Source organism: Vigna angularis, chromosome 1, assembly GCF_016808095.1.
Source record: "Vigna angularis cultivar LongXiaoDou No.4 chromosome 1, ASM1680809v1, whole genome shotgun sequence".
Classification (NCBI taxonomy): Eukaryota; Viridiplantae; Streptophyta; class Magnoliopsida; order Fabales; family Fabaceae; genus Vigna; species Vigna angularis.
In genome coordinates this window covers 29209000-29281088 of record NC_068970.1, presented here as the reverse complement: position 1 = coordinate 29281088, position 72089 = coordinate 29209000, and the positions used below count along the sequence as shown (strand labels likewise).

At 32.9% G+C, this 72089-nt stretch overlaps 2 protein-coding genes and 1 long non-coding RNA gene across 10 annotated transcripts; 2 read left to right on the top strand and 1 right to left on the bottom strand.

The window, feature by feature from the left end:
• Window positions 1–31922: 31922 nt before the first annotated feature.
• LOC128194718 (uncharacterized) lies at window positions 31923–34244 on the bottom strand. The gene is made up of 3 exons (XR_008246055.1): window positions 34072–34244; window positions 33864–33947; window positions 31923–32239 (listed from the first exon to the last, which is right to left on the bottom strand). It is a non-coding gene; the product is annotated as an uncharacterized LOC128194718 (long non-coding RNA).
• Window positions 34245–42843: 8599 nt separating this feature from the next.
• LOC108320758 (protein C2-DOMAIN ABA-RELATED 3) lies at window positions 42844–51198 on the top strand. 8 transcript variants are annotated; one of them, XM_017552309.2, is made up of 6 exons: window positions 42844–43176; window positions 48359–48421; window positions 49539–49585; window positions 49665–49867; window positions 50579–50674; window positions 50758–51198. In XM_017552309.2, the coding sequence occupies exons 4-6, from the start codon at window positions 49757–49759 to the stop codon at window positions 51061–51063; spliced, it is 513 nt and encodes a 170-aa protein (XP_017407798.1). In that variant the 5' UTR covers window positions 42844–43176; window positions 48359–48421; window positions 49539–49585; window positions 49665–49756; the 3' UTR covers window positions 51064–51198. The 8 variants fall into 8 exon arrangements, with proteins under 8 accessions (XP_017407798.1, XP_017407807.1, XP_017407816.1 ...); XM_017552318.2 differs by having other exon boundaries at window positions 49528–49585; XM_017552327.2 differs by lacking the exon at window positions 48359–48421.
• A 12388-nt stretch (window positions 51199–63586) lies between these two features.
• Window positions 63587–66774, top strand: LOC108339116 (uncharacterized). Its single transcript, XM_017576265.2, has 7 exons — window positions 63587–64218; window positions 64444–64707; window positions 64982–65498; window positions 65585–65784; window positions 65911–66023; window positions 66121–66261; window positions 66342–66774. The coding sequence occupies exons 1-7, from the start codon at window positions 63601–63603 to the stop codon at window positions 66421–66423; spliced, it is 1935 nt and encodes a 644-aa protein (XP_017431754.2). The 5' UTR covers window positions 63587–63600; the 3' UTR covers window positions 66424–66774.
• Window positions 66775–72089: the final 5315 nt, after the last annotated feature.

Below are 72089 nucleotides of genomic sequence, written 5' to 3'. Positions count from 1 at the left end.
GAATGGAACCAAGTTAAGGCTTCTCCCCTCAATGACAAAGAGAACACCCTACACCACACTAGATTATCATTGGAGTAAATAGTCATCGCATCGACGAAGGATCAAAGATGCTCACTTGGGTCGGTCGACCCATCATACTTTTCCATTGCAGGAAGCGTTTTATTCTCAGGCATAAGCGCCTCCATCACAACCGCTGTAAACGGGTGCAACCCCTCAGCTTCATCCAACCGTCCTCCCTGACCGGCGTCAACTACTGGGTTACGTCGGCCTCCCTGGTTTCCTGTAGCACTGTTCGCTTCATGGTTTCCACCTCCCCCCTGCGTGTTTCCTCCGTCTCCTACTGGTGTTGGAATCACTGACTGTTGGACCGATTGATCCCTATATCCGTCCCGTTCTGCTCTTAACGCCTCAATCTCCGCCTGCATTGCCTCTATCCTCCTTTGCATTTCTTGCATCAACCCCCCTGGATTCGCTTGTCCCGTCATCCCTGTGATCTTAACTGGGTATTTGTCCTCGGTCCTAGGGTGGGCGCCAATTGTTTCGATAGTGGACCGAGAGCACTCTTCTGTTCCTCCTCTCCTTACTTCGGACTTGCTATTCCTTTTCTAGTACCGATCGGGGTTGGACCTGCACAAAACACTCCGACGCTCAAGTTAGAATTACGTTGTGACAGGCTAACTTAACTATTTATTCAGTCCTCTAACCTGGTCATTGATCTTGTATTTATAGGCTTCGTAAAATGGCCAGCCCATTAATCATCCATTAATGATGTATATTATTGTGCCCTGAAATCTGTTAATTATCCCTAAGTGTCGCATTCTTGCTGCTATCGTGATTATTAACCGCATTGATTGACCATTAATAACATTTATCTCACCTGGACCCACTACCGATCGACTCAATCAGCCCGACTCTCCTTCTTCATGACTGATCAGTTACAATCAGTTTCAAACGCATTTTTCAGTTAACATTGAAGCAAAAATGTGTCAAATGGTATAAACAACTCAAATGCTATCATGAAACACACTTGAAACATCAAATAAACCTAACAAAATTTAGTTAAAAGGACTAGATTCACACATTTTTAAAGTTTGGAGACTAAATTAGGCCAAAGTTTTAAAGAGGGACTAATTCCAAATTTCACTAAAAGTTAAGGGATAAAAACATATTTAATCCAATAATTAAATATGTGATGAAATAGAAAATATTTTGAATAAATAATATTGAGTCGAATATGAAAATATGAACGACATACATATCCACTTCCGTTTTTATACCTAACTAAAAATTAAGTATTATTAATATTTATATCTTGTCAATGTAAATATGTACTGTATTTATTTTCCATTTTATGTAAAATAAATAATAAAATAGTTTTTACAAAATAAACAAGTAAAAGTTGTGTTTGAATATCAATTATTAATGTTTTCTTTTGGACAATTGACATACATTATATTTTGAGGGTCAAATGTTGATTAATGCGCGTATTATTTTATATAACCATAGTGCTTTTGTGGAGTAGACTGGTACGGCAGTCGGAACTGACCCTTTATGACTTCGCTACCTTTTCTAATGAAAAATTTCAGCGGGTGATGTGTAATTGGCACTTTTCGTCGTAGCACTAACTCACAAATACGTGTAAAATATATATGCTACATTGTTTTTCACAAAACTCTTTAATTATTTTTCCTTAAACCTATTATATTCTACAAAAATAGCATCTATGTAAATTAAGGTCATATTATTATTTAAATGTTATACACATATTCTTACCAAAGATTAAAACTATAGCTTATTTTTTCAAGATTTTGAATATATATATATATATATATATATATATATATATATATATATATATATATATATATATATATATATATATATATATATATATATATATATAAACTTATGTATCATTGGAATTATTTTAGACATCTTTTAGAATGCCTTTTATTTTTAGGCAAAGCTAGCGTCATGGATCATGTGCCTGAATTCAGAAATTCATTTAATCTTTTTTCCTTTGATAAAATAAGTCTTACTTCTTTATAAACAATTGACTTGGTTGATTTTTTCTCTCTTACTAGAAGTTTAAAAATGTTTGTTAAACGTGGGGGAAATGGTTTTCAGGATCGATGTGGATGCTGGTGATGTTGCTATTTTGAACCTTAGTAAGTAAATACTTATGTATTTCCTTATTCACAAATCTTAATTGCGTTTGATTAAACTTAAACAAATTATTTATAAAGATTTTATGAAAGCATTTTAAAATTAACGTGCGGTTATTGTTATAAAAGAAAGTTTCTAACTAAAATTAGTTATTAACTTTTTTATCTTTAAGACAAAATCGTCAAAAAGTTGTGTTAAAAGAAGATTATCTAAAAATTACATGTTAAGACAATATCATTTACACAAACTTAGATTTAAAGTTAACAAAGCGATTAAATGAAATAACATCTAACAACGTGAACCATCTAGGATATTAAACAAAAGTGATAAATGTTATATTAAAAATATCCTAAACATTATAAGTTACTCAAACAGACAATGTCTAAACGATAGTACACATATAATATCTAAATGCTTAGGATTGTCTGACACTTTATTACATATACGTTATAGTACTATTTTGTCTATTGTGTTATGATATCTTTTTTTTTGTGTAGATCATATCAGTACACTACCTTTGTTCAATAGCCTGCATAAAAATTAGAAGAACGTTTAGAAACATGAAAATATTCTAGGAATGTTTTCTTCATTCTTTCGGTCTATCTCTTCCATATACAACACAATTGCCTTTGTCAGACATAACATATATAACTTTTGACCTAATACAAAAGGCTACATCTCTAAGTGAAAAGTCAAAAGCTCTAAGTAATGGATCTTTTTGAAAAAATGAATCAAGAATTATCCATGCATACTCTCTTGTTGTTTTCTTTAAAGCTTACATCGTCTAAATCTTGTTCTTTGAAAAAGAATAGCCTTTTTACAACTTTTCAAAATCTCTTTGTATTGATTTCAAATCCTTTCTACGATAATTACATATTTTGTTCTTGTAATTTGTAAATCACCTTATTGTTTTCTTTCAGAAGGAAAGTAAAATACTTGTAAGTTACTCAATGGAGTTAATTGTCTAGTCAATCAGACTAGTTCATACCAAGATCGGTTATACTCGTCCTAATTAGTCGGGTTGGTTGTATACCTAGAGTGGTTAAACTCATGGTAATCCTTTGAGATTAGTGGAACTCCTTATGAGTGCTTAAAGGAGAAATGGACGTAGCTTAGTTTGGAGCAAACTAGTATAAAAATAAGTATGTCTTATTGCTTTTGATTTTCAACTTTTTTTCCTTAAACACTGATTTTGATATCTGATATTATTTCCCTTCTATGTACCTTACATCTTTGAGCTTGAGTTTGGTATTCTTCATGATCAAATGTATCGACGTAATTTCCACTATTTAAATTCTGCTTTATAATGCTAAATTGATTTCTCCAAGTTTTGATTAATTTATAAATATCTTAAATACATCCTTTTAACGTAATTATGGTAGATCGAATCAACAACATAGAATTTATCTATAATAAAATAAATGTGTGTTGCAAATGCTCATGGTTTAATTAAAACACAGTTTAAAGTATATTAAAATTGTTGAAAATCTTATATCGATGGGAGAAAAAGGTTAATTTAGTGGATGATTTTTTTTACAAGTTAATTTTGTAAGGTTGAGTTAAAATTAAAATTCATATTTTAAGATGATATTAAAGATATTTAGAGTTTACCCTAACATATTTTGTTGTTCTTTAGGCATATCGTGTTATTCATTATTGGATTACTACCGAACCACTTAGAGATATCTAGTCTCAAACTTGAGATGTACATGTGCGTTAACATAAATGAATTACATTAGAAATTTCACATTAACCAAAGATAAAAACCAATTTACCACATATAGGTAGGTGTCAATCTCGCCTCATATACTAATTTTATAATGTTGAGTTAAACTTAAAGAATTCACCTGAAATAAAAAAGTATGACATTTAAAAGGATAAAAAAGTCTTAAATTTGGTTTTCGAAGTGCGTTTGCTAAAATTTTAGCATCAATAATCATATGTTTCGCAAGTGCACAATTCAAATGAAAAGAACATGTTAAAATCACATACAACCATGAAATTGGTGCTTATATATTCTTTCCGATTAGAAAAAGACAATTGCTCCCTCAGAAACATGTATAACAACGTCAGTTTCATTTACGATCCCTACACAATATTTAAAGTATGATAAATATCAAAATCTTTAGGACACTCTAAGTTATATTTTTTATTTTTAGTTAAATTTTACTTTTTATAGATTTACCTTTTGTTCTTATCGAGATCCTAAGCGTAAACCTTTTAGCAGGTAGCAAGATCTAAGTGGATTGAAGAAACCTAATGTGTACTCTTTGAGGATTGAAACAAGAGAGTATTCATCTACAAAAGACTCTCTAACACTCAAGTCATTAAGTGAGTTACGATCTTTTTAACGGTTTGCAGGTGGATTGGCCGTTTGGATGGGCTGTATGAGTAGTATCAACTAGGGTAGTCTTCGCTCTGTGCTGCTGACTTATGTAGACTTAGGTGCTCAATGCTGATGACTTGGGTAGGCTTTGTGGGTGCTGCCGGCTTGGGCAAGCTTTGGTGCTTGTCTTGTCGAGTTAATGATAACTTTATTGGTGACTATAGAAAATTAATGAGGGTTTTTTCTGAAATGTCACAATGATTTTCTATAGTGCCAAACGTCGATTCACATTAAATGGTTTTGATCGAGGATGATGTGACTGCATCTTAATGGTTGAACTCAAAGAATGAAACACTGAGGGTTATGCATGGGAAGGAAATTTTGCTTGACTAATAGTCATTTCATTTCAAATTCCTTGCTTTTATACCTTGCTTCTTCTTCATTCTTATCCTATCTCAACATTTCTCTCACTTATTCTTTTCTTGACTGAGTTCATATTCCTTATCCTTTCTTCTAGTTTGATTGTTATATAGGCATGTCTTCTTCCTCTTTTTCTGATATTGGCTATGGTCGTTTTTGTTCCTTACTAGCTTGGGAAATTACCCCTATGAGCGAGAGTTCTTCTTTTGCCTCTTCTATTAAGAGAGTTTTCTTACTAGAGTCTCTCGCTGCCACTTCTTCTCTAATGGTTTCCTCAGGGTCACCTTTAGGGCTTCCCAAGAAAAGAGGAAGAAGAAAAAGAAGCAGGTAGCGTAAGGTAAGAAGGTTGCATCGTCTGTGGCACTGGTTGAGCTACCTGCTTCCAGCTTCAAAATAATTTTGGATGGGATCATTGCCTTTCCCTGCTCTCTTAGAGATAGAGTATTCTTTTGTTTCTGGTGAGAAGGAAAAATAAATTGTTTTCGTTAACAAGTATTTCAAGGAGTTTGGTGTTTCTTTTCCCTCGAGAGAGGTTTCCTGTCTACGTTCTTCATAACTCTTCGCCAACTCCACCCCAATAGTTGAGGGTTTGTAAAATCCTTTGAGATTGTGTGTGGTCAGCTTGGTCTAACCCATACTCTCCAAATGTTCATGTTCTTTTATCAGATGGAGAATGAAGTTAAGGTTGGTTAGGTTTCTTTAAATGGTGCCTGACACATCTCTTTGTTTACTATCTATACACAATATTTTAAGAATTTTAAGAATTTTAAGAATAAATTATTCAAAATAGAGGTCATTATCTCTTAAGGTCGAGCTATAATACTTATTGTTTCCTAGTACTCAGGCACATTGGTTTCCCCTGTATTGAATGTTCCCTGAGATGTTCAATATGATACTTGATGGTATGCTAAACGTTGAGGAGGAGAAGGGTGTCAAACTTATTGGACAACTTCCTTGGCCCATCAATTGTTGGGACATGCTTTGCGCCTCCAGTGCTAATGATCCTATCACTCTCTTTGAAGGTAAGATCATCGATTTCTTCTTAACTGAATGAATCTTTATTCTTGTTTTGTAAAGATCATGTCATTGAGGGGCTTTGATTACATAGCATGGCGAACTTCTTATGAGAAGAAACAAAAGGCTAAGTTGAACAGGCTAACTTCTGGGGTGGTTTCTTCAACTACAAAGAAACAAAAGTTTAAAATGACTTATCCTACAAAGGAACAAAATGTGGTGGCTCCGAATCTGTTATACCTTCCATCGAGGAGCCTGATAAGAAGAGTGTGTTTATGGCGGTGGTGGACCTGATTGTTAGTGAGGTATGCAAGGAGCATGTATGAGTTTACGAGGACGCCGAGCTTAGGTAACACCTTTATGTTGAAGAGGCTCTTAAGGAGTCAGTACAAACGCCACCTTGGGTGGTGCATATTTTGTTGGCGCTCCCTCATTGTCGTCTTTGAATCTTAGGGTGATCTGCCTCGACCATTGCGCCCGATGTTCCCTCTTTGTGACATGTGGAGATGCGTGGGGAGTTCATGAATAATGAATCTCTTCCCAATCCCTATGACTTAGAGTTATTGAAGAAGGCCAACCTAAAGACCAATCTGGACTAAAGTGAAATTATATAGATAGGTGTATGGATATTATGTGCTTCTGCAATGGTTACATGACTGAGATCAACAAGTGGAAGGCCAAACTCATGGAAGATGAGAAGGGGATGCTCAGACTCATTGCCCGCTTAGGTGAAAGCGAGAAGAATGTCATAGAGAAAGGGAAGGAGCTTATAAGCCTAAGGGTAGAAGTTACTTGACTAAAAGGGATGATGAGGCCATTAAGACTTTTAAGTGGTGGTGGTTGAGGCGAAGACTAAGAAGGACAGCCTGTTGGCCTATACATGAAGGTTAGCCAAAAGTTGATGAGCAAAGACCTAGAGTTAGCACAAAGCTCTATCCATGCTGCTCAACTATCCTTCGAGCTAAAACATCTAAAGGGTGAAAAGGTAGCCCTGGTAGTAAAAGTCAAAGAGGCTAAGACAAGCGCTGAGGCTCTCCAAGAAAAGGTGACTCCTTTGAATGAGAGGATTGTTGGCCTCGAAGTTGAAGTAGTTCGTTTGGATGAGGGGGGTTATAACTTCATGGTTGGTAGGCTAGCAGCCTACATTGCAAGGTTTGAGAAGGTAACGAGGAAGGCCACCTTTAGCTCTGGTTTAGAACTAGGACAATTTGATGTGGACAAGGATATGTTTAAACATGCCCGTGTTGCTGATGTGGAGGGGGGTCTCTAAGGACAAGAATGATTTTGAAATTGGCGAGTAACCAATGCTCTTTTTAGGGAGGATGTAGAGGAGGTCATTGATCGGACCTATTGAACTTTGCTTAGGATTTTTTGTTTAGTTTTGAACTCTTGTAATACCTAACTATATATTGGACTTGTAATTTGTAATCGATGCTCATGTTTGAATGTGACATTTATTTTGCTTTTTATGCTTTGCCTATGTTTAAGTAATTTGGTGCTTTGTGTTATTGCCTAAGTAACTTGGTCCACAGGCTAGAGGACTCTAGGGTTACTGTCTAAGTAACTTGGTACCTCCTTAAGAGGCCTTTAGGGTTATTGTATAAGTGATAATGTTGTCATTGAAGCGATGAAATTAATATTATTTATCTATAGCAACTATTAATATTGGTCGAAAGATTAGTAAAGGTCAGACTTCAAAGTTGTCTCCTAACGAACACAAAATTGATTCTTAACAAATTAGTTCTTATTCAAACTATACCAAAGGGTTAGCAAAATAAAAATAATGAAGAAGATAAAGATAAATAGAATAAGTAAAAAATTAAATAATAAAATAACTAAAGATAGAAAGAAATGAAATTATAAAAAGATTTAAAAAAATAAAAACAATAACAAAGAAGATAGGTTAAATGAGGACACAAATATACACTCATCAATAAGTACCTTAGGTGATGGAGGATCACTATTTTGGAATGAAGCCATGTCTTGCAAGAAAGTGTCTCACTCAAATTCCACTCGTATATCACACAAATAGACTTTTTTTAAGTACTCTCTTGCCTTTTTTCACTTATATCCCCTTTAGTGCTTGGTAGAGAACTCTAGTAGCTTAAGAAAAAAAGTGAACAAACAATGTAAAAAGTGTTACGAGATCTAAATCATAACTCAAGAGTTTAAAGAAAATACAAAATTCTAGACAAAACTTCAAGGAATTTTAAAAAACATAAAATAATAAAATCAAAAAATTACAGGACTAGCATAAAGAGTTAAATAAGACAACTCAAAGACTCTAAAAAAATGACTGAATATAATTTAATATATTAACAATCATAAATAAGACAATTGAGAAATTCTAAAAAACTAATAGAATATAATTTAATATATTAACAATCATAAACAATAGTGTAACATAATAATTTGTATTGAACTCTATAAAAAATTTTATTATTTTTACTCTTGAATCCTTACTTTATTTTTTCAATATATATTTGTTTCATTTTTACTTGGATTCACTATTTTTTTTTCAATATATATTTGTTTCTTTTTCAATATATATTTGTTTCTTTTTAATTTTGCAGTTTAACACAAACAAATATTTTCCTTCAAATACCAAAACTCGTGTAAGATCAATGTAACAGTTATTTGGGACTACAAATTAACAAAAAAACACAAAAAAAATCAGATAATTTTCACAAATCAAATATAGAAATATACAAATTAAAAGAAGAACACAAATACGAAAAATTAAAAACTCAAGAGAATTAAATAAAATATTGGGTTATTTTTAATATGATAGAAAACTAAGATAAAAGACAATATTCAAAAAAAAACCTTGCTCTAGATACCTAGAAGTCCAGTCTATGAACTTTTTCTTAGCCATAGGTTGTTAATATCATCATGTTTTTCTTTGCTTTATATGTCATCACCTAAACAATCAAGAAATTTTTGGAAAAATCAATGGCGAAGTTGGGTGTGTTTTGAAGGGATTATGCCCCTCCAAATTTTTTTTCTTTATATATATATATATATATATATATATATATATATATATATATATATATATATATATATATATATAAATAAAATAATTTATTTTTATACTTTTTTTTTCTCTAAACTTTGGATACGAAATTAAAATTTATTCATGTAGGAAACTTTAATATATTTTAGTCTTTTAACTTTAAACATCTTAATCTAGTTGTATTAATTTTGTTTATATGTTAAACTGCCTTCCAAGTTGACATTTGAGTTAGAAGGCATCAAATGCATTAAACAGTGTAAATAAATCAAAATTAACATGAAACTCTGTTTGATATGTAAAAAAAATAGTGCAATTAGATTAGAAGGACTATATCTCATATTGGATATGGATAAATTCTAGTTTTGTATTAAAGTTTAGGATGAAAATCCATTATTATCCAACACATTTTAATTAACAAAATAAAAATCACATACTGTTTTACATTAATCGTAATATTGTTTTACATTAATAAAAAAAAGTCTCACATTTCTTACTATGCAAAAAAGTTACCAAAATTACAAGAGAAAGTAATAACCTTAAAATGACAGGTATTCAATTGGAAAGCATAAATTCTTTTAATACTTAATAAATAAAAAATTTAATAGGAGAGTAGATTAAAAACACAAATTTATTCAAAACTTAGAATTTAATTAAAAATTTTTAAAGTATGAAAATGCATAATGGGAAATTTTAATTTGCATAATTTAAATATTTTTTCATTCATAAAATTTGTGAAAACTCATAAATTTTTTTAAAAGTTTTGTTGTTCTCGTAAAGGAGTTTTTAAATTCGCAACTGGTCAAAAGTAAAAATAAACTAACCTATAGTGGGAATTAAAGTAGAATGCATGATATCATAAGTTCTAATCTTGATTAGGATCATGTAAAGCAGAAAAGTAAAAAGTAAAAAAAGAAGTGTAAATATATTGAGAGAGTGGAGTAGGAATTGAATATATGTTAATTAACAACTTTTCAAAATTAATGAAGCAAAGGGAATCAAATATTGTAGTTATGGTAAGAATGAAACAACCATTCAATAATTCAACATACTATAAATAAAAAAGAGAGTACGTAGTGTTATCAAATGTGTTTCGTTTTACTTTTTCACTTTTTCACCAAAACTTTTGGTGACTTAAGCGTTAGGGTTTTATATATGACGATTGGATGAGTGATATGTTAGATTCTTTGGTTTGATGTTGGACAAGACATACAGGAAAAAAAAAGGAAGTAATTAGTTGCTTTTTAGTAGAGGTGTCATTTGAGCCCTTGGCCCATGGGTTGACCCTAACCCCTTCTAAAATCAAGCCCCAATTTTCTAGCCCCCTTAATAGGGGGCTTTTTAAAAGCCCCAACCCCTAAAGCCCCACATAAAATGGGTTGGGGTAGGGTTAGGATGGGGCTAGCCCCCAAACTAAATTAATTCACTTTTAATGTTTTTTTAGTTATTTCTTTTATTTACTTTACAAGTTCAATAATTTTTAAAATTTACATGATATTTAATATCTTTTTAATTAAATATAAATGTATAAATATTTATTTTATAAAAACTTATTTAAAATAATTTTTTAATTATAAGTATATTTTAAATATATAATTTTATTATTTTGGAAAGTTAAAAAAGAAAATTTTTATTATTATTTTTATTTAAAAGAAAATGAAAAAATTTCAAAAAAGAAATTATAAAAGTAACACACTTGAAAATTTGATTTTTCAATAATCGAATTCTGATATCTATATAAATATTTGAAATATTAATTATGGATAGATTTTAAATTCAAATCTACTGATTGGATGAATTTTTAATATCGATGTAAAATTTTTATTTTTTATAGTTTGTCATATAAAATTCTTTTGTTGAATGTTTTGTATAGATATATATACATTAAAAAATTAAACCACAAACTTTGTAAAGTTTAAAATTAATTTCACGTAAAAAAATAACTAACTTTTTAGTGAAAATCCTTGTTAGGCAAAATTCTTATGAATATCATATATGTTAGTATACAAGATCTAGATGTAATCCCAGTGGTTATAAAATCATATTTTTTTTCTAACCTTTTAGATTAAATTAATATTTTAAAATCATACTTATCTTTATCCAACAAAGATCGTTTTTATTGAATTATTTATCATAATTGAGCCGATTGTAATAAAAAATAATTAAATAATAGATACAATATTTTTAAATAAATATAATATTATAATTTATAATACTAAAATTAAAATTATTATTGTATTTAATTATTAACATATAAAATAAATAAAAATTATAAAAATTATAATAATAAATAAATTACATCAATGTCTCTTAATAAGAAACTAATAAAAAAGACAAATGAATATAATATAAAATATATGAAAAAGACATAAAAATATATAAATTGATGTAAATGACTAAATTATACGTTTCATAAATTTTTTTTAAAAGAATTATATAACTTTGTAAATAATAAATATTAATTTTATTAAATTTGGAAAATTAAAAAAGTTAAAAAGTTATTAAGTCAAAATTTTAACATGTTCACACCAATTAAAAATAATGTAATTTTGATCACAAATCTTAATCGAATGATATTGATTTAACCTAGTGACAAAATAGATTATCATCTATAAATAAATTCGTTAGTCCATCAAAATTTTACAAATTAAATCAAATTTTTTAACTTTTAAACCTATTTTATGTGGATATCTCTAAACCGTCAAATTTACAAACCAAAATTAAGAAACCAAAATTAAGAAACCAAAATTAAGATGAAAAAATTATCAAAACAAAATTTGGAAATTAAGGAATAATTGTATAAAAGCATTATTATTAAACTAATTAATATAGAAACAGTTATGAAGTAGAAAATTAATTTTATTGGTAAAAAAATATAATTATACATGAATCAATTATGGTTATAAGTTATTACTAATAAAGACAAAATGAAAGCTGGATCAAAAATACACATGATTTGTGATTACTTGTATGATGATATTATGTTTCTGGACTTAAATTTTGTAAAAAAGAAAGCCCATGGGCTGGCCCTGGCCTATAGGGCTTTAGGGGTTTTTAACCCTGTGGGCTTTTTTAATAAAGAGTTATTTTGGCCCTGTGGACTTTTTTGGCCCCAACCCACATGGGCTAGGGCCAAATCTTATTAAAGGGGCTCATTTGACAGCTCTACTTTTTAGCAAACGCATTTTAATTTTCTTTAAAAGTATTAAAATGAGCACTATGATACATTTGGATACCACTATATAAACTAAAAGAGCTTTTAGGAGTTTCTCTATTGAAAATGCGAAACTTTTTCAGCACAGAATTTTTTTTTTAAAAAAAATTACTAATCAAATTGTTCAGGAGGTTACACTTTTTTTTTTATGAAATATGGTCATGTAATTTTCTCAACAAATAAGTCACATAATCACAATCAGTTTGAGATTAACATATTACAATTGAAGTCACCATATCCATTTTTTTTATCTTTAATACTCAAGGTTTAATAAATATTCAAATTAAATTATGTAATAATTTAATAGATTCAAACACCATTAAAGGGTGACCAACATAAAAATTAGATTATAATACCAGTATATTCAAGCATTTTTTTTTTGGTCATTTTACTTATTTTACTTCAAAAAGATTCATCAGTCAACCAAATGCAAAAGGATTGATAAATTAGGGGTACATCAATAGTTGAGGTAGATGGTAAATGGAAAAAGTTAAACCCTCAAAGAGGAAAATCTTCCTCAACAAGTAATAATACATGGAAAATATGGACACTTTAGAATAGAGAGACAGAAAAGAATCAAAACTTTTTTTTAATGATAAAATAATATTTTGGTTTCTAATGGAAAACGTTGGTTAGTTTCTAAACAAACAAAATGAAGACAAATGTTAATATATTAAATTACTCTATAATTTAATTATTTAATATTATTTCAGTTTTTAAAGTTAATATCGTTAGTTTAGTCATTATTTTTATAATTTTGAAAAAGGTAATTGATACATTATAATTTTACAGTTTCTTTTTAATTTTTACCTTCATAGGCTAATATAGAAAATGGTGTTTTTTTTTCTAAACACAAAATTTTTTCTATGTTGAAATGGAATTCAAACTTGATTTATAATTTAGTTGATTTGGATTTCAAATTTAATTTGTAACTATTAGATATGAGGCTCAAATAAATATATGATCCCTTAACTGAGGTTAATGTGATGATATTTGAAGACATTAACACTCAAATAATAGTTTAGTTGTTTTAGTATTAATTTAAGTGTTTGAGTGACACAATGTTAGTATTGATTGTTTTCTCCTCCAATGAAATCTTATGGACAAAATGGATACTCGAATGAGAAAAAAAATCTATAATCTTTTTATAAAAAAGTGATATTAAGTGGCTATTGAATGCTCCAACAACATTTCCCTATGTAATGATTTATACTTAACTAGATGTAATAAGTTCTTTTTTAAAGTTTGTATTATGTAATAGGTAAAAAAGAGGAGTAAGGAAATGAACATAGTATAGTATAGTACTACTGAATGAGAAAGATAGTACTATTGAATGAGAAGTAAGTGTATTCTAATAATTAGAAAAGAGTGAGACATGATTCACAAATATCGTATTAATAAAGTTATATCCTAAAAGTTATATAATGAGATTTAGTTTGACATCACTAATGCAGAAAAAGACATTAGTTATTAGTTATTTTGGATATTACTCAACAACCAAAACACATCTAAGCAAGAAAAACAAGTAATAACATAACATATGAATATTCGATTGAATGGACATATTTGTTGTGATTAAGAAATGACTGATATCTGGGATGATAATTTAGCTTAGATGTGATTGTTGTGTCGATTATTGGATCTCATTGCTGAAAGAATATTTTTATTTTTGCTAATTTTATTAATCATATAGATTAATACACAAGATAGTGACAAATCAAAGGTGATTCTTGCATTATACTTTATGGAGTAGATGTAACGAATAGTCAACACTACATCAAGTTATTGTTTATGAGTTGATAGAATTTAACATGAGATAGGTGTCAATTCATTGTGAGACTTATGGACTACTTGTCTTTTGGAAGGTGTTGTGTTCCTTAGACCTATGCGGAGATAATGAATGTACATGGTATATGAGAGTCCTTGAAAATATTTGTGGAGACAAGAATTTCTCTTAATATGAAGAAAGTAGGAACATGTGTGTGTGCGTAAAATGTGTCAGTTATGAGTTATTAATGTTAATTAATCTTTCTTGGTTTAATTGTGTATGTTTACAACTAAGATTATATTTAAAAGCCAATATTTATGTTGGGTATGTCATCACCTAACGTAATTCCTTTTACGTCAAACCCTAAAAAAAAATAATGCAAAGATTTAGAAATAGAAAACACCTTCCTTCGACACACGATGGAAAGAACCAAGCTCAATCAACTTGAAGAGAACCGCTTCGATCTTAGACGTACTAAACAAGCTTCTCCTTTTCACAAGACTTGATTGAACTCTCTCTAAGACTTGAGAACTTCCTCAGAACAATTTTGTATTATCGAAAAGCTTAGTTTACCTCTTAAAGGTTTAGGAAAGGTGTAAATATAGGTCAGGGGTCAGAAACTGAAAAACCTGCTCCCAACTGCTAGTGATAATCGATTATCACAATAATCGATATTTGAGGCCGTTATGGGATTTTAGAAAACGTGATAATCGATTATCCTTAGTGATAATCGATTATTGCGGAACCCTGGATAATATCAAAATTAACAATGATAATCGATTATCCCCTTTGATAATCGATTATTGCCGCGAGCAACCCTTTTCTATTTTAACTTGTGATAATTGATTATCCCTGTGATAATCTATTATTGCCCTAAATAATTACTAGATATGAAACTTCTAAGTGCTTTTACAAATGCAAAATGATTCTTATACAATTGTTTCTACAAAGAATGCTTTTAACATTGATACAAAAAGATTCTTCAAGTCTTCAACAATCATCATCAAAATCACTCCAAGACATCAATGCTCCTCATTGGTAACAATCTCCCCCTTTTTTATGATGATCAAAAAAGGGGAGAAACCTTCTAATAATAGTTTTTATTACTAACATCTTTATGTTGTTTGTAAGCTTAAAATTTATGCAGATAAACATAAATGCGTTTAACAAAGAGATTTTTTATCATCATTAAAAAGTGGGGAGATTGGAAATAACGATTAACTTTTTATGGCCTTTTATAGCCATTTTTGATCTTTACAACGACTATTTTTCGAAATAACAATGACTAATAATCGATTATCGGTTCAAAAAAAATTCCCATAAATTCGTTGATAATCGATTATCGATAAAGATAATCAATTATTTCTTCATGAGAACCCATATTCTTAAGAAAACTTCGAGATAATCGATTATGCCCTACAATAATCGATTATTTGCGAACCAAAAGATGTTTTCTTAGACTACAGATAATCAGTTATGACCTTTCCATAATCGATTATTGCATGGTGATTGACGAAAAACACAATTTTGACTTGGATCTCAATCCTAAGACATATCTAACACTCCCAAATCTCTACTAAGGTCATACAATCACCTTAGTAGAGATTTGGGAGTGTTAGATATCAGCTAATTGATGCATTGTGTTAATGTATTCTATGGTACAATCACCTTTTTTAATGTGATCTCTTAAGAAATGATGTCTAATTTCAATGTGTTTGGTTCTAGAGTGCATTATGGAGTTCTTAGTTAAGTTTATTACACTTGTGTTGTCACATTTTAAAGGAATGTGATCAAGGAAGATATTAAAATCTTCTAGTTGTTGTTTCATCAAAAGTATTTGGGCACAACAATTTCCAACAGCTATGTATTCTGCATCACTAGTAGACAAGGCTATACACGTTTGTTTCTTTGAGTAACAAAAGACTAAGGAACATCCTAGGAAGTGGCAGGTTCCACTAGTGCTTTTCCTATAATTTTACATCCTCCATAATCAGAATTTGAATATCCTATTAAGCTAGGTGTTGCATCATTAAGGATACCATAATCCAAAACCAGTAGCGCCTTTAAGGTATTTCAGAATTCTCTTAACAACTATGTGGTGAGATTCTTTAGGATTAGCTTGGTACCTAGCACATACACATACACTCTGCATTATACTAGGTCTACTGGCTGTAAGATAGAGTAAAGATCATACTATACTTCTAAACATTTGTTTGGGAGATAAAAGTTCCCTCATTCATTTGTTTTATCTGTAAGCCTTAGAAAATGTTAACTCCCCCATCATAGACATTTTAAATTTCCCTTGCATTATGCTAGTAAATCCTTCACATATAGGGAATCATCAGTTGACCCAAATATTATGTCATCTACACAAACTTGTACAAGCAAAATATGACTTCCTACTTTCTTAATGAACAAGGTTGAATCAACATTTCCTCTAGAGAAGTCATTTTCAATAAGAAAAGTACTAAGTCTGTCATACCAAGACCTAGGTCCCTGTTTAGGCCATACAAAGCTTTCTTTAATTTATAAACATGATTAGGAAACTTAAAATCTTCAAAACCCGAAGGTTGATCAACATACACTTCCTCCTTAATAAAACCATTCAGAAAAGCACTTTTCACATCCATTTGATATAATTTGAATTTCATTAAAGAGACATAAGCGAGTAATAATCTACATGCTTCTAACATGTCTACCGGTGCATATGTTTCATTATAGTCTATACCTTTTTCTTGACAGTAACCTTTAGCAACCAACCGTGTTTTGTTCTTTGTGATATTTCCTTCTTCATCCAACTTGTTTATGAAGACCCATTTGGTACCAATCACTTGGCGATGTTCTTTTCTAGGAATGAGTTCCCAAACTTCATTCCTTTCAAATTGGTTCAACTCTTCTTGCATAGCAATACACCATTTGTCATCTTGAAGAGCTTCACCTATGTTCTTGGGTTGTATTTGAGACACAAAAACAACAGTTAAGCACAAATTATTCCAATTATGTCTAGTGGTCACCCCTTTTGAGATATCTCCAATGATGTTGTCCATAGAAGGCCTCATGGTTGTTGATAGCTTCTATGTTCAACTTCTTGATGCATATTTGGAGCTTCAGAGGGAGTATTCTCATTTAAGTACATTTTTTCAAGAGCTTCCCTTAGGTAATCTTCATAAAAAACAACATGCATGAACTCTTCAATGATTAAAGTTCTTCTATTAAATACCTTATATGCTTTGCTAGTTAGTGAATAACCTAAGAAAATTGCTTCATCAAATTTTCCTAAGTTATCTTTACCATTGTTCAAGACAAAATATTTACAACCAAATATTTTATATGAGATACATTTGGCTTTCTACATTTGAAAAGCTCATAGGGAGTTAGTTTTAGTATAGGCCTAATGAGCATCCTATTTAAAACATAGCAAGCAGTACTAACTGCATCAACCCAAAAATATTTTGGTACATTTGACTCATTTAGTAGAGTTCTAGCAAACTCTTCCAAGGATTTGTTTTTCCTCTCGACAACCCCATTTTGTTGAGGAATTATAGGAGCAGAAAAGTTATGAGTTATACTCATTTTTATCTTGATTTTCAAATCTTTTTCATTTTAAACCCTTTTTGCAAAAGTTTTGAAAGCTTTAAAAGCTTCACTTTTCAAAGTTAGAAAGAAAGTCCAAGTATATCTAGTGTAATCATCTACAATTACAAGTGCATAGTAATTTCCACCAAAACTTTTATTTCTAAAAGGATCAAACAAGTCCATATGCAATAGTTCTAAAAGTTTTGATATAGAAATCATGCTTTTAGATGTAAAGGAAGATTTAGTTTGGTTTCCTTTTTGACAGGTTGCACATAGTTTGTTTTTTTCAAATTTCAATTTAGGAAAACCAATCACAAGATCTTTTGAAATCAATTTATTCAAATGTTGCATATGAATATATGCAGTTCTTTTATTCCATTGCCAAGGATTTTCTTCGTTTGCAACTAAACATGTTATACTATGACTAAATGCACTTCAATGTCAATCAAATATATGTTGTTATGCCTAACACCTTGTAATGCAATGTCAGATGAATCTTTAAAATAGACAGTGCATTTATCACTTTCAAAGGTTACCTTAAGACCTTTATCTCATAATTGACTTATGCTTAGGAGTTTGTGCTTTAGTCCTTCAACATATAGCACATCTTTGATTGTTAATGTACTTCCTCCTCCAATGTCTCCGGTTCCAATAATTCTTCCTTTGTTGTTATCCTCATATGTAACAAATCCTTGCCTCTTCTTCTCTAAACTTATGAACCTTTTATTGTCACCTGTCATGTGTTTTGAGCATTCACTATCAAGATATCACAATGACTTCTTTGACTTTGAATGTTCCTATAAAACAAGTTAAGCAAGAATTTAGGTCCCCAAACTCATTATGGGTCCTTGGAGTTAGTATAATCAATGAAAAATCATTTCACAAGTTTAACCCAAACATATTTTCCATTTGGTACACCAAAATGCTTAATATTACATTTATTAGAGGTGAGACCATGATTCATACAATAGAAGTAAAAAATACTATGCAGTTTGATTTTTGTAATTGTACTTATTTCAACTCAAACTCTACGTGTTCTTTTAGTTTGTTCTTTCTTATATTGATGCACATTTTTGTTTTTAAAAGTGTTCTTCCTAGCATTATTTTTGACATAGGAGGTAGATTTAGTTGCCTTAAGTAAGTTTTCAAGGAGGTCTATGTGAAATTATTAACTAAGCATATTTTTTTTAACTTTTTTAATTTTTGTTGTTGTATTATTCTTACAAGTCTACCAATATTGAACTAACTTTTTTTTCCTTAGATGTTTTCCATCACTATAAAAAGTTACCAACACCAATATTACATACAAATTTTGAATAGTCGGTAATCGGTGAGTAATTTTTTATTAGCCACAAAATTTTGCTATTATTTACAGATTTTTATAGTAAGTAAATGCATTTTTTTAATGATTATTGATGATCAAAATTGAAAAAAGTTAAAGATGATTCTATTTCTCAACTTCTAACAATATTACTAAGTAAAGTTAAGGAAGAAATTATTGTAGTTACAGTTACATAACAAAGGTTTTGGAATTGGTACTTCAATTATTCCTCTCTACATTTCCCTACCAAACACATTTGAGATTATTGTAGAACTTCCTTGTTAAACACGTGTGATGTTGGAAGTCCCACATCGACTAGAGATAAGGCCAAATGATAATATATAAGTGAGGTGCAAACCTCACCTTACAAGCCGGTTTTGTGGGGATGAGTTAGGCATAAACTCACTTTCTAATATGGTATCAGAGCCATGGTTAGAGCCTATCCTAGCGAGTTCTAAGTGGGCATTCTATTCTTCTCTTCCACCCGCAATCGGGCTGCTATCGGACCACCCAATTTCTACTATCATGCACGAGATGTCTATACCTCGGCGTGAAGGGGGTGTGTTGGAAGTCCCACATCGACTAGAGATAAGGCCAAATGATAATATATAAGTGAGGTGCAAACCTCACCTTACAAGCCGGTTTTGTGGGGATGAGTTAGGCATAAACTCACTTTCTAATATGTGACTTTGTTTGTTCCTCCGAAAATCCACCAATAAAATTAAAAGCTTATTATTACAAGGACTATTTTCATATACATTTATTAAACCCCTCTTAAATGAAATCGAATATAAAATTATCCAGCGTATGTCCAGTATTACCATAATTTGACATCAAAATTATTTCTTACATAACCTCTATATCCATCTTGATTATGAATGTCTCATGCGTGCACGTTAATCATAATTTGATTCTAAAAATTGAAGTTAGTGTGTATATAATAAAATATTTGGTGCATATTTGTAATTAAATTATGTAGGATATTAAAAATACAATGTTGTTAATCAGATTCTACATGGGGTGTTAAGAAATGTAATACTATATTTATTTACTAGAGAAGGCAAGAGCACAAGGTTGGTGTATTTGTAAATTAACATCATAATGGTAGCTAATTAAGTCAGTAGGGAAAAGGGTGGAAAAGGAGGCATTAGGTTCCAGCAGAATAAAGTTATCAGATCACTTTTGAGAAGAAGACAAACAAAATGTGCTACATCTGCAATATTGATTATTCACTGTTCAGAGATAACGCTTATGTAATATGGCCATTCAAAGACACCAAAAGTTGTGTTTGGTGAATGGATAAGGAATATAAATATTTTAAGGGTGACGAGATGTTCGTGTGCTTATCTTATATCTTCTGCCTTTTCTTAATACAAAATCAAGAAATGTTCAACACAAAACAATCTTGTTGATAAAATAAATTAAACTTTCATTTAGGACTTATGCACCAACTCTCTTTGAAAAAAATATAAAAAAGCTGAAATTAGCTTTTTATATATATTAAAATTAATTTATATACAATTTAATATGCAATTTTTTTTCATATAGATTATCTAAATTTTTATTTATATTTTATATATAAACTAATTTTAACTTGTGAAAAAGAATAAAATTATTCTTTTTTTATATTCTCTTCTTCAATGACCTAGAAAAGAGTTCCTCTAAACATACTATTCATTAATGTCTTAAGATTTGTATTGGGTTTAAAAAGGCACAAATATTAGGTCAAAATAAATTTATGTCACCATAAAAATAATTGGCTATTTTTATTATCTATTTGACATCAGATTATGTAACAAAATATTAAAGTATTACTAATAACAAAAGTAATTTCTTCGGCATAGAATATTGATTATATATATATATATATATATATATATATATATATATATATATATATATATATATATATATATATATATATATATATATATATATATATATATATATATATATATATATGTGTGTGTGTGTGTATATATATATATATATATATATATATATATATATAATACATGCGTAAACTTTTAAATTTATATACTAATTAGTTTACGTTAAGTCTATTATAATACCAAAAGTAACGATTGACAATTTATAGCTGTAACAGATCATGATTATTTCACATTGAAAATAAATAAATCAAGATTACTTTTGCTGGATAGATTCCTTCGTCTGATAATAAAATATATAGTGCTAATTTGAAAAATGCTAAATTTTATACATACTTGGGAAGAAATCTTTAAGGATCAAATAAATATAGTTTCTCAGTTCCCACATCAATATTTTAGATTGACACAATTCTTTTAAGTGTATAAAGTGAAAGGTCTAGAATGTACTGCTAAAAGCATATTTAATAATATTTGAATCCATTCCTATAATAATATGTAGTCAAGTCAGGCACACAAACTCGCATTTATACTTTATTTGGCATGTCATTTTAGGGTATAGAAAAGGATAATCGTGTTTAAACAGGATTAATCTTGTTTAATCAACATAAAGCTGAAAAGAAAGGATTCCTGATCTCATATATGGTTCTTTTTCTCATTTTGCAGGAATTAAGAGAGAGGGTATTTTCTTTTCCATTTTTCTAATTTTGTTTACTTATTTTTTATCTATGTTCATTTTCATTTCATTAAGTAACGAAGTACATTAAAATACTTTCACATATATATATTATCAATTGTATGATTCATTAAGGGGTACATAGGTTATGTTGCATAATCTAAACATTATGTTTATTGACAATTTATATTTTATTAGACTAATGAAGCATATTGCAAACGATTAATTTGTTAGTAAAAGTAACAACTTCCTTTTATGACACTACCTTTTAATAAGAATCTTAACATTCAATGTATCTAGAGTTTTTTTTTTCTATATCACTTTATTTTTTTATTTTATTTTTTTATTTTTACTGTAAGTTTTTCAACTCATACTTAGAATCACAATAAACGTATTACTTGAAATTCAAGATACCAATAAGTTTATGTGTTTTGTTATATATATATATATATATCTATATATATATATATATATATTTCTTATTTTTTTTACATTTAGATAAAAGTCAAACGTATTATTGAATTTGTAATAATGTAATTTGTTTCGGATATAGGGTTGACGTCCTATACTCAAAGCACTCAAGATTGTGTGGATGGCCCGATAGACCTTGAAGACTGGGCGAATCTTATAGACCGGACGAACAAAGTATTCTGTAGATCGGACAGGCGGGCTCAGGGCGGACGGACGCTACTCCATGCACTAGGTTGAAGACTGTATTAGAAGTGGGCTTTAAGCCTTACTAAACCCCACAAAACCGGTTGTAAGGTGAGGTTTGCACCTCACTTATATATTATATTTTGGCCTTATCTCTAGTCGATGTGAGACTTCCAACACACCCCTCTCACGCCGAGATATAGAAATCTCGTGCTTGATAGTAAAAATTGGGTGGTCCGATAACAGCCCGATAGCGGGTGGAATAGAAGAATAAAATGCCCACTTAGAACTTGCTAGGATAGGCTCTATGGCTCTTATACCATATTAGAAGGTGGGTTTAAGCCTAACTCAACCCCACAAAACCGACTTTTAAGGTGAGGTTTGCACCTAATATGGTATCAGAGCCATGATTAGAGCCTATTCTAGCGAGTTCTAAGTGGACATTTATGTTTCCACCCGTTGTCGGGCCGTTATCGGACCACCCAATTTCTACTATCACACACGAGATGTCTATACCTCGGCGTGAAGGGGGGCTGTTGGAAGTCCCACATCGACTAGAGATAAGGTCAATTCATAGTTTATAAGTGGGTGCAAACATCACCCTACAAGCCGGTTTTTTTCCCAATTTCTACTATCACGCACGAGATGTTTATACCTCGGCGTGAAGGCACTAGTAAAAAATGGGGTTTTTAACTCGTACATTATGACTCGGTTTTTGTTGAACCGAAGCATATGAAACGCGGTGGCAAGCTCGTAATTTTAAAAAGCATTATATGCCTCAGTTGATTAATAACTGGTGTCTAAAAAGAATACTGGTTCGGTTCCCAGAGTGAACCGAGGCATAATCTTCACGTAACACAGATATGGCATCGGTTGACATAGAGCCCGAGGCATATTGGGCTGGACTTAAATCTGAAAAAGCTGGGTAGCCAAATCATTTCCCCAAAACACCTCTCCTCTTCTCCTGCGATCTTCTCCTGCGCGACGACTTCCTCTTCTCCTCCCCTTCTCATGCGATGTGCGACGACGGTGGACGCGGCGAGGTAGCACCAACGGTGGACGCAACGGCAGCGAGGACGCAGCGGCGAGGACGTAGCGGAGAGGACGCAGCGGCGAGGACGCGGAGGGTAGATCTGGGCGGGTGGAGGTCAGATCTGGGCGGGTGGAGGTCAGATCTGAGCGGGTGGAGGTCAGATCTGGGCACATGGAGGGGCGGAGGGCAGATCTGTGACGAGCGGAGAACCACCCGAGGGGACGGCGGAGGGCGAGCAGAGGAAGTCAGTGACGGTGGCGAGGAGGGTGGGAACGACGGAGGATATGCTGGCAAGCTTCGTGGGGACGACGGAGGGGGAGCAGAGGAAGTCAGCGATGGTGGATGCTGGCAAGCTTCGTGGGGGAGATGGTGGTGGCCGGAGATGCTTCTGTTGGGGGAAGAACAGAGAAACCCATGTGCGAAGAGGAAGAAATTCGATCTAAAACGCTTCAGCTTAAGTCCATGTTCATCGCTGCTTCTGAGTTTCTGCTTCTTAGTTTTTGCTTCTGAGTTTTTGCTTCTGAGTTTCTGCTTATTGCTATTATCACTGGGTTGTAATTTTGACATTGATTGTTTATATGTATGAGCTCATTTGTTGCTTCTCTGTACAGATTTTTGATATTGATGGTTGTAGATATTGATTGTTGGAATACTGTGTCTTGATTGATTCCTGTTAGCGTTTTCTTGTTTGTTTTAGATTATTGAGCATTGAGAAATCTTGAGTTTACTTAGCACGATGAATGAACCGTGAACCTAGTCTGAATCCAAAAAAAACACACACGAATTGCCTCGGTTATCTAAGAACCGAGGCATATTCCTATTTCATTTTATCTCGGTCAGTAACCGGAGCATAAAACTTAACCTTTTTACTTCGCCCGCATATGCCTCGGTTGTAGAACCGATGCCTATGAACATTTAGAACCGGTGTCTTTACTCTTTATTGTACTAGTAAGGGGGTGTGTTGGAAGTCCCACATCGACTAGAGATAAGGCCAAATTATAATATATAAGTGAGGTGCAAACCTCACCTTACAAGCCGGTTTTGTGGGGTTTAGTAAGGCTTAAAGCCCACTTCTAATATGGTATTAGAGCCATGGTTAGAGCCTATCCTGGTGTGTTGGAAGTCCCACATCGACTAGAGATAAGACCAAATTATAATATATAAGTGAGGTGCAAACCTCACCTTATAAACCGGTTTTGTGGGGTTGAGTTAGGCTTTAAAACCCAATTTCTAATAGACCGGGCAGACGTTGCTCCCAACGGACGGGCGATTCTTGTGGCAGACGAGTGTTGAAGACCTGTCGGACGAACGATTCTTGTGGCGGACAGGTGTTGAAGACCAAGTCAGTAAAATGACCGAACGATTATAACAAGTGATGCAAGTAGTGCATAATGTGTAGCGTGTGCAGTCTGGTCTGAAGTCATACTTGAGACCTTTATTTATACTAGTTGTGATGGGCTCATGGGCTTTTACCTTTCACTGGCCTAATAACAACCTAGTGACACCTTAACCTGGTGGTTGGTCGGTCGGGATGGTCTGTTGACTGGGATGTGTGGTTGGTCGGGATGTGTGACCGACATGGTCGGTCGGCCGGGATGGTTAGTCGGCCTAGATGGTCGACTTGAATAGAATCGTTCGGTTCTCGAGGTAGATAGGACCATATGATACATAAGACCGTTCGGTTTAAGAGGTCGGAAGTGTCACACGGTACATAATTATTTCTTAAGTGTTTTAAGAGAAATTCATTAATACTAAAGAAACAGTTGAAAATAAAAATGGAGACGAAAAGCATGGAAGGATGAGTAGGAAGGGATATTTTATGGTTGACATGTCTTGTAATATTAGATTTGAATGAAGAGAAAGTAGTGCGATACGTGCGTGTCATCGCTAAGAATTCTTCTCAAGTTTGGTTGCTGACCATAACTTTTCTGGCTTCCACAGTTCTTATTCTATGTATCTTAATTAAATGCTTTAAGCTTCCTGTTTCAGGTTTTCTTTCAACATTCTTCTTTCTTTGCCTTTGCCTAAAATAAATAAATAAATATATATACATAAACATTATCAAGTCAGTATAGAAATTAAGCATATTGGTTTTCTCTTCTACTAGAATATTGTTTGGTAGGACCACGTAAAAATACAATATCACCATAATAAAAAGCTACTTGTCTCCAATATTGCAGTTGTGGATATATATGGTTGATTTTCAAAGTTTAAACAAATGTCTGTTTCATGAAAATTAATAAAGTAAACCAAAAGATAAATATAGTGAAAATCACAGTACTTTAAAGGGTACTCTCTTTTATCTCTTTTAATACGACAGCAGTGCCTAGGATGGGATCGTGCATGCACACAATCCTAAGTTTTATATAACAAGAACAAATTTGACTTGTCTGAATGAATTTTTAATTTTTTTATTTTTAGTTCTTATACTTTTAACTCAAATTACATTTCACTTCTATCATAAATATTTTACTAGTTTTATTCTTACATTTTTTATGAATAAATGTATCACTAATGAAATTCAACAGTTTATAATGTGACCAACGACATATTAATCACTGTGCAACACACTGCTGTCAAAGATATCATACATTCATTCATAAGATGTACGAATGAAATTGGTATAAAATTTATAACAGAAACAAAATACAATATTATTTTAAAGTCTAGAAACTACAAATATAATTAACCATTAAATATTTTAACATTGCGTTCATGTTCCACTGGATTTTTTTAGTTATAATGAAATGAAAATTCTTAATTTTATGATTAATATGAAACTAAAATTGCAGCAATAACAGAATAGAAAGGGTACGTCAATATGAGGAAAAAAATTAATATGTACACTGCTTTAGTATAATAAGTTCCGTTTGTCTGTGGTTCTTTTTAAAAATTATTTGAACTACAAGATTTTAAAATATTTATAATAATCATGAGATAATTTTCTTAAATAATAGGAATGGTTTAAAAATATATGTGTCCAAAAGAGAAATAAGAGAGCAATTTTTTTATTAAAAAAGGGTTGTGTTTATTGGATAAGGTGTAATAAATTTGTGTAAAGGTAACAGTGTTAATACATTAAAATGGTAATGCTGTATGGCATTATAATATTGTTAAAGCAGAAGTTACGCTAAGTTAAAAATAGCTTCTTAGAAATTTTGTATCTATTTTATGGAAATATTTAATTAAAATGTAATGAAAATCGTTTGTCGGGGCCAATGGTTTTGCTTTTGCCCGACTGCTCACAAAAGCCTAAAGTTAACATCACTCTTTCTTATACTATAGCAATTAAACCAATCTTAGATAAAGACATTACAAAGAATGTTAAACCAAAAGGTGAGACATTGTGACCCTTCAAATATCCAAAAAAAGTACAACACATTTTACCCTTCGGGAAAAAAATATATTGACTTTTAGAAACAAAATATGGATTTAAGGATGCCATTTTTAATTCACTGTAACAAAATACATATTTTTCCATACATAATTTTTTATTATAACAAATATGGACATGCTACCTTATGATGTTTACGAACTTTTTAACATCTGCTTCTACGCAGTTGAAATCGTGTCAAACCTTCTAAGATCATAACTCTTACGAAAGATGATACGACATTCTTTTTTCTTTTAATTTATAATCAAATCATGCACTAAATTCATAATTAGACAAATATTCTTATAGAAAAAATTAATTATAATGAATTAATTTAAATTGGTTCAAATAAATTTAGTTTCTGCACTTATCATCCACAATCTATTTATAAATAAGAAAACAAGGGATTTTCACTATGTTTTAAATATTCATATTAACAATCAATATATCCTTACAAACATGAAGCAACATATTCTTATAAAATATCAATGCATATTACTTATCATATATTCTTGTATATTTTCCTATTTACAATACAAAAGTTACAACCAAGTGCATCCTCCTATGCATAGCATTGGATACAAAATGAGAAGTGTAAAACCGGAGCAAAATAATAAATAAAATAAATTAATTTTTGCGTGATTGTGTTTTGGTAAATAAATAAATTTATTGATAGTTTTATTTATTTATTGTTTAATAATATATGTTACAATTAATCATATACAAATTAAATATATTTTTCTATAAATAAATATTGTTAACTATTTTAATTAAAAGAGAAAATGGTTTGTTATTTATATTTAAAGGGTAACTTATCTCTTTTAGTAATAGTTATATATTATAATTGTATAAATAAATTTTTACGTGGCACTTTTGTTTTGTGATTTCATTATATATTAAAATAGTTTTTTTATTTAAGAACATGAAATTATAGTTTTAATAAGGTTTAGGTTGGTTAAAGTAATATTATATATATAGTATGAATTCACATTTATATCCGATGATAATACATAAATAAATAATTGTATTTAGAGTTGTTGTAGTGTTTAAATATTATTATTAAATAATAATAACAAAAAAATATATAAATATTTATTAGTGAGTCTCTTCTATCTATATATATAATTACTATAATTGTTATAAAAGTTAGCATGTATAGATGATAATTTAATTAGAAGAGATTTTGGATAATTTAATTAGAAAAAGGATATTTTTAGATATTTTAAAAGATATTCTTGGATATTGTTATATATTAGATATATTTACAAATTAAAAGATATTTTGAGACATGGTTACAAACTAAAAGATATCTTAAGATATTATTATATTAGATATTATTTTTTAGATATTTTAAAAGATATTCTTAGATATTGTTATATACTAGATATATTTACATATTAAAAGATATTTTTGAGATATGGTTACAAATTAATTAAAAGATATCATAAGATATTTTTATATATGTGATTAGAAATTATTGTTAGATAATAATAATAATATATATTATTTATAAACTTATGAAAATCAATTAAAATAAAAATATTAGGATAGAATATATTATTTATGGACTTATACGAATTAATTAGAACAAAGATAATTTTATTTAGTTATATTATAAAAATAATGGACTTTAATAAAGATTCAGAAAATAAATCGAATAGAAATAGGTATGCTTCTTATTATATTATGTTAGCATAGAAACCTACTCATTAGGAAAAAGAGACAAAAAATATTATGATAGTCGTGATAGAGGTTGGAGAGGAAATCATTATTTTCTGCCATTATCTTTTACTTAAAATATTTAATTATATTTGTATATTTTTTTTAATCCTTAAAATTTTAGGATCTCACATTAAACATTGATTGTTGTGTTCTCCATTTGAGGTTTGGTTTAATGTCTCTGTAGGTCCTTATTTTGGTCCGGAATCTCATTTAAGTCCCATTTCTTCTTGCCGTCTCAATTGGGTCCTTATTTTTGTAAAATTGTAGCAATTAAAGGCTTGCCGTTAAATTGGACAAACGGCCGTTTAATTGTGCGTTACGTGGCATGAACAGTGTTTTCACTAATCACACGTGGAATTAAAAAAGAGTTTTGTATTAAAAATTTGGATTGAATCAGATTTAGGGAAGGGTAAAGTGGGAAAACTCATTCGTTAAAGTTCTGGTTTTTATATTGTTAATTAATCTCTGGAGCATTTATCTCCCTCATCCAAGCTTTTCTGATGTTCCATCATCATGCTGTGAGTGAAAGGTGTGTTACATTGAACTTAAACAAAACCCTGTTTCTGTCCACGAATATCAAGTAATAAGTCTTACCATCTTAGGGACACTTGAAATCAAGTTATCTGATAAGAAATTTGCATGAAATCAAGTCTTACCATCTAAGTCTAAAGCCACAAATGCTGCAATGATGTGGAAGATCATCAAATAATCCACTAACTACAGATGAATGGAATTCTCGTAACACTACTTCAGGACACAGGTACAAGAACATACAGACGATGGCATGGTTGACTCATCATAAGCCACTTGGTTCAATCCCAAGTCCTGACCTTTGCTAGATTAATCAAATCCCTAATTCCCAAATGAATCAATCTGCAGAGAAAACAGATGAATCAAATCCCTAATAATTTCAATTTAAAAAAAAAAACCTAATCTGAAACTCAACCAAGAACGTGATCCGCACCACCCACGAGAACGACCATTGAGATGCCGAAACGAACCCTCCCTCCTTGCACCACGAAGCGGACCAACCAACGTCCTCGTGCAGTCGCCGCGACCTTGTTGCTCCATCGATTTGTTATCGTCGCGCCTCCGCTGCCCTTCCACAAGGTCTCTGCCTGTGCTCGAAAACTCAGAATATTCTCTCCCCCAACGTTGAGTCTGTTTGCGTCAAAGGAGAAAGGGAAGAAGCTTCAAGCTTTTGGAGTTTTACTTTTAACTGGAACAGAGAAGAGATGGGAAAGAGTTTTCCCTTACGCGACCCTGGGGCTGCACTTAATTTTTTTTTACATTTTCTCCACTTTGCCCTTCCCTAAATCTGATTCAATCCAAATTTTTAATACAAAACTCTTTTTTAATTCCACGTGTGATTAGTGAAAACACTGTCCATGCCACATAACGCACAATTAAACGGTCGTTTGTCCAATTTGACGGCAGACCTTTAATTGCTCCAATTTTACAAAAATGAGGACCCAATTGAGACGGCAAAAAGAAAGGGGACTTAAATGAGATTCCGGACCAAAATAAGGACCTACAGAGACATTAAACCTTGAGGTTTTGATTATGACATCTCAAATGTCGATATCTCTTGATTAACCTTTTCTAATTTTGTCCTCGTGCGAGTATTTTCTTCTCTGAGGGCATCCATTTCTTCATCGTTGCACTTTTAAACCTCCGACAGCTCTTTCTCGAGTTCTAATAGCAACATCATCTTATTAATGATGTTACTTGGTTCTAGTACAAGTAACTTGTCTTGGTACGTCTTTGCATGTGAGTATTTTCTTCTTTAAGGGCATTCATTTCTTCATCATTGCACTTTTAAACCTTCGACAACTCTTTTTGAAGTTCTAATAGCAACATCATCTTACTAGTGATGTTACTTGATGGTTCTAGTACAAGTAACTTGTCTTGGTTTGTCATATTCTTAGCAGACACCATGTAGTCTAGGTATATATCAACTCCATGGTGGATGTCAAATGTTCTTACGAAGTCGAAATGTACTCGTAAGACAAGACCATAGAAAGCACTACTCGACTATCTTCTTCTTCTTGTTAGTCTGAGATGTATATAGTTATCCTACTAAAGGTTGAAATGGCCTCCCTCTTAGGGTCATCCAATATTCAAACGGTCGAGATGCCTGCTAAAACATTCTAATACTATTTAGGCATGTGTGTAAGAAAGTAATAAATGTTATATTGAATATGTCATACTTACCTTGTGAACAATGTTATTTATAGTACCTATATGGACTTTTACCATGATAGGCCAGATTATGTAGGTTATGGTGTTTCTTAGGTGGTTTAGGGTTTTTCTAATTTAGCTTGTTTATCTAATTCTTGATCAACCATACTAATCTTGTTTTGGAAAGTTTTCTGGGCTGAGGTGTAGACAATGACTGAGATATTCGTGCTGAGGTGATGTCGTCTTGGGTTGACAACATCAACCTCACACAACACATTGGTCCCCATGATTAAGATATATTGGATTCGTGAGTCTATTATTTTTCAAAGAAATTTTCCCTCCTTTAGTTATCTAACCATTATAAACAGATTACATTATTAAAATTATAATGAAGACGTTAATGAAAATATTGTTGTACAATGATAAAATTTTGAGCAACTATAAATAAAAGAAAATGCAAAAACAAAAATACACAATCATTAGAACTAAAATTTAGAAAAAAAAATTTCTAGTACATATTTTGTATCTTGGTATTTGTACTAGTAAAGTGTGAAATCAATTATATTATTTTCTCTATGAAGTAACCATCCTTATAAGATATTTGTACTAGTCGAAATATGAAATCATCTGTATCCTTTATTCTATGAAGTAACCACTCTTGTAAGAAAGCTTTTAGTATGTACAATCTCTAAAAGATTTATTTCTTAGTCTCAACTTTGCTAGTTTATAAGTATAAGTGAAAGTTAGAAATACTTGGAGTTCTTACTCTTTAAGTATGAAGAAATAATGAGGAATGACATCTATTCTTGATAACCAAAAATGACCTATGCAATGGTTTGTAGTCTTTGTTTGATAATAACTTCAGGATTTTTCTGAAAAGAAAATTAGTCGAAGTATTAAGGATGAACTAGCATAAATCATTTTTGTATTTTTCTTCCACATTCTATGCTATTGGTTTCAGGCAATCCAACATTAATGACAAAAAGAATCATACCCTGTTCAATCCCCTTTTAATATATAATTTATATTTGAATAGAAATAATGATGATTATGTATATAATTGAAATAGAAGATGCCACGGTTCTACGTTAGTTGGAGTGAATCATTTTGAAATCTCATAGCTTCTACATCAGTCCTAACCTACAAAAAACCAATGTAAAATTTCATACTTTCTACATCGATTCTAACCAACATTAAAACCCTACACTTTCTATGTCACTTTGTACAACATTGATTCTTTGATCAATGTCATATATCTTCCAAAACTCATTGTTGATGATAAAGTTTCCTCTGTTCTCGTTAAGATTTGAGACTCTCGTTTCAATTGTATTTCTTAGAGTACTCAAAACATTTAATATTTAATTTTTTTTTCCAAATATTAATTAAAAATATTTTATAAGAAAGTTAAAATTTTCTTCATGACATAATACATTATATATATATATATATATATATATATATATATATATATAACATCCCAAAAATACAGTCTAAAACTATATAATAGAATAATCACATTAAATAATATTACAGATCAGTCTTACATTAAAAGAGAAGTATGTTTGTGGTCGAACGGCCTTACAGAAAAACTAGAAAATTAAAACCGAACAACATAAACAAATCCCGACCGAACGGTTTACAAAATACTATACCGAACGGTCCTACCAAAAGAAAAGGGGAAAAGATGATCGAACGATCATCTTAAAACTAAGCAATTCTGACCGAATGGTTTACAAAAGCCCATACTGAACGGTCATACAAAAGCAAAGGGAAAAGGTGATCGAGCGATCACCTTACTATCAAACTATAATACTGACCGAACGGTTCTACTGTTCGGTCTTAACTTCTACCTCCACTAAGCTATCTTCCTCCAGCGCCTCTTCCAGCAGCTACCTTCTGCTCACATCCACATGGATGATCATTGCAACAGAAGGACAACCGAACGTACAAAACAGACAAGACAGGAAACATAGGGTAAGCTTATGTAATTTAATTCATGTATAAACATATATTTCACACAATCAACCAAACAAGATAATTCATCATTCGTTCATGCAAAGCCTAATACTAGACTGACTGTCCGGACTGTATGAAATCTGTGTAGCTACGACGTTCGTGCACCCGGGTGATGTAGTAACTGAGATGCCCTCAACAGCTGTCACCCGAGGTTAGTCCTATCTGTCCAAATTAACCATAAGGACTAGGACCTCCTGCCGTTCCCACACATGACTTACCCTCCTCTACGTGAGGACGAGTAATCACGGAACATCAGGATGAACCGCCAGCTTAGCATGCCCACATTCATACTTTACAAATTCCAATATACATTCATGAGTTATTCCTCCCCGGAACGCTCGTCCATAATCCAAAACATTTCATTCATATCATATTCTATTCATCTTTCATTATTAATAATCTCAATTAACCCTTCGTACAAAGATCACTAAGGATACCAAATACCGAACGTTAAACACATCAACCCTGAACCAGACCGAATGCTTGGATTGAGACCGAGAGGTTTCCAGTTCCAGAATAGATCAAAGCCGAGAGAGAATTGCTATCGGGATTTGAAAGAGACAGAGTTCAATAATATTTCTCAAGATTTAAAAGGATCAAACGTTATTTACAAGGTGAGTCAATTTGATGAACTGACCCATGAGTGTTTAAACTGAACAGCTTAAAGCCTAGACCGAGTACTAAGACTCTAGGCAGAAACCAATGGAGACAGACACCATAAGACATTCAAATAATAGTACTTAGAAGACTCCTATGAAGAAATCGAACGCTTATAATTACTTAGCTTACTTATAAATTTATCCTCAAGAAAATCGAATACTAGTCAAAGACCGAGCACGGTAGAGGTGAACACCATTGAGGTTGGACGAACGTTATTTTCATCCAGATAAATTATAGAAAAGAGACTGAGCGTTTGGTGTAAGACCCAGCACTAAATAGTACGAACGCTTGGTGAAAGACCTAGCTCTAAATCTTACAAGCGCTTGGTAAAAGACCTATGAGTAGATAGTACGATCGCTTGGTGAAAGACCTAGCACTAAATCGTACGAACGCTTGGAATATAAGATATTATTTAATTAATATTCAAGAACGAACGAATATACTCTACCTATGGACATACTTAAATTTATATCAAAATGCCAAGAAAAGAATATCCTTGGTGGAACGCCTGTACACAAACTGTACTAGACGAAGACGCTCGTCCTCAACATAAATTCCTTCCAAATGAAAGAATCCAGTTCTAAACGAGTTCCCGAGAAAAACCGAACGGTCAAAGACCATTCAGTAACGAACGTACATTATCATAGGGAATTTCATACTTAGAATTATTTATCTCAACTCATTTCTCAACATTTATCTTCATAATTTCATACATTCATATCATATTGAATTTCCATACTTCATACAATCAAATCATAACGACAATCATATTAATTCAGTAAACTCAACCAACATACATGCAATACAAGCAACATCCAAATTAAATTAAATAAGCTTCCCTTACCTCTAATGTGACCGAACGTTCACAGAGACAGAGTACAGTTCCACCACTACAAGTTCCTCTACCCTCAACGCTCGACAATCCAAACTACACCAAGTGAAAACCCAACATTATCAGAACCTCTCATTTTAGAGGAGCGATCAACACATGAAACCGTAACTTGGTTTGCATGTAAAAGAAAACGCACGACTAAGTGAAGAGAAGAACTTACCAGCTCAGCTTCACAAACCGAACGGTTTAACTGGAAGCTCTTGACGCCGGAAGTGCTTCTACGGTGCTTGAATGGTGATCGGAGTAAGAAACGGTGAGGATTTCTTAGAGAGAAGATGAAGGAGATGTAGTGAGAAGAGGAGAAAATGAGATTTTTCAGAATTTGGGGAAGAAGGGTGCATGCAGAGAGAGTGACGTGAATTTCTGAAAATCAAGATTTTCTTCCAACGTCAAAACGAGTGTCCGCTCATCTGCCAACACCTGCCTTCGCCCATCTGAATGTCGAACCCCTCGCTTGACACATGAAATCCACTAAAAAGGCACGTACGTGGATTTGAGTGGTTCTGACAATACATATATACTAATAAAAAAGTTATATATAATAAAAAATATCATTATGATATATGTATATATTTTAAAATACTTAATATATTAAAAACTCTTATTTAGCGTGTTAGCTTCTTTGGTAAAAAGATAAAAACAAATCGACAGGTAAACCACCCTTATTTTGATAAATTAATGGAATTAATTAATATATTTTATTATATATGTTCCGCCGTTGCTGGTACTCCTTAAGTAAACACCTCTGTTCAACGATTTAACTCCAAATTAAATCGATCAGACACAATCTGAGTTTAATATTTGGTAGTGATAATCTTTATTGACTTAATTTTTTTTTTATCAAAAAAGACTGATTCAACCACAGTATGTACGCAGCTTGTGGTGGTGATGATATGCAGGTAGCCGAATCTGTACGGATCTTCTTATATAATATGTGATTAATTTATTATTATAGTTAAATATGTTTTTAAGTTAAAATTTGTAAGTTTTGATTTGTTTTTTCTTAAAGAAAATGTCTTTTATTTGTATAAAATTTGAAATTAATCTTTTTAACATTCATAAAATGCTAAATTTTTTATTTTAATCTACATAAAATGTTTTTGTTTAATTTTTATGTTTCCAAAATTTCAAATATTCTTTTTTTAATATTCATTCTAAAATAGATAAATAACATTTATTCTATAAATCTTATGAGTTTCTTTTTCCAAGATTGAATGTGAACATGTTTTGTTTGGAATAATCAATTAATGTTTTGTTCAATACATAAATGTTAACTACAGTCATATGATGATCAAAAGTACTAATTTTCAACTTTAAAGGAAAAACTTTAAGCCTTAATTTATTATGTGAGATTTTTTTTTGATTTTGTGGAGTATGTTTAATCAAATGACGATTCATTTTGCTTCAAAATCATTGTGGAAAAATAGATTATAGATTAGAATGAACGAATGACTTTTGGTAAGTTGGAAATCTAATCGAATCAAGCTGGTTTTGTCTTGTCAATGCACTGGACACCATAAATATGTCGATAACCAAGAGATATCACCTATCTAGCTAGCTGTGAATAAAAAGGGATAGTGTGTTATTGTGTGGTACGTTTCTCTCAACTTGTATAATCAACCACGTACTTTAATATGCTCTTCTCTTTTTAATATGGAACAAAGATATTTTAGTTGCGGTATAAGATTTTCACTTTAACCCTAATTACCAAATGGCATCACCCGCAGCCTTGCACGTGATCTCACTCAAAAAGTTATCAAAAAAGAACAACAACAAAAGTTTACGTTTCAAAAGGGTCTTTGAATCGAAATAGTTTGGCGATAGATACTTCATTAACAAGTTTTAGATTTAAATTCTTCTCAGAATAAGAAAATTGTAAGTTGTAGAAAAAATATGAGTACTTTAGTGTGCAGTATATTCTTTATTATGAATATGAAAAAAGTTTATATATAGATCATTGGGACCAATGTAGAAGCCTTTTGTTAGATGGTCAATGCCATCTTTTTTTTACCTTTTGTGTATCCAATGAGATATTAATATGGGAGAGTAATTTGATAGAGATTTTTGTGAAAAATATATGCTTTTTGTTAAAGGAAGCATGGGTGAAGGGTATGAGGTGTGCATGTCGTGCAGTAAAAAGGAAAGTTCAACAGCACATGTATGTGTTCTGATCTGAAAGAGATTCTTCTTTTCAAGTATCTTAAATTATATGTGATCGTTTTGCTTAATTTGTCGTTGAGCGATGTAATCTCATATCTTAGTTGGTTCAAGATTGATAGGTTGTGTACTTTCATGACACTATGTAAATTGATTATGTTTGAAACTAGAGTCTTTTTTATATGGTACGTAGTACATTGATCTATGAGATTGAATTTCGGGAAAACATTTTGAACTACGTAGTTTGATGTTGTTTGTTGATGTTGGTGATTAAAACTATAATACAGAATCTGATGATTTCATGACCAAATTGTTTCTTGAAATTTAAGGAACCTCTCCCTGTTTGAAAAAGCTTACATGTTGGACCTAGAAATAACTGAGAGAAACATCTAAGTTCTGGAATGATAGAAAAAAAAAAAAGCAATTTCATCATGGGAAATATTAGAGAACAATCAAAGGAGAAGTGATTTTAAGCCTAATCCAACTCCACAAAACCGGCTTACTTGCTCTCATTTATTCTCGAGTCCACACTAGAAGATATTGTCTGCTTTGGGCTAAGTCCTCACGGATTTACTTTTTTATACTACTCCAAAAGGTCTCTAACCAATGAAGGTATCTTATGTGTATATAAACTCATGTCCATCTCTTGTTTTATCTAATGCGAGACTTTGTTTGTACCTAACAATCCTTCCCTAAAGGACTGTGGTTCTTCACCTCACCTCCCTACAGCGAAAGTTTTTTCTTATCCTCGAATACACCATGGTTCTGATACCATATTAGAAAATAATTTTTAAGTTTAACTCAAATAAGCTCTGATAATTAATATAAAAGAAAATATATATAAACTTTATATTAAATAATACGAAGGAGAAAATATGAAACTATTAAAAAAATAAAAATTTTATTTAAGTATTGACATCACAACTTAATAAGTTTTTTTATATATAAAAAACTTAAATATTATGAGAGTTTATAACTTTCGTTAAAAAAAATACACAAAAGATTTTACAAATTTATCATAAAAATTATACATTAAGTAATAATATATGAATATAGCTTTTGAAGTATTGAACATAGTTAAATTTATTGTGTTTTTATTTTTACTTTATTTATGAGTATGTTTTCATTAAAGAAATTATTTTCTTATTGTGTGACAGTTATGTGATACTATATAATAACAAATTTATTTTTAAAATTATATAGTACTTATACAAAATTATATCCTAAATTTTACCCGTACAACTATTGTCATTAAATTCTTTGTTTAACAATGTCACCACCACCTATATTATGTTTCCCAACGTTTAGTAATTGGAAAGAAGTTTTAACTGGTATAGGATAAAACCTATAATAAAGAATGAAGGTCTCAAAATAAATGCAATAAAGAATGAACGGATGGACAAAAGATAGCACATGATTTTGTTTTGGTTGAGAACTTACACTTCAATATATACGGTAAAGTTAGTAGTATGAGAGATGCAAGTCATCATGATTTAATTTCATCTACCTCGTTTGAAATCTAAGTTGATTTATAAAATTTCAGTGTTATAATAATCTTTTTAAAGGATGAATTTTTGACAATTATAAATAATTATAGTTTATAATTGTCTTATTTATTTCAGATTGAATTTAAGTTATATTCAAGTTTAAATAACCGATCATAATTTCATATTAGGATAATTTTATCTCGTGCTCGATCCTAATAGGAGTCTTTGAAAAAACTATTTAGGAGTATCTAGAACTCCACAACAGAATCCACTTTGATGTACTCCACACAACATTTCATAACTTCTTTATATATGCATTCAATTCAACACCTCCAAAAAACCAATTACTAAATCAACTTACATCCTTACATTTTTAATAATTTATTTGCTAAATTAAAATTATCTTATTTATACAAAAATTGTTGGGAATTCAAGTGTGAGTTCAAGTCCCACATTGGATAAAAATGAGAAAGTAGAACATTATATAAAGGTGAAAGATCCATTAACCAATTGTCTTAAAGTTTTGGATAGAGAGTGGTGTCAATCTTTTATATGGTTGGGCTGTATTTGGTGTTTGTGTCTCTCTAGTGAACCTCTTCATCAATAGACCTAACAAATAGAAAACACATCATAATGACGAGAAGAAGAAGTATGTTTTAATTTTGCATGTGTTGATACCAAGCATTAGCGTTTTTTTGGTCATTCCTCTAACATATGAGTCTTTATCAATAATAAGTTTTTCATAACTATCTTGAAAAAATGAATGTGAGTTTCATTAATAAATCAAATATAATTATGCAATTTTTATATAAAATAACCTAAATTCAAATCATCCAAAATTAAAGACTATAAAAAATTATTTAAATAGCAACTAATTTTAGAAACAAAAAATAGTCGATCAATGATTAATTTAAAGTGTAATTGGTTACTAATTATAATTTTTATTTATAATAATAACTATTTTAGAGACCAATAATTTTTAATTAATAAATTAGTCTAACATTAGCAATTAAAGTTTTGACTACCAAAAAAACTAGTGTCTAAATTGGTCACTAACATTAACCTTTGCCCAATTGCTCATTTTTGTTCTAATTGTTGTTTCATTGGAATAGAAATCCATTAACAACCAAGAGCACATGACGCTTCATAATTTAGATGATGTCCACTGAACAATGTACACTTAATGGTCTCTATTAAACATGTTGTGTGTTAGTCACACCAACTAGGCACTATTGTTTAACAATCAACTACATGAAGAAGAGACAAGGAAAAACTCAACATCAGTTTGTCTCAAATGAATCTTTCATTAAATTTTGTATTTGGCCTTCCAATGTCGAAAGAGAGACATGATTCAATCTTTCTAGTTGTGAATAAATTTTGAAGAGTGATCCATTTTATTCATGTCATAAGATTGATGATTTATACCATGTTGCAAACCTATTATTTAATGAAGTAGTTAGATTGCTTGGACTTCTTAAACTATAGTGTCTAATAGATATTCAAAGTTTTTAAATCACTTTTGAAGGATTTTATAGTGATAACCTTGAAACTAAAATTCTATTTTCTACTATTTGTTGTCATTAAAACAGTGATCATAGAGGTTATCAATAGAACTTAGTCTTAACTTTTGAGAGTCATGATATCTCAAAATCCAAAAGAATGGAAAATAACTTTTACTTTACATGGGCTAACTTAGCTCGACTAAGGCTCGAGTCAACTTGGCTCGACCAAGGCCATGGCTAACTTGACTCAACCCATGCTTGGTTTGCCTCGACTTTACCTACACCTAGGCTCATTCAACTTGACTTTACTCCATGTCAAGCTAACTTGACTTGACTTAAGCTGAACTGACTGAGCTCGACTTGGTCCCAAACATAGGTTGACTCAATTTGACCTAGGCTCAAGTAAACTTAGTTTGTCCGAGGTCTGAGTCGACAACTTGACCTTGGTTGACTTGGTTGGGGCTAACTTGACCAAATCCGAGTCGACTTAGCTTGGGCCTAGCCAACCCAACTCGGCTTGATTGAGTTGACTTGGGCCTAGGCTAACTCAAATTAGATTGGCCTTGACTTGACTCGACTCAACTTAGATCCAAGTTGACTCAATTAACTTAGATCCGAATTGACTCAACTAACTTAAATCTGAATTGACTCAATTAGGCCTAGGTTCAAGCTGACTTAACTCGATATGAACCTAAGCTGACTCAACTCAACCTTGTATTAACTAAACTAAACTTGGACTTTGATTTGATCTGTTTCTAATGGGGATAGGGCCAACCTGGTCTTGATGGGGTTAAGCTCGACTTGATCTTGACTAGAGAAGGACTAAGTTGGGTCTATCCAACTTGGTTAAACATGGGTCAACCTTAACTCAGATGAATGTGGACCTATCATAACTCGATTAAATATGGACCTATCTTAATTTGAATGAGTTTGGACCCATCCTGACTCATCTCAACCTAGTATGGACTAATTCAGCTCAACCCAATCCCTAATGATTCAATTAACCTAAACTCAAGTCAACTTGACTTGAGTTTGACCCAAGCCGACTTGGTTCAAACTTGGATGATGTCAACCTAATACTACCATACTGGAATCTGACTTGACATAATATCTCATAACTTGAAATGATCTAAACACGCAATGATTTTAAATTTTCATAATCTAAAAATATTATATCATCTATACATAATTCAAATCTAATTAAAGGGATTGGTTTTATAAAAAAAAAAAATATATATATATATATATATATATATATATATATATATATATAAATTTTATATAAGATAAATCGTTTAAATAAACTTATAAAGTAATATGTATTTAGATAATTATTAATTAAATTTGACAATTTATAATTTGAATTTTTGTTTTCTTACGCTTACTTCAAACTTTAGTCCTTTAACCTCCACCACATTTCATTTTTCGAAACATACATTATTCGATAAGGCTGACATTGATTTGGTGATATTTTTTATCAAAGTTAATTTTAGTTGCTGCACCACACTTTGAAGTGGAAGGTTGTTTTTTAAATGTATTAGAAAGTGATACGGTTTTACTAAAATGGAACTGTTTTTGTTTTTGTTTACAAACATGGAAACAAATTAGTAACCTACCTCAAACAAGGGCACAAAGTTTCTCCAACAAAAGAGAAAGAAAATGGAAGGTGCAGCTGCTGCCTCACATAAAGGAGATAAGGAACAAACTTGGTATTATGAAAATTCAGAGGTGCAGAGGAGAATTAATGGATACATAAAGTCACCTCATTTATCACTAAAAATAACAACCCATCATCATGACCTGGGCACTTCTTCCCGCACCCCTTTTCCTTCCTGCATCCTCCATAAAACCTGTAATTCCCAAACTACCCTCATTAAAAATATAATAAAAATCCCTGTAGGTTTTTTCTTTATTTATTTTTTCATATTGAATGTTCAGTGTTTACAAAACCTTAATATTAGATATGAATGAGACAATTTAAGAGAGTAATTCATTTATTTAGATAATTTAAAATTTTTTGAAATAAAATGACTTCTTTGGTCAGAAAAATTAAAAATAAATTGAAATTGAGGAATTTGAATAAGGTATTTGAAACAACCAAAATAATAGAATTTAAAATTTACTAAAAAAAAGAAATTAAAATTCCAGAAGTTGTAGAATTTCTTATCACTTATGGTGAAAAAAGTTTTCCAAAAAGTTTATTTATATTGACCTTTAGCTTGGGTCAAATCATCTTAACAACTAGTTTGAGCTGATTCAACTCGATTGTGAGTCTAGATCAAATTGACTTGACCTTTGGTCAAAGCTAAAGGTCAAGTCGACTAGGTTTAGGCCAATAATTAAGTAGAATGGACCTGAGTCGAAAGTCACCCATCTAAGCTAAAGGTTGAGTCATGTCAATCTATATCGATTTGACAAAAATCGAATGTTGAGTCAATTTGGCATAAACAAAAGGTCAAGCCGATTTTTCATAAAACCAAAGGTTGAATAGAGTCACTAGGTGAAGATTGAACCGAGTCGACTAAGGCTGAAGGTCTAGTTAAATACACACGTGCTAGAGGTTAAGTTGAGTCGACTCAGTCAAAGGTGTGGTTGAGCCGACTTGAGTAAAAGGTGATGCTAAGTCGTCTGGGTAGAGGCCGAATCAAACTAGCTCGAGCTGAATGTCTAGCCAAGTTGTCATACCAAAGGTCAACCCAAGTCGACTACAGCTAAAAATCGATATGAGTCAAGCTCAACCAAATATTGAGCTGATTCAGCTTCACCAAAGTCGAGACGAGTCGTCTTATATCAAAAGTCAAACTAACTGAACTCGAATTTAAAGATAAAGTAATTGTATCAGTGGTAGTATATGTGCTACAAACAAAGTGACATTTAATCATTGTTCATTTTACATCACAACACTCTCTTTCATAAAAAATACAGACACTACTATGCTAATTGCTAATTCAAGACTCTTTTCGACCACTCTTTCAATAAGAAGCATGGAAGAGTTACAATAACATACCCACCTTCCTGCACACACCAGAATGAGAAGATGTGGTACAATAACCCAACCTGTAACGAAAGGTAGCCAATACCAAACATAACACTCATAAGTTCAATCCAAAGATAAGAAGAGAAATCTTCCATGTCTTCACATTTACCTCTCCAAAAAATACCTACACAAACAACAAAAACCATTACATTCTTAAGTGGCACCATCCACATTACATTATACACAACTAATAAGAGATGGTCAAAGATTTAAGAAGTCTTATTAGCTCGAATATATATAGATACCAGAGTCTTATTAGCTTGTACAAAACCTAAATATAAAAAATAAATACAATTTATAAAGCATTTAAAAGTATTTGGAACCAATCCCAAGATTAAGAATTTTCTTTATACTTAAAATATAAAACATAAAAAAGAAAGAGAACATAAATGAATTCGATTTGTTTTTAAGGTTAACATATCTAAAAGTAACCTTTCCAACATAAGTTTCCAAAGCACAAAAGATCTCATCACAAGATACATGACTTCTGGACTTTACAACGCCAATAATTAGACTCAAAATTCACGTTAATAAAATTCCTAACAACTTTTAGAGTTAGAAATCCATCATTCATATTATTTGAAGCCATTTCATGGAGCTTATTAAGAACATAATCTTCTAATAATTTAATTCATAAACTAGAGAGCCAGAACAAATTGGGGAATGATCCTATATCCATTCCAAAAATAAACAACTTTAACTTTAAGGTTTCTGACTACATTTTCCAGAATCTACTTATACAATTTTTTTCAGTAATGACACAAAACGGATTTTAATTTTCCCATATAGCGCACTGTAGTTTATATTTACACGCATAACACGGTTTTCATCTGGGTCAGAATTTGGTTCTCTGGAAACCGAATTCCCATTTGCAACGGTGGATTCACAGTTTGAAATTCGTTAGTGAGAGACCCACTCACATATTCATTCTTCTTACCCTAGTCGTCGTTCCCTTTTTTCTTCTTCATCTCCACTCCAATTTTCTGTCATTCCCTTTCTTCTTCTTCATCTCCACTCCAATTTTGTTTTTTGTTCTTCACACCGGAAGGCACCCACTCCACCATTGAACTCCTTTGCACAAGGTATTTACATTTTGGTTTAAGATTGTGATTTATATTTGTTTTAGTTTTAGATTTATATAGAATATTGGTTGTTTCAATTGTGCACAGATCTCGAAAACTAGTGAGGGTGAGGGCTGAACATGAAAACAGTTGAATTCAACCGTTTTTGAAAATCATTGAAACTTTCAAAGTGTTTCGAAAATTGTTGACTAAGCTGCTATGTAACTATTACTACTATTTTATTAGGGAAAACAATTCTGAAGCAGTAGCTTGGATTGACCTAATTCCAAGATAATTATGTATAGAGGTAGACCATATGAGCTCGCATTGAGTAAAGTGGAATACCAGTAAATGGTCCAAAAGTGAATCTTTCTTTACTAACAGCGTATAATGGCAGAATTGACTTATAATCAGATAAGAAATGTCATGCACAATTCTTGTTCAAGAAGGGACATCCCTTGAATCAGCTAATGGGAGCATAGTAGAGGAATTTAGAGACCTTATTCAACTAAACTCAAGAGTTAGTACTACTATTGGCATAACAACTGGTACACCATAGGTTGGCCCAACCCAGTCCTCTCGTACTATAGTTGGCTCCTCACAGTTTTCCCTTTTTTTCTTATTTAGATAGGACTCCTTCTATCTAGTTCGTTTACTCGGACTGATATAACTATCAACTTCTACATGGAAGAAAGGGCGAGGGCAGGAAAACAAGAGCTAGCGAAGGTCTCCGTTATCACAAGAGTAGGTTTAATGCATTATATAATAAGATGGCAATGATAGGATGATCGACATTTACTATTTCTAGTTCTAAAGCAACTGTCAAATCTCGTGTTGGGGATGGAAAATTTTCTCTTTACATCAATAGGTTGTTTGCAAGAACAAGTTTCACATAAGTATCTGGAAGGGCTTTCTACTTCGAGCTATTAAAGAATGGAAGGTAGCTAGCAGCTTCCATAGCTGTCTGGGATAGGCCACAGGGGAAGCAGAAGGAGATTCATCAACAAATGGAGCTATTCAGAAGTAACTGATCCCGTATGACCATTAGTAAGGAAAGGACCTGACTATCTTTTGGTCAAGTTTTCTTGGGGTTGGTTCCTTTACTATAATAGGTTCTGAATGTCTTACTTCTCACAATGCTGCTCAATAATCATTCTGGTATCTACTACTCTGGTACCTACTATTCTTTCTAAACTTGGGGCTTCGCTTGCTCACCCATTGTTCTTTGGTAGGGGTAGGCAGCATAACATCTTTTGGTTTTCTACTTCCAAGAAAGACTTGAGTGAATTAACCATTTGCTTAGTCTTGTAGACTGCTCTCTTCTTTGTTATTCAAAATTTTTCTTACTTTGGTAGCCAAATCTTGATAATTCGAATGGGCAAAGCTCTTCCTTTGGTGATGAAGTTGGGTCGTCTTTATTGTGTAAATTTTGGGTCAACCATATTCCCATCCTTGGCTTTCAACCTCAGATTTTGCAACCGGAAGGATAACTACAATTTTACTCGGGTCGCCCACTTCTCCATCGAGTTATCCGTTTCCTTGCTCATGTAAGCTGGTTTTCTGGTGTATCAACCCAAGATTTTACCACTACATGGTCGAATCCTATTATTATTGACTATTGGCTACACTAAATACATCATTATCTCAGGCATTATATACCTACTTCTACCGATTGAAGGGCTAAAGCAAGGCCTTGTTATGTCTCTAGGTGCTGGGAGATTGAGAAGAATGAGAAACGAAAGACTCAAAACTACAATTATTGGAACCAAAGCGCCCACCTAAAAATTATACCAACTGCCTCCTACACTACGAAATGCCACAGCGTAGAAAACTCTTTCTTTCGTTCTTGGCTATCTTCTTTGACTTTTCCCGAAATTCCTAATGGAACTGAATAAAGTAGACTATTTGCTTAAACACCTATTTATGAAACCATTAAGTAATAAATGCCTAGGAGGGATTTTGGAAACATAGAAATGAGGTAAGTTGTTTGTTGGTTCTTACTTAGAGCTTTGGACATCGACAAGATTTTGTGATTCATAGTGGACAGGTAGATAGGACCATTCTCAATTACCACTTGTGGTTTTAGCTACCCGAGTAAGGTAAGATGCCTTCCCAACTGGTAGAGGAGAGTTGAAAAACTTTAATATACGTCTTACCTACATATGCATCGTCACCACGCACCCTTCTCACGCTAGGTTGGGCAAACAAAGTTGTTGTTGTGGATCTGGGACGGACACGTTAAATCAAATTTAACATAGTTGTCATTTCACTTCAATGTCGATGATTGAGATAACTGAATCCCTGAACCCTGCTGCATTGCATTCACTAGAATAGTTCTACCAGTGATACGACCTTAGGACATTCGCTTCTTAATGACAAGAGCTTCACTCACTTCGATTCAAGTTCACCTATCCCATATAGTATTCTCAAGATTCTTAGGTCAGGGTTCAAAACCTTATATCTCATAATACATCAGATGGGATTTCCCGTAAAATGGAATCAACCACACCTTCTATGTCAACTTACACCTTTTTCATTAAAAAGGATTTTGGCTCTACTCTTTCGAATTCTAATTCAAATTTCTGGCTAAAAAAACTAGCTATTGTACCTCACCTAGGAAGATCTACAATGACCTTTCCTGTGAATAGGTTGTAGAATTTTTATACATTGATCGGGCCTACCGCCAAATCTCTGTAGTGAAATCCTTTGCCAGATATCCCTAAAAACTTGGTGGATATCCCAACTTTCAACTTTCTTGGCTCACTACTATTTATCCTATAAAAGCCATCTCTCTCTTTCCTCAACTACACCAAACCTTGCTTATCCCCACTCCCTACTTTTCGGAAGATGTCTTCCTCCGTTCTTGAGTAGAAGTCGCTTCCCCATAATAGAATCTTTCTTCATTTAATGTCTCGACCCTCGCTTCGAAAGTTACTGAAAACTCGATAAAAGAACTCCTACTTGAAACCGTTACTGGTTTGCTACTCTTTAGTAGATTTTTGGTTGCTTACTCTGAATGCGTAGGTGTAAAGGTAATGCTGAGACGAATGATTGACCCACTTTGGGTAGATCTATCACTTGTAGAGGCATGCCTACATCCTGCTTTTTTCTAATCTACGGTTTCCCATGACTCGAGTGAGACGAAGCTGAACTACTAAATCTGTTAACTAGCCTTGGCTTTCTTCCACTTTAACCAACCTTCGTCTATCACATCATATGTCACAATTGTCAACCCTTGAAGAGATTCCCTCCTTTCTTGCTAAAGCGACTTTCATGCAAGCAAACCTTTGTAATGCGTCAACCAATCTCATAACATTAACTTTCACAAGAAAGGACCTTTAAATGCACACATCAAAAGAAATTCTCAAATCAATGCATATACTTACTTAATAATTAAAACAAAGGATAAAGGGTAGATGCCACTAGATAAGCTGCATATTCAAATAAATCTCTATTTCCAGTCCAAGATAGATTAGAGAGAGCCTGCTAGAATTGATATTAAGATCGAGTTCTTTACCTACCACAACACTTTGTAGATCAAAGACGGGCCAGTGAGTGCCAGCTAAAGATCCGAAAGTCAAATCAATACCCAACTGCTTCACACCAAGAGCATAGACGAGAGCAAAGTAAGCGTCCAAACAACCAACAACATACAAAGTTTTTGCTCCTCTCATTTGGTTTCCCAATAGAAGTCCCCGCCAAGAGTGAATAAGAAAGCTCTTAGCGCCTTGGAACGAGCTCATATGAGAGAAAGTCAGTTGTCTCAGAGAGTTTAGAGTGTAATAAGATAGCGGCATTTTAAGGCTCTTTGACTACTGTTGGAGAGCACACAGATCACTATGGTACTCAAGAAAAAGAGTTAGCCGCTTAGAGGAAAGGTTGCTAATGTCCACATCTTCACCCACTTTTAGAAGTGGATTCAAACCACTAGACTCTATTTTATGTTGATACATTGATTTTGTTCATCCGTCACAATTCTATATGCGCCTTTTCCACCTTAAACCCCTTATCTTGGATAATAAATGTATGCAAATGCTGTAGGAATCGAAGTTGAGTGTTTCAGTAAGATAAAAGAGCAATTAAGACAAATAGGGAGCATGCCATTCAAGGGTTGCTCTTCCTATTTATTTGAAATCTTATCTCGTTTGTCACCTTGTAAAAGGCTAATGCAACACCAAATTCTTATTTATATTAATAAATTAAGGACAAATCGACACAAAAAGGGGTGAACCCACCTTGTCTAAGACGCGAATGAACGAACATTTGAAAGACATAGTGACATACAAGGAAATTGGCACATTTGGCTCTACCTCTCATGCCAAACTATCGTGGTTGAAACTTGTTTTAATGAAGAAAATTACCAAAATGACCAACCACTAGTAAAAAAGGAGGTTTTTAACGTGCTATATACGCTTCGGTTATTACAAAACCAAAGCGTATAAAAACACGGTGGCACTTTTGTAAATATTGAAACATTATATGCCTCGGTTATCCATAACCTGATGCCTATTCCCTCTACTGCCTCAGTCACTATGAGAACCAAAACATAAAATTACGTGCCACCTCACCAACCCCGTCTGCCTCATCTGCAAAAGCAGACTTTTTCAAGCCTTTTGCCTCGGTTTTACTCAGACCCAAGGTAGTATGACCTGCCAAACACAACTTGTATTGCCTCGGTTGGCGCTTTCTTGAGGCCGTAGGGACTTTATTCTTCTCTTAAGCTGTAGCCCGAGACATATAAGTTTAATTTAAATTTTTTTTAAGCGTTTAGGCACCGATTTTTCGTTTAACCGAGGCAGTAGCCCTTTGTTAGGTTAAAATTTCCTCGCGCTGGTTTCTTCCTTTCTCTCTTACGCTTTCTTCTTCTTCGCTGGTGCCTCTTTGATGCCGTCGTCGCTGCCTTCGGTGCTTCGTCCAAGGAGTCCACGGTGCCGCCTCCCCCGCCGCTTCTCGTCGCTCCTCCGTCGCGTGCTCGCCCCTCTTTCGTCGCTCCTTTTGTCGCGTTTCTCTCGCTGCGTCAAAGGCCGCGCCGCCACAGTTCGTCCACCCCCGGCGACTCCATTGTCTCCGACGAAGTCCTTCCAAAAAAAAACCTATTGCATCGGGTTTGGTCTTCCTTGTGATGACACGAATTGAGATTTTCTGTGTAGGTGCAACTTCGCGATTAGGGTTTCCATGGTCTAATTTGGGGATTTTTCTGCAGGTTTTATGAACAAAGTATGAGGAGGTTATTGGAGATGAAGGAACTCACGATTTGACATTATAGGTTCACATCTTAACATTAAATTCATTGAATTTTTATTTCAACTTTCATTCACATAGAATAAAACTTATATTTGTATTACAAAACAAAAAAATTATTTTTTCCTTCTCCCTCTTCATTTCAATAAAATAAAAAATAAATAAAAATTATCTCTAAAATGGGATTACCTAGAACTGACTTCCTTTAAAAAAAAAAAAACCACTGCTAACAAAAGTCAAAATTTTGTAACCAATTTCAAACCTTCCTTGACACTAAAATCTGAAAACATTAGTCAAAATTCGGATTTCCGAGATCCAAATTCCAACCGGTCTTCTCAAAATTCACTAAAAACAATAGTCAAATCTCAATTTACCGAAAACCGAATTCCAACATACACTTTCATAAAAATAACTGAAAAATGCACTCAGAATTTGGTTTCTCGAAAACTAAAGTCTAACCTACCTTTTTGTCAAAATATATGAAAAACAAACTCAGAATTCAATTCCCAAAAACTAAATTCCAACATTCCTCTTCGTCAAAAACATTAAAAATAAAAGTCAAAATTCACTTTCCTAGAAACCAAATTCCAACATACCTTTCATTTAAAAACAAAATCTGATTTTCCAAAATGTATATATATAATCTATAACATGCTATGTAAATAGAAAAAAAGGACAGAAAAGATCAGAAAAAAAAAATTCTACTTATGCGAGCAGTTGACTTGTCAAATCACTCTTAATCTTATTTCTTCTTCTAAAATTAAAAACAGTATTTTTTTTCTTTTTTTTTCTCTCTTTTATTTTTTATTATATTTATAGTTTCTCCTACTACTATTTACGTAATTCTTATTATTTTTATTGTTTTCTTTATATATTAATTTAATCAATTTATATATATTTTTCACTTATAATATAATACAAATATTTAAATAATAGGAATATATCTCGTCCCTGTTGTGTTTTTACTAGTTTATATTAAAGACATTTATCAAACATTTACTATACATAAAATAAAAGTAATATACTTTATGTAATCAGAAAACAGAAATAAAAAATTAATTATATAATAAATGGACATGAATCTTTACATTAGTCTTTTGAACCTAATTAGTTGTTTCTGAATCCTACAAGCATGCATGCAGGGTGGCAGAGAAGTGCGGTGATCCACAAATCTCACAAATCCTGACTTGTAACATTTTCACCTCGTATTTTGGTTTTGTTTTTGTTTGTGTTCTTATTGTTTTGAATCAGTAAAATTCCTGGAGCAGGGGACCATTTTGTTTCTTGTTACCATATATTTGGTTATAAGTTCAGACCCACCAAAGCCTGTAGTTTCTTTTGTGAATGACATTGATTTTTAATGGAGAACATTCTGGGTCTTATCAAACTTCGTATCAAAAAAGGCTCTAATCTCAAAGCTTGCGACACTCGTACCAGTGACCCTTATGTCTTTGTCACCATGGCCGAACAGGTTATAAGCTACAACTTTCGATTATTATTCAGAAATTATTTTTTCTCGTGAGTTTTCCCATAACCGTGTCCATTTCTTGTACAAGCAAAGTAAATACATATATGTCAACAAAATTTGCTTTTCATGGTATTTTATATTTTCTATTTGATGACAATGTCATTATAGCATAAAGAAGAAGAAGAAGAATGTCAGCATAGTTCTTATATAAGTCATGTTTGCAACTGGGGCGAGTGTCCCATCATAATTCATGCCTTATTCTTGTTTATCACCATCCAAATATAAGCGAGAAACTGAGCTATGAAAGCAAAAATGTCGTACCAGGCTACGACAACAGATAACACTGTTGTTGAACCAGAAGAACACAATGTTCCAACAAAAGTAAAGGATCATGTCTCAAGCTTGGATAGTGGTGATACCATGTCCATAAAATTGACTTTTTCATCATCTTTTATATTCCTCTCTTCTATATAATACAAGCACTATAACTGATCATTTCATATTATTTTTAATTCATAAATAGGTTGATTAGTAGGCTAACAATAATACTTATAATAGGAAGAAATAATAACAGATCCCTATTATTATGAATTGTCTTTAGAAAATATGATGATATATTTCGTTTCATTAGTCCAAAACTTATGAAAATTTTGCAGACAGATTAAGTATACTTTATTTGCCACTAACATCTGAAGACGTCATTTCATGATGCAGCAACTGAGAACTAGTGTTGCAAAAGATACCTTAAATCCTGAGTGGAATGAAGAACTGACCCTTTATGTAAAAGATGTTAACATTCCAATACTTGTGGTGAGTACTGAAACAATCTATATCATGCATCAGTAGTGTTGTGTTAAATTGATGAACAGTTGGAACTGTGTTGTTCTATTCAGACAGTTACAGACAAAGACACTTTCACACCAGATGACAACATGGGAGATGCAGAAATAGACTTAAAGCCATATCTTCAGTGTGTGAAGATGGAGTTAAGAGATCTGGCAGAGGGTCACATAGTGAAGCAGATTCAACCAGATAGGACTAACTGCCTTGCTGAAGACAGCAACTGCATATGGAAAAATGATAAACTCATCCAAGAGATGACTTTAAGATTGAGAAATGTCAAGCATGGGGAAATAACTGTAGAAATTGGGTGGGTTACTCTTCCAGATTCAAAAGGCTTATCACAAGTTCAGTTTTAGGTGTTCCTACTTGCCTTAACTTTATGTTGTTTTCCATGTTTTACTATGTAACTTTGGAGTAACATCTAGAATGTGGCAAGTTACACAAATATATGTACTAATAATAAAGTGTTTTACCATTATTTTCTCTAAGAATTCACTTATGTGGTCTTCCCATCAGCTTATCATTAAAAGTTTTGCTACACATCATTATATACTTTAACATCTAAGTTAATTTAATACTCTTAAATTACATCTATCATTTAAACAGTCAGCACTTAAGAGAAATTTGCATTTGCACCCTGAAACAGAGGACGAATTGGTTCAATTTTGGTTAAAGGCCACATGTATTTTTACAACAAGGAAATGAACTCTAGTATGCGACTATTTTCCTTTCAATATGTCAAAATTAATACCTTTATTAAGAAGAATGTTAATAGTCGTCTTCTTGGTTTTTATTTTGGAAAATTACACTTGATCCTTTTATGTTATTTGACTCAAAAAAGATTATTGATTTTTATTTGTACCATATATAATTCTTCTCTTAGATGTAGTTGACTTGACATTATGCAAAATAAAACCTAGAAGCTACATATATGGAATAACTTGTTTTTATTAGTTTTAGAATTATGAGTATTAAAGATATTAATCAAAATTGAACTATTTAGTTATTTATTTTTTAAAATCATCATTTACTTAGAACTTTATTTTCTTTGAACTATCTACGTTCTTTCTAATTTTTTTTGGAATAATTTCTCATTCTTTTTCTTAATCAAACATCATAGGTGAGAATGATTATAAATGGTCTCTAAATTATCAAATTTTGGTTTGAATTAGTTTTCCTTTTGTTTAGCTTTTTCATCTTTTGTTTCTTTTTATTTATTTTTTAATATGCTAGGATTTTACGAGTTTCTACTATGAGAAAATCAGAATTTAGTGTCAAATTTTGACTGATACTAATAAGAAAAAGTCAACGCTAAATAACTCTTATTATTCTCTGTGTCATATGTATGTGACACTAAAATCATGGATGTTAGTTCATTAAGTATTGGCTTTTAAGCCAACTTTTACTAGCTTAGTTGACATTAATTTATCACTAAATTTTAAATTTATTTTTTAATTAAGTAGTTTAGTATAAGTTTTTATTATTATTTTCAATATTATTTTAATTTACATTAACTTGGCCGACACTAATGATAATGATTTAAAAAAATTACAACATCTTGAGATTTAATATAAACAAAAAATAATAATTATAATGATTTAAAGAAATAAATGTAAATGAAAAAGATGAATGAGAATGGAGATGCTAACTTGAATTATTTTTCATATTTATTTCATGTTTTTTTACTATTAGTCTCCACTTAATTGATGCTAACTTAAATAATAAATATTGAAAAAAATAAGGTTAATATCTACTAAGGTTATCTTTTATAGAATTATTTTAGGGAAAAGACGGAAAACTTTTAAAACTTTTGACTCAATCGGGTCATACGACAAAATTTATTTCCTTTAATTTTATGAAGTACAAGTCATTATATAAAATTTTATTAAATTTTAAAATTTTATTTTTATTAAAAACAAATATTTTTAATATTTTAATAAAAAAATTCTATTTATGTTAGAAAACAGAAAATAAATATGCATGCATCTTTAAATTTTTATCAACAATGATATCAAATAAATTTAAATCTAAGATGTTTTCTTGTTATATCAACTTTTCTTTTTTGTTCTACAGTCAAGTCAACAAATATTACTACTGAAAATTTATTTTTATTGTTCACATCAACAAACTTGATGTGTGGAGCATGCGGCTTTAACTCAATTTCAACATCATCAGGTGCATTGGGATGATTGATAAGATCATCACTAATACTCATAATCTCATCTTGTGAGCAAAAATCTACACTTGAAGTAGTTGACTCTCGTGCTTCATCATTAACAAATTCAACAATACCTTTAGTAAAATTTTGTATGTCCATCAATAGACATATCAGCGTGATGTGATTCTATAATCGGTTGTTGATTTGATGTTTTAGCAAAATTAGCTTCAATTTTGTCCAACTTTTGATACAATTCTTTAATCATTTTCTTCAATTTAATATTCTGCTCAACCCATATCTTCAAAAGAATTTCTAACTCGGGATAATTTAGTTCACGTATAGATTTGCTTTTGGTACCACTCCAAAAGGCCTCCTAACCTGTTTTCTCGTTATAGAAACCTTTCTTTTTTGTTTTGCAGTCAAGTCAACAAATATCACTACGACAGTGGCCTCGGTGAATGACAATAGACTCGACGAATGACGGTGGCCTCGGTGAACGACGATAGCCTCGACGAACGACGACGACTTTGAACTATGGCAAGGCGCCCAATCGCGAGTTCCTAGTGTTAGCATCGTTTGGCCTTGCACCAAGAATGAGAAAGAGGTTGCGACCTTTGTTTTTGGAAAAATGATACTTTGACACACATAATGTTTTTACACTCATTTGACACTACCCTTCCTTACTTTTTACTTTCTTCTTTTTCGAAAAACTACAAAAGTTCACTTTTTTAAGACCATTTTACCCTTATTAGGTGTGTCAAATGAATGTCAATATGTGTCATGCTACCCTTACTCTTGTTTTATCATTTGTTGGGCCTGTATTATTTTCCTACACCTTTGATTTCTCTTTTCAGACCTCTAAATTTACTATTTTCTGAATATATAAATAAAATATTAAATTAATTAGATAAATAGTATTTATTGTTTACCAAACATATCTACTGTTGAGTGGTATGTTTATTGAGATCCTCACACTATAAAGACATTTTCATTTTTAGAAGCAATGATGTTTTCTCTCTTCTTCTACTTTAACTTCAACTCTCTTCTTCTTTGATTGACGTTCAACATGAGCTTTCTTCTTCTTTGAATTATGTTCAACTTTAATTTTCTTTTTCTTTGAACATTGTTGCGTTTCTTCCTTCATATTCGTTCGAAATTGTGTTTATTTTCGTTGATCTTCGTTTGAAACAAGTACACATATTCACTTCGTCTCAAACATCTCAACTAAGCTCTTCACCTCCACCTAGCTTTATGCTTCTGAGTTCACCCCACCAAGCTTTGTGCTTCGCTTTGCACTTGGTTGTTCTCCACCGAGTTGTCAAGGCACATCCACTGATTGTCTGCGCTCTCATGCACAATGCCTAGCTCTATATCCACAATGTCGGGCTCCCCATGCTACTCAATTGTGTTGCCAACCTCTCCTTACTACTTGGCGAGCTGGTCGAGTTCTTCTTATGCTCGACTCTTGGTCTCCTTCTCAAATTCATCTTGACATCAATCAACTCGACACAATTCGAATCCATCTCGCCACCACCTTGAAAAAGCTCGACACAACCCTAAAATAGCTTATCTTTTCTCATCATCAAACAACCCGGATGCAGATCGACGTTCAGTCTCTAACTCGATAGGTTGACCTTCGAGCTCTTTGGCATGAATATAACTATTTCTTTTTCATCTTCTTCTATAAGGAGATTCTTCTCCATCTTTTTCTCTCAATTCGACAAAACTTCGCAATGTGGTCAACTTTACCATCATTGTAACACTTTGCCGATTTACACTCGTTTGCATAGTGATCATGCTTGTCTTTGGTTACACCAATTCTACTCTTGATTCCTAACTGACCTCCTCAACATTTCCCTTGTCTTTGGTTACACATTCTATTGACTGATTTGTTATTTGGTATCATTCTCAAAATCATCTTTGCACGTCCTCTAAGACGTCGATCTTAGGTGTTCCAAACTTCCCTTTTCATCTCAAGTTATTCTTGTAGTTCTTGGTCAAAGGGTTGATAATTCTTCCTTCTCCATTGTTCATGGGCCTTAAATGACTCAACCAACTCTTCAACTAAAAAGACAAACAACTCCTTGGACTTCTCGATAATGCATACAATACTCTCAGAAATCATATATTAGTGATCTCAAGATTTTTTCCACTTGTGTGTTATATACTTGTGTGTTATATATATGGTAACATTTGTGTAGATTTTTTCATCTCCACATGTGTGTTATATATCTGGTAACATTTGTGTAGATTTTTTCATTTGATTGTAGTACATTTCATACAACCTAATATCATATAACCTGGCAAAGAATTTCCTTAACGTGTTAATATGATGGATAAAGAACGATTTCTATACCAGAACTAGTCCTGAGGTATTCAACAGACTTTCAGTTCCTGACTAGTAAATCAACCATTTGTAGGACTAACTAACATTATGAGTTTTAACTTTGGTGAATTTGCAGCCCCTGAGATGAAAGCATCATCACCTACATATAAAGTTGGTGAGGTGAATCTGTAATAGGTATGTACTTTTTTCCAATGTGCATTAAGTGCATGTCCATTCAGTTAATAAATGCATGTCTCTTCATTTAGTGTAAAGCTTTTATTTCCACAGCTTTTGATCTCATTATATTAGTTCTTCTATGAAATCATGAATGAAATTCAGTTTCCTACTGCCATTACTTTGTTTATGTTCATGTATGGATGTTGTGTTGAACAATATAGTAATGAAGTTTCTTAAAGTCTAGAGAATATCATCCACTACTTTAATATTAGACGTTAAATAACGATTAATATTAATGTTCATTCAAAATTAGTGCTTAATATTATAGAATGATATTAAATTGTTATGGTAATTGATTCAAACTTAATTAAATCACTTCTGAAATTCAATTTGGTAGGGGAATTATTTTGCTTTATGTTTATGTATGCATGTTATGTTGAAAACGATCCAGAACAATAATCAACTCTTCATAATAGTATCCAAAACCTATCTATATCTGTTTATATTTCCAATTATTAAAAGTTATATTTAAATGTTATGTAAATTTGTAAAGGACAATATCAACTGCAATATTAAGCACTCCAAAATATTAAGGTAGAATCTTAATAACAAAGACACACAAAGGAAGATGTTCTGGGCACAACTTTCCAACATTACTTCCTCTGTTCTATACTTGGGACAAAATTTAGCACTAACAAAAAACATATTAAGTGACAGTCGTAGCCATAAAACAGAACCATTATCATTTTTCCTTTTTGATAATAACTGGCCTCAAATCCTTCAGCTCAAAGAAACATTTTTGTTTTTCAGCCTAATATTAATATTGTGTTCAACACCAATTACATCCAAAAGTCAAAACAAACAAGAAAAATGATACATTTACGCATACAATTATTTTATATTTATTTAAAACTATTTTTTTCTTTTTTTTAAAAAAAAATACAAAATTCACTTTTTTTTATATGATCATTTTAAACTTATAATGTGTATCAAATAAATATAAATATATATCATCGTACAATTACTCTTAATAAAATAGGGATAACATTCAAAAAAGAAAACATCAGAAAAATTCAAGTCTATGTATGTACTAATCAACAAATCACCACAGTAATTGCCCATACTAAATTATTTTTTATACAAACCCACATTTATTTATTTATTTTTATCTTATTACTATTTATTTTATTTGTGCAACTTTAAATGTTAAATACGTTGATGTAACAGTTGAGTCCAAATTTTTTATTGACTTTCTGATCCTGTTTCTCTGGTAAAGATTTAAAATATATTAATTTATTAAAATGTGTTTTTAGTATACAAAATGAAAACAGCATATACTTTACAAGAATCTAAATTCGTGAAAAGTTTAAAGAGAATTAAATATCATTGACTGGTCATATATCCCTCATTCAAATGAAAGCAGTAATAGAATGAAAAGTAAAATAAGAAGTGTGGATAATTTATTGTAATCTTTTAATAAATAAAATTACTGTATTTAAAATTATATTAAAAAATATGCGAAGTGCATATTTTCAGAACTATTAAAATCCACTCAAGGTGGATGACATATGTCAAGAATGAGGTCCGACAATCGAATGGTGGAAGGCAGGTGTGAGCAGCTGAGTGACCGTTCGTTTTGACGTTGGAAGGAAAACTCTAAGTTTTAGAACTTCACGCCACTCTCTACATGCACCCTTCTTCTCCAGAGTTCTGAAAAATTTTCATTCTCTCCTCCTTCTCTCTAAAAAGCTCTTACTTCTCTCTAAGAAATTCTCACCTTTTATTCCTCCGATCACCATTCAGGCACCCTTTCTACTCCTCCAGTGTCAAGAGCTTTAGTTTGAGCCGATCGGTTTTGGGTTCTGGACTGGTAAGTTCTTCTCTTCACTTAGTCGTGCATTTTCTTCTACATGCAAACCAAGTTCTGGTTTCATGTGTTGATCGCTCCTCTAAAATGAGAGGTTCTGATAGCGTTTTGGTTTTACTTGGTTTAGTTGAAAAATTGTCGAGCGTTGAGGGTAGAAGGACTTGTAGTGGTGAAACTGTACTCTGTCTCTATGAACGTTCGGTCACGTTAAGGTAGAAGTTAAGGTAGAAGTTAAGACCGAACAGTAGAACCGTTCGGTCAGTATATTAGTTTAGTTGTAAGATGATCGTTCGATCATCTTTTCCCTTTTTTTTTGTCTGACCGTCCGGTATAGACCTTTTGTAAACCGTTCGGTCGGGGTTTGCTTATTTTGTACGGTTTTAACTTTCTTGTCTTTCTGTAAGGCCGTTCGGCCACAAGCGTACGTTCTTTATTTTGTAAGACTGATCTGTAATATTAATCGATGTGATTATTCTATTATATAGTTTTACACTGTATTTTGGGATGTTACATTAATGGTATCAGAGCAGTTTTGTTCCTTACGAACACTGTAGGTTATGAGTATACTATGCTTTTGATGTGTGCTCAACGTTCGATTTTGTAGTTCTAACACTTTGAATTAATCTGATGGTTTCTTTTCTCTGTTTCTTAGAGAAGAGATGGCTCCTAGACCTCCTCCTACTGTTTCTGCCGAGCGTAACCCATCTGACAACACCAGGTTGTTAGAATCTGTGATAGAGGCTCTTCAACAGCAGAACGCTGCCTTAGTACAACAGAACACGACCGCTTTACAGAGTTTGGAAGCCACACGAGCAAACTCAGAAGCGACCCAAAGGCAGCTGATGGAAATCATATCAACTACGAGGATTACTCCTGGAGCGTCCACTTCCAACACTACCCATCAGACCGAGTGGAGCTAAGAGAGTTTCCTACAACATCACCCATCCAAATTCAATGGGAAGTGCCTTCCTGATGAGGCAGATCAGTGGCTGCGTGATATGGAGCGGATCTACAATGCCAAGAGGTGCCCTGATGACAATAGACTGGCATTCACAGAGTATCTCTTGATTAGGGAAGCCAGTCATTGGTGGACTAGTATGAAGATGATTCTGGCGGACGCCCAAAGTCGCATCTCATGGAAAGTATTCAGAAGCAAGTTTTATGAAGAATACTTCCCAGATAGCGTTCGTTTTGCCAAGGAGGTGGAGTTTCTTCAGTTGGTGCAAGGTGGGATGTTAGTATCGGAGTACACCAACAAGTTCAAGCACTTAGTGAGGTTTAATACTATGGCTACCAGTGAAGAGTGGTAGTGTCGGAAGTTCGAGAATGGATTGAGGAGCGATCTCAAAGTACTGATTTCAAGCCTATGTATTAAGTCTTTTCCAACAATGGTGGAGAGAGCCAAAGTATTGGAGAAGAATATTTCGGAAGCCGGACAACAGAAGAAACAGCAACAACAAGCATCAAGAGGACCGATATCTTCAAGGAACAATGCGAATCTGAGGAGGACGCCTTACACTCGTCCAGCGTTGCCTTCAAATGCTGGTGGGTCTCACTCTCAATCAGTGGTTGCTGTCGGACAGTCTGGACAGTAGGGGACCGTAACATGCTTTCAATGCGGAGGACCCCACTACCGGTCGTCATGTCCTCAGCTAGTGGGAGGAAAGTTTTGCGCTCGCTGTAGAAGGAATGAACATCTGGAGAGCGAGTGTAACATGGGAAGGCGAGCGGTGATGAGACCACCAAATACTGGGAGAGTTCAACAAGGAAGGGGTGGACGAGCACAAGCAGTTGGGCGCGTATATGCTATAACGGGCGCAGAAGCAGCAAGCTCAGGTAACCTCATTTTCGGTACTTGCTTGCTGTATGGTAAATCTTGTTGTGTGTTGTATGACTCGGGGGCAACACATTCCTTCATCTCGAAGGCGTGCATTGAGATATTGGGATTTTCTGAGAGTGAGATGCTTAAAGACTTACTAAGGACGTGCGTACTGGATCACTTGGGCGTTTGGGATGAAATTCTTCCTTTGGTTGAATTCACATACAACAACAGCTTTCAGTCCAGCATTGGAATGACACCTTTTGAAGCTTTTTACGGGAGGAAGTGTCGAACGCCATTCTGTTGGTTCCAGGAAGGAGAAAAGGTGTTGACTGGACCTGAGCTTATTCAGCAGACAACCGATAAGGTGAATTTGATTCAAGATAGGTTGAAAACGTCACGGAGCAGGCAGAAGTCCTATGCTGACAAGAGAAGAAGGCCCTTGGAGTTTGCTACAGGAGAGCATGTTTTTCTTAGACTGAATCCAACTACTAGAGTGGGTAGAGCCGTTCGTCCTAAGAAGCTATCTCCCAAATTCATTGGGTCGTACTAGATTTTGAGGCGCATCGGACCAGTGGCGTACGAATTATCCTTGCCTCCTCAATTATCCAATCTTCATCCAGTCTTCCACGTTTCTCAAGTTCGGAAGTACATATCAGATCCTTCTCATGTACTGGAATTAGAAGACGTTCGTATTCGTCAAGACCGAACGGTGGAGATGCAACCAGTATGCATTGAAGACAGCCGAACCAAGTATTACAAGAGAAAACCCATCAGATTGGTGAGAGTGGTCTGGGACGAGAAGATGGGCGACTCTACATGGGAAGTGGAAGATGCCATGACAGAATTATACCCTCGCCTGTTTTCTGGTAAGTCTTAATTTTCGAGGACGAAAATTTTTGTAGTTAGGGAGGATGTCAGAACCATTAAAATCCACTCAAGGTTCGTCTTAGTGGATTACATGTGTCAAGAATGAGGTCCGACAATCGGATGGTGGAAGGCAGGTGTGAGCAGCTGAGTGGTCGTTCGTTTGACGTTGGAAGGAAAACTCTAAGTTTCAGAATTTCACGCCACTCTCTGCATGCACCCTTCTTCCCCAGAGTTCTGAAAAATTTCCATTCTCTCCTCCTTCTCTCTAAAAGGCTCTTACTTCTCTCTAAGAAATTCTCACCTTTTATTCCTCCGATCACCATTCAGGCACCGTTTCTACTCCTCTAGTCAAGAGCTTCAGTTTGAGCCGATCGGTTTTGGGTTCTGGACTGGTAAGTTCTTCTCTTCACTTAGTCGTGCGTTTTCTTTTACATGCAAACCAAGTTCTGGTTTCATGTGTTGATCGCTCCTCTAAAATGAGAGGTTCTGATAGCGTTTTGGTTTTACTTGGTTTAGTTGGAAAATTGTCGAGCGTTGAGGGTAGAAGGACTTGTAGTGGTGAAACTGTACTCTGTCTCTATGAACGTTCGGTCACATTAGAGGTAAGGGAAGCTTATATAATTTGATTGTATGTTAGTTTATACGTTCGTTTTTAATGGATGCATGTTTGTTGAATTGCGGAATGAATACGAAGTATGATTGTTGATATGTTTTGACTATATGATGTATGAATATTTATTATGATATGGATGTTTGATTTTATGAAAATAGATGTGGAGAAATGAATTGCTATAAAGAATTATAAGTATGAAATTCCCTATGAAAGTGTACGTTCGTCACTGAATGGTCTTTGACCATTCGGTTTTTCTAGTGGACTTGGTTGGAATTGGATTCTTTCATTTGGGAAGAATCCTAGTTGAGGACGAGCGTCTTTGTTTTGTAATACTTGTACATGAGTGTTCGGCCAAGGGTAGTCCTCCCTTGGTATTTGGTTATAAACTTAAGTATATCTATATGTATTTGTATATTTTCGTTTGTTCTTAAACACTACTTAAAATGGTATATATTACATTCATCAAGCCTTTCTTCTATAAGTTTAGTAATGCTCGGTCTTACACCAAGGGCTCGTAATAAGTAAGTGCTTGGTCTTACACTAGGCATTCGTTCTCATTTCCGTAATCTATCTTTATATTAAGGGCGTTCGTCCAAACTAAATAGAGTACGCTTTCTATAGTGCTCGGTCTTTGACTCGCATTCTGATTGTTCTTGATGTTTAACTCATTCAAAAGCTAAGTATATATTGACGTTTGGTTTATTCACCGGATCCAGTTATGTACCCTTATTTGATGTCCCTCAGTGTCTGTCTAAATTGGTTACAGCCTAGAGTTTTAGTACTCGGCCTAGACTTGTTGGTGTTCGGTCTAACTCGTGAGTCAGTTCATCCAATTGGCTCACCTAGTATATAAACGTTTGGTTCTAGTCGTTCTCGAGAAATATTATGTTAATTACTCCCATTCTTAAACTAATGATCCACTCTCTCTCGGTTTTGATCCGCTTGGAACTGGAGACCTTTGGTCTCACTCCAAGCGTTCGGTCTTGTTCAGAGTCAAAGTTAACGTTCGACATTTGGTATCTTCAGAGACGTTTATTCCAAATTGATCTCATTGAGGTCTTGTTAATGAAAGATAATGAAATATGATATAAACGAAATGAATTGGATTATGAACGAGCGTTCCGTGGAGGAATAGCTCATGAATGAATATTGGAATTGGTAAAGTATGAATGTGGGCATGCTAAGCTGGCGGTTCATCCTGATATTCCATGATTACTCGTTCTCACTTAGAGAAGGGTAAGTCATGCGTGGGAATGGCAGGAGGTCCTAGTCCTTATGGTTAATTTGGACAGATAGAACTAACCTCGGGTGGCAGCTGTTGAGGGTATCCTAGTTACTACATCACCCGGGTGCACGAATGTCGTAGCTACACATAGTTCATACAATCCGGACAGTCAAAGTCTAGTCTTAGGCTTTGCATGTATAAGTGAATGAACTAGCTCGTTTATTTTGAATTGTGTGAAATCTATGTTGATACTTGAATTGATTTACATAAGCTTACCCTATGTTTCCTGTCTTGTTTGTTTTGTACGTTCGTTTGTCTTTCTGTTGCAATGATCATCCATGCGGATGTGAGCAGAAGGAGACGAGCTGCTGGAAGAAGCGCTGGAAGAAGAAAATTTAGTTAAGGTAGAAGTTAAGACCGAACAGTAGAACCGTTCGGTCAGTATATTTAGTTTAGTTGTAAGATGATCGTTCGATCATCTTTTCCCTTTTCTTTTGTCTGACCGTCCGGTATAGACCTTTTGTAAACCGTTCGGTCGGGATTTGCTTATTTTGTACGGTTAACTTTCTTGTCTTTCTCTAAGGCCGTTCGGCCACAAGCGTACATTCTTTATTTTGTAAGACTGATCTATAATATTAATCGATGTGATTATTCTATTATATAATTTTACATTGTATTTTGGGATGTTACACATATTATAATAATAAAATAATTTTTTTTGAGTAATAAAAAATGTGATATTTTTGAAATAAAAAATGTGTATAGAAAAACTATTATTTTTAAGAGATAAATACATGTTCCGTGATTTTAATTTACTAAAAGAAACATAGAAAAGTGACTGTTATATGAAATAAGAAGAAATAATAACATATATAAAATAAATAAATAAATAAATAAATATTTACAAAAAAAAAATGGGAAAACTTCTTAAATAACTATTACATGACAGGGAGTTAGATTAATCTCTAGTTAAATAGATTTAAAAAAAATGTATGTAATAAGACAAAAAAAATCTATATTTTATTTACTATACTAATCAATCATTTACTTATACTTTTAATATGCAGGCCTTGAAATATATGACAAGAATCTCCCAGTCTCACCATCATCTTCTGAATACGACTGCTATAATTTCTTTTCTGAAAGTTTTGTTTTCTATTTGTGTTCACGGTTTGTCTTGACAGATAAACATGTGACTGTGTGAACCCAAACTTACATTTCAAAAAAAATAAAATAAACCTGTCCACTACCAAGTAGATATTAATTATATGGTTCTTGGAAACATGCAGAGACTCCAAATTTCTGGTGGTCCTTTCTAAGACTTCACACTAGATATGGCTGCATGACTTTAATAACTTCAAACTCTATTACTGCTACTTGTAGTTTCTGCTTATGGTATCTTGAGATTAACAAAGTCATTTCCTTGAAGAATAGGAATTTTGTGCATAAATATTTGATTCCCCAGTTTTTCACCAAATCAAAAACATGTAAAGAGAAAAATTCAGTTCCGGTGTTGTTAGCTCCACTTACTGATAGTAATTATTATCGTATTCCAATTGACAGTAACCACAAACTCGGTCAATTTTGTGTTTGAACAATGGAAGTGAGTAATGACAAATAGCCATAAATTTCATGAACACGTTTTGGATACAGAAGTAGCTTATGCAGAATATACCAGTTGCTCAGTTTATTATGAAAATATCACATGCAACTCAATCAATTAATGACACAACAATTGGAATGAAGACAAAAGCATGGACAAAAATCTTTGGAGTTTGTAAGTTTGTTAAAGATATTTCTGTGTTCCTGAGATATTGGATTTGTAAGGTTATGGTTTAATGCTTCTGTGTTTACCTTATCTCCCGAAGCTTGATTTTTATTCAAACAAATCGAGTGTGCCAACAAAACAAACAATGGCTGCTTCTACTTCTCCAAACTTCTCAACATCTTTGCACAAGAACACTCACAAAACAAAGTTTCCTTCATCAGCAGGGAAGAATATACTGCATAACAAAGTTGGGTTCTCATTTTCTGCGCCGTTCAGTAAATCCGTAAGTGTGAAATCCATCGGCACTGCGAAGTATGATGAAGTTGTGGTGGATGAAGAGTTGGACAAGATTAGAAGGCTTCAGAACGGTTCAGATGTTAGAGGAGTGGCATTGGAAGGTGAGAAAGGCAGAAAAGTTGACCTTACTCCACCTGCTGTGGAGGCAATATCACAGAGTTTTGGTGAATGGGTTATCAAAGGATTAGAGAAGGAACGAGGATACCCTGTAGAGAATGTGAGAGTGTCTCTTGGACGTGACCCTAGAATTACAGGGTCAAAACTGAGTGTTGCAGTTTTTGCAGGTCTTGCTCGTGCAGGTTGCATGGTGTTTGACATGGGACTAGCTACCACACCAGCTTGTTTCATGAGCACAATATTGTCTCCATTTGCCTATGATGCTTCAATCATGGTAGGTTACCAAAATTTGTAACGGCAACAATTTCCAGTTGGTTGATGCTACTTTGTTTTGAGTCCTGATTAGGATTTTCTACAATCCATGAACTCAAATGAATGCTGCTTATGACACTAGACTTGAAGACTAGTACTGAGAAGCTTGTAATATGGATGTGATGGTTCTGTCATAATCATAGCCTAACACAAATGCTTGAAATTAACTTTGCATTTTGTGATGCAGATGACAGCTTCCCACTTGCCTTATACCAGAAATGGTCTAAAATTTTTTACAAAGAGAGGTGGATTGACTTCAACAGAGGTGGAGGAAATATGTGATAATGCTGCTCGAAAATATGCAAATAGGATGGCCAAAATCTCTACTTTGCTTAGTGTGATTCCAACAAAAGTTGATTTTATGAGCACTTATGCAATGCACCTACGAGAAATCATCAAGGAGAGAATCGATCATCCTCTGTATCCTGACACTCCACTTCAGGGATTTCAGGTCTCACTGATAACCCTCTATAATAGATAAATAGTCATTATTTCTTTAACTCATTTTATCCTTAATTCATTACATTGAACTCATAGCAGCCACAATGATTAGGGTAATTTACTAATAGTAACTTACAAGTTATTTCAAAGTTTCAAAACACCTTTATACCACAAGACATCGATATTTGTTGTGTTTAAATTGAAGTCTTCGTCTTGTTTTGTCATTAGCCATTCTACCTTTGAAAATTTCGCTCTGATTGCAATGAAATCAACAAAATGTGCAGATTATAGTTAATGCTGGAAATGGGTCAGGAGGATTCTTCACATGGGATGTGTTGGACAAACTCGGTGCAGATACCTTTGGGTCTCTGCATCTGAACCCTGATGGGATGTTTCCGAATCACATTCCCAACCCTGAGGACAAAACAGCCATGGCACTCACCAGAGCAGCAGTGTTAGAAAAGTCAGCTGATCTTGGAATAGTTTTCGACACTGATGTAGACAGAAGTGGGGTGGTTGATAACGAAGGGAACCCCATAAATGGTGACAAACTCATTGCTCTCATGTCTGCCATTGTGTTAAGGGAACATCCAGGAACAACCATAGTCACCGATGCTCGTACAAGCATGGCACTCACCAGATTCATAACTGATAGAGGTGGTCACCATTGCCTCTACCGTGTAGGATACAGGAATGTCATTGACAAGGGAGTTCAACTTAACAGTGATGGAGTTGAAACACATCTTATGATGGAAACATCTGGGCATGGTGCTCTTAAAGAAAACCATTTCCTTGATGATGGTAAGTTCAACTTATTAAGCTCCATTATGCATGGTTTTCATTTCCATGTTTTCATTCACCATGTTTCTTCTTCCTTTTTCGTCAAGGTGCTTACATGGTGGTCAAGATTATAATTGAAATGGTGCGGATGAAGCTTGCGGGATCAAATGAAGGGATTGGGAGTCTTATAAAAGATCTTGAAGAACCCTATGAATCAGTAGAGCTTAGGATAAATATTGTCTCTGAACCACGACATGCTAAAGCTAAAGGATCAGAGGCCATTCAAACATTTAGAAACTACATTGAGGTATATTATATATATGTTAGAAGAAAAATATTATCAGTATAATCTCTAACACACTACTTTGTTGAATATCTCCATGTTCATTAAAGATAAAGCGGATTTAAATATAAAGAGTTTGTTTGTGTGCAGGAAGGGAGGCTGAGAGGGTGGGAGTTAGACTCATGTGGTGATTGTTGGGTGAGTGAAGGGTGTCTTGTAGATACAAATGACGATCCAGCTCCCATTGATGCTCAAATGTACAGGTAGAAACATGTTAAACAAAGTTCAAGCAGTTCAACAATTCTTATTTTATATTTCTCTATTATTTGCTAAGCAAAACTAGTTTTGTTGTGGCTTCAGGGCAAAAGTGTCAAACGAGAAACATGGACAACATGGTTGGGTTCACATGAGACAGAGTATTCATAATCCTAACATTGCTGTGAACCTTCAATCATCTGTTCCAGGAGGTTGCTTGTCTATGGCACGAGCTTTTAGAGATGAGTATGTCATTTCACCACTTCAACAAGGTTTTTAAAACCATTTGATTTGGTTAGTTGACTTTGCTTATGCAACCATTTCAGGTTTCTCAAAGCAAGTGGAGTTTATACATTCCTTGACATCTCTCAAGTTGATAAGTTTACTGAAAATGGTTCTATAGCCTGATTTGCAGTAAATGTAAATGTTTGGCGTTCAGGATGAACAGCTTCATCAAAGCTTAAACTTTTGTATCATTTCAACATGATATTAGTTTATAGTGAATTATTTAACATAAACTTCAAGAATAAAAGGAACAGAAAGAATATGTTGGACCATCAACCTCACCCATATGTCCAAACACGTATATCTGAAGAAGCCTTTCTGGTTTAAGGATTAGTATGGGCTTCAGAGACAATAGCCCATCTTTGCTTTTGTTTTCCTGGAAAGGGCTTATACAAGAATAAATCCATCTTGCCATGCTATGTAAGTGTAATGTTGCTCACGCAATGAATGGAGAATCTTAGCTTTTAAATTTTATTTTCTTTTATGTATTCCATTTTGGTAACATTAGATTAGACTTAGTGAATCGCTATACATCAAGATGATATCGGCTTCATAGGAATTAATCTCTTGGTCTCCAAACATAATTACATGTAGTAGATAATACTATAATTAGAATACAAATTATATGATAAGAATCCTGGAACCCAAGAAATACTAAGTAAATACTAAGTAAGTTTAAGCTAAGGTTATTAATTAATTATGTATTTATTAATGTGTCAAACCCATGAAGAGAATCTAATAGAAAAACATCTTGATAAGATAACAAACATAAATTTATGTTTGGTTCTAAAATAACAGAGGTAAATTTGTGTTTGATGCAAATATGACTAGACGTAAATTTTGGCTTGTATCTTCATGTCAAAATTTATGTTTGTTATTATATTAATAGACGTAAATTTATATCTATGGATACACTAATCGATGTAAATTATGCAATGTTTTTAATATTTTGTTGGTTTGAGCATGAAACCAAATATATATATATATATATATATATATATATATATATATATATATATATATATATATATTTCTTACTATGTTTATGGTATATTTAACAAAGTTAAAATATATATATAATGAATAAAATATGTAACTAAATGAAAGACAAAAAATTACTTAAAACTTAATTTTCTTATAAATATTTGAAGAGATAAGTTGATCACTCTCTCTTTATTTTAGCACGTGTAAAATTCCTCAAACTATACAATTAAAGAAAAAGTTATAAATGTTTACTGTTCAATATTTAATGATTTTTATTCTAATGATAGTTTTTATCCAATGCATCACATAATATCACATTCAAAACAACTATTATGTCTTTTACACTAAAATAACAAAAGGAAAAAATAAGTTCACATATAACTTTTATACAAAATAGTTAACTTAAGGTGTAATTCTTAACATTTAGAGTTATAAATTCGAACATTTTTTTCATCTCCTATGCATTAATTGGTTTGATGCTTCAACAACTTTTATATCATTGTCAATTGCCTAAAGTCTAAGTTGTTTTGGCAGGAAAACAAGCTATTTAACATATCTCTTCATTGTTATTGTCCATCACACTAGTATAATCTAATTCGTAATCAATGTAATGATTAGGCAGATCATGCAGTTGTGAAGAAGAAAAAAAATATCACTCGGCATCTCATCTTTGCTTTCTCACTTGCAACAAGGCTTATAAATTGCAGTTGCCCATATAGAGTAGATTATTTGTCCAATTATGAATGAAACTTTGGTCAATATATAATATTCTATAAAAGTAGTATGAATGTACTTTGATAGTACATATGTGGTTTCACGTGTTATCATTGTTAATCTGTAAATTATTGTTGACATCGAATTTCAGTGCCAACCAACACCATATAAAAGAGTTTTAATTGGGTATAATATTTTATAATTTTTAAACACTTAAAAGTTTAAACTTATTAGTACAGGATCTCGAATATAAATTATAATTACTATGACTAGTGACACGTGTAAAGTAATGCTATTTATTTTGGCAAATATATAATTGGTGTCAACATCAAATAATTGATTAATTTTCTATTATTAATTGTTGTGATTCAAAGACATTCAAAAGAACACGCGAACACAATTTTTTTACATTTTTACATTATTTTTACATTTTTACATTTTTACATTTTCACATTATTTATTATTTTTACACTTGTTCGAACCAAGTTGGGTTGAAAAAATTTCAATTTTTTGGACGTGAGTTGAAGTGAGTCTAACAAATTTAATCCACTAGTTAATCAATTTGAAGTCGGATTAAAGGTGGACTAATTCGTAACCCACCAACTGTTGGGTTATTGGGCTCCTTTCCTATGTGGAGAATAGACTCAAATAATGTGGATCATTATGTCTCACTAGGTTAAATAGAGACGGGTCAGATTAGTAGGACATATGAAAGTCATTTGAAGAGAGACAAAAGCTAAGTGAGAGAAAATGGAAGAGAGAAAACTATTCCCACATAACCCTAAACCTGCATTGGTGTTTTTGCTGCTGTGAAGTCGTTCACCGTTGGATCGTGCTGATTTTTGTATAGTAGATTCCACACATATGGTTCTTCATTCTGACCGTTCGGATCGTTAATCAGATATTGATGTTATTATTGGAGACTCTTTTGTACCTTATTATTGATCATAGTGGATTTTTCTTTGGTCTGGATGTCTCGTGGTTTTTACCCTTGCATTGAAGGGTTTTCCACGTTAAAAATTTTTGGTGTCTCTTTGTGCTTTGGATTCTATTTTTGTTTTATTTGTTTGGTGCTCCTCACATATTACTCTTTTCTAAGTTAAAGGGAGATTGAATTTCTACTGCGTTATTACTCTTTTCTAAGTTGTTATATTTTTTGGCCCTTCCCCCATCAGAGTGACATCAAAGCTCTTTGGTTAAAGAACTGTTTAGTTTGCGTGAATGATGGATGCACATACAAAATTGATTCCTTTGAATGGAGAAAATTATCACCTATGGAAAGACAAGATGAAGGACTTACTATTTGTGAAAAATTTACATCTTCCTGTTTTTGAACATCAACAGGTATGTGGATTTATCAGGCAGTTTGTTGATGATAATGCTTATAATTTTGTTGCTAATGAGACACATGCGAGAAGCTTATGGGATAAGCTTGAGTCCTTGTATGCCTCTAAGTCAGGGACTAATAAATTGTCTTGCTGAAAAATTTTATGGAGTTGAAGTACAAGGAAGGAACTCCTGTTTCAAATCACTTGAGTTAATGTCAAAGACGCTATGATCAAATAGAAGGAGTGGGTATAAAATTTGATGATGATCTATTGGGTTTATTCCTATTAAATTCTTTACCGGGTTCATGGGAGACATTTCAGGTTTCCATGATAAGTGCTACCCCTAATGGTGATATTTCTTTGCAAATGGAAAAGAGTGGTGCCCTTAATGAGGAGATTAGAAGGAAGACACAGGGTACTTCATCTCATTTAGAAGTGCTTATTACAAAGAATAGGGGGAGAAGCCAAAAGAAAGAACAAAATAGCAGTAAAGATAAAAGCAGAAGCAAGTTCAGGTCTTGGTACAAGAATGTGGAGTGTCACTATTGTCACAAGACAGGGCATATAAAGAAGAACTGTTTTTATTGAAGAAAGAGAGCAAAGACAAAAAGGGTAAGCAAAAAAAAAGAGATAATGATGATGGTGATCGTGTTACTACTACTACATGTGGTGACCTTGTTTGTCTTCGTGATTATGACACTATTAATCTTGTATCTAATGAGAGCATGTGGATAATTGATAGTGGTGCTACACTGCATGTTACATCCAGGAAGGAGTTCTTCACATCTTATACACCTGGTGATTTTGAAGTATTGAAGATGGGTAATGATGGGGTGTCTAAGGTTATTGGTGTTGGTGATGTTCACTTGCAAACCAACATGGGGATGTAGTTGTTGCTTAGAGGAGTTAAACATGTTCCAAATTTTCGGTTTAACTTGATTTCTGTGCAGGTACTTGATGATGGTGGATTTGATAACCACTTTGGTTTTGGAAAGTGGAAGCTCACCAAAGGTAACTTGATTGTGGCGAAAAGGGAGAAAAACTCTAAGATTTACTAGACAAAAGCTTTGGTTGCTAAAGATAGTGTGAATGTCGTGTATATGGAGTCATCTTTGTGGTAGAAAAGGCTTGGACATATCAGTGAAAAAGGACTTAACTACTTAGTTAAAAATGATTCTCTCAGGATTGAAGAGTGTAGAGTTGGAGAAATTTTCTCACTACATGGCTAGTAAACAAACCAGAGTATCCTTCAAGAAGCATCCTCCTTTCAGGAAGTCAGAGTTGCTTGAATTGGTGCATTCTGATGTTTGCCCATTGAAGGTAACGTCTTTTAGTAGTGCACTTTACTTTGTTACTTTTATTGATGATTGTTTCAGGAAGCATTGAGTTTATGCACTATAGAGAAAAGACCAAGTGTTGGACAAGTTTAAAAAATTTCATGCTTTGGTTGAGAGGTAGTCAAGCAAGAAGCTGAAGCGCATCCGTACTGATAATGGTGGTGATATTGTGGACCATTTGATGCTTATTGTAGACAGTATGGTATTGCACATGAGAAGACTCCTCCCAAAACTCCTCAACTGAATGGTTTAGCGGAGAGGATGAACAAGTCATTGATTGAAAGAGTTAGGTGTATGATTTTTGAAGCAAAATTGCCTAAGCATTTCTAGGGTAAGGCATTGCTTAAAGCAGTGCATGTTATTAATCTAAGTCCTGTAGTTGCTTTGAACTCTGAGGTGCCAGACAATATTTGATTTGGCAAGAATGTTACTTATGATCATTTGTGTGTCTTCGGTTGTAAAACATTTGTTCATGTTCCAGAAGATGAAAGATCCAAGTTGGATGTGAAGATAAGGCAATGCATCTTCATTGGTTTTGGTCATGATGAATTTGGCTACAAGTTGTATGACCCCGTTGAAAAGAAAGTTGTTAGAAGTCGTGACGTGCAATTCATGGAAGATCAAACCATTGAAGATATTGATAAGGTGGAAAAGTCTACACCTAAGGAAAATGGTAATGTGGCTGAATTTGATCCAATTCGGCTGTCTATTAATGATTTGGATATTGATGTTCATGATGATGAACAACATGGTGATACTGATAATCAACAAATTGGAGATGACTTGGATGTTCCTATTGATAATGTTGATGAAGAGGAACATGATGTGTCACTAGATGAAAGTCTTGGTGATGTACACGAGTTACCAAAAGCTCAACCAAGAAGATCTGACAGGCCAAAACAACCTTCTAAGAAGTACTTTACCAATGAGTATGTGATGATGACTGATGAGGGAGAATTTGAATGTTATGAGGAGGTCATTGAAAGTGAAGAAAAGCAAAAGTGGTTGGATGCAATGCAAGATGAGATGAAATCTCTTTATGATAATCACTTATGACTTGGTGAAGTTGCCTAAGGGTAAGAGAGCCTTAGAGAATAGGTAGATTTTTAGGGTGAAGCAAGAGAGCAATTCTACATCTACCAGATATAAAGCTAGATTAGTGGTGAAAGGCTTCAAACAAAGAAAGGGTGTTGACTTAAATGAGATTTTCTCACTTGTGGTGAGGATGACATTCATCAGAACTGTGTTAAGTTTAGCTACTAGTCTAGATTTGGAGGTTGAGTAGATGGATGTGAAGACAACTTTCCTTCATGGTGATTTGGAGGAAGAGATTTACATGAAGCAACCAGATGATTTTCTTGTTGAAGGCAAGGAAGACTATGTGTGTAGGCTACGAAAAAGCTTATATGGTTTGAAGCAGGCTCTG

Bases quoted from the DNA above. Each gene is read 5' to 3' on its own strand.
- LOC108320758 (XM_017552327.2), top strand. From the start codon at position 49,757: ATGGAGAACATTCTGGGTCTTATCAAACTTCGTATCAAAAAAGGCTCT. The intron at 49,868-50,578 runs GTTATAAGCTAC...TTCATGATGCAG, and splicing joins TTGTCACCATGGCCGAACAG to CAACTGAGAACTAGTGTTGC. The intron at 50,675-50,757 runs GTGAGTACTGAA...TGTTCTATTCAG, and splicing joins TTAACATTCCAATACTTGTG to ACAGTTACAGACAAAGACAC.
- LOC108339116 (XM_017576265.2), top strand. From the start codon at position 63,601: ATGCTTCTGTGTTTACCTTATCTCCCGAAGCTTGATTTTTATTCAAAC. The intron at 65,785-65,910 runs GTATATTATATA...GTTTGTGTGCAG, and splicing joins CATTTAGAAACTACATTGAG to GAAGGGAGGCTGAGAGGGTG. The intron at 66,262-66,341 runs GTATGTCATTTC...CAACCATTTCAG, and splicing joins GCACGAGCTTTTAGAGATGA to GTTTCTCAAAGCAAGTGGAG.